This window comes from Camellia sinensis, chromosome 1 (genome assembly GCF_055761805.1).
Source record: "Camellia sinensis isolate YWXY chromosome 1, ASM5576180v1, whole genome shotgun sequence".
In the NCBI taxonomy this organism is placed as follows: Eukaryota; Viridiplantae; Streptophyta; class Magnoliopsida; order Ericales; family Theaceae; genus Camellia; species Camellia sinensis.
This window is the reverse complement of record NC_138961.1, coordinates 81,263,062-81,335,150: the sequence shown is the minus strand read 5'-3', so window position 1 is coordinate 81,335,150 and position 72,089 is coordinate 81,263,062. Positions and strand designations below refer to the sequence as shown.

Sequence of the window (72,089 nt, the reverse complement as noted above, 5' to 3'; positions counted from 1 at the left end):
ATGGTGTCTAAGGCCTAAAACACCAAACTCATGAGGATAATTACACTACAAGCATGCAAAACAAAGCTCAAATGTAACAAACAGCTCAAAAAAGTGCTAAAACAGGTCTAATACAGTCCTAAAACATGCTGGAATTAAGACAAAAAGAGACTAAATTAATAAGCTAAAACATAGCACAAGCTAGGCTAGTAAGCAAGACACAAGGAGGGGAGGCTAACCCCTTCAAATTTGGACTTTAAAATATATTTTGGCTACTGAAAAAGTTCTGAAAATCAGTGTTTAAAAGCTTGGAAAAAGGTAGTAAAAGGGTGGGAAACACAAGGGTTAAGGCCTCCAAAACAAGGTATAAAGAAGGGTGAACCACCCCTCAACCTTTATTGGCCTTAGGACCCCAGTTTCAGCCCAAAATACAGAAGTTTTACAGCCTAAAATCAGTTGGAAAACAACAAATACAATAGTAGAAAAAGCAAGTAAAGGGACAAAGCCTTATACCTCTTGAGGAGAAGAAATAATTCGAGTAACAAAACCAAGCAAACAACATCGTCTAAAGCTCAAACCAAGCTTAAAGACACCTCAGCTCAAAGATGAGAAGGTTCGGTTAAGGATGTATAGGCAAAGGTTAAGGAATTGTAGGCAAAAGTGTAGAGATTTGCTAAAAAGAGAGAGAATCGTAGAGAGAGAGGAAAATTTTTGATCTCAAAAGTTTCTAACCTTCAAACAAGAGAGGGTGGTTCCCTATATATAGAAAACATGAAATCTCTACAAGGATATCCAGCCCAACACGTGTAGACAGATGCATGCATCTGTGCAAACATCTAGCATAGCTGGCATAAAATATTTGCAAAATACACTGGTGACCGGCAAGCCGGCAGCCCAAAAGTGATGGCCGATAGCCTCAAAAGGTAGCCTGCAGGCCACCAAAAGCTGTAGGCTTGAAGGACCAAGGCTTGGTCCAAAAATGAGGTAACAGGGGTGTAGGGCTTGAAAGGCTTAAAGCTGTGGCATTCTGCTGAGAACTTCGAGCATTCGGCGAGCATATAAACTCATCATCGGGTATGCATGCAATGGTGTCCAAGTCGTAGGGCCGTCAAAAATGGGGTGTCTACACCACTATGTTCCCCAATTAACATATGCTCATATCACTACCATACTGGCACAAAGTGAACATCAACTGAAGTGGTGCAATCAAGTGCAGCAAGTACAAACATGAATTGTTTTTATAAAAATCCTCACCCCCCACCTAGAATACAACATTGTTCTCAATGTAAGCAATTATACAGTAGATAGTAAAATGAGAGAGAGAGAGAGAGAGAGATAGAGAGAGAGAGAGAGAGAGAGGATCTTACCAGACGGCATAGACGCACATCCAGCGAGGCAAGGACACCCTGACACACACACACACACACTTTTTTTATGTATTTTTTTTGAACGGTACAATATAAATGGAAAAGAAAAAAATAAAACAAAAAATAAATAAATAAAACAAAGAAAATATATAGATATCACTCATGTGGATCCGGCGGTGGTGGGAAATGCTACTCAAATAGGGCATGCATCAATGTCCGAGTCTCGAATGCCTCATCATGAACCGTAGCGCTAAGTTGATCAAACCGCTGCTCGCTCGAGTCCCGGTATGCGTAGAAGTCAGTTTGCAGAGATACAACTGACTATTGATACCCATCAAATGCCATCTGCGAGTAATCCCGATAGGCCTGATAGTCTGTCCATAAATCAACCACAGATTGCTAAATGGCGGCTTGATTATCCCAAAGAGCCTAATATTGTGCCCTCGTCATACAGAATGGCGGCGGCGGTGGCGGTGGCGGCGGCGGCGGGCTCTACTAGGTCATCATTAGGATTAGCCGGGGCATCGGGGAGGAGTAGTGGAGACGACAGGTGAGCAGTGGTTTGGCGCCAGTGGGTTTTATCATAAGGCATTGGCGGCGGAAGCTAAACCTCATTGGGTTTGAGTAGGTATGCCCCTTGGCCTTTTATGAGTGCAGTGATGAGGTTGGCAAAAGAGAGGGCCCATCTAGAATCGCCTTGGGTATTGTGCAACTTGACTTCATTAAAGATACGGTTCATCTGGTTGAAGATCAAACTAGGAATGTCGACCCAAAAGCCAAAGTCAAATCGGTGCAAGACACGAAGGAAGTCCCCTCGCCACTCTTCCTTGTGGCCTAAAGGGATGACATTCTTTTTAAGAACCATATCAAGAAAAAGGAGACAGCGCGGTGAGTTATCCCGCTGGATACTAGTCCTATTGTTTTAATCCTGCCGCCCCTCATAAAATTTGATCACCAATGCGGGACTGTCAGTTCCAGAGTGAACACCAAGAACTGCTCTTCATTGATAATGTCCATGGAACAGTGAAGAACCTCAGCAATAGAAACTTGTGTGACCACTAACTCCACCCCGTCAACAATGGACAAAAGAGTTCCCAGGCCTCATCACTGATGTACACATTCTGATAAAAGACTCGCACAATGCGAGGATACGCCGGTTCAGTGATGGTGCAGATGCCCAGGAGGCCCCGGTCTTCAAGTTTTCGGACACTCCATGCAGTAGTTTGATGGCATCAGAAGAAGTCCACATCAAAGGATGTGTCACAGGCAATTGGTTTGTTGGCCCAAGTGTCGGTCGGTACATCCCTAGCGGCAATGTTGCCATTGTGAGGCCATTTAGGTGCTCGGCGGGACGAGGTAGCCATTCCTGCATAAAATAATACAACCAACACAACCAAAAACGTGAAACCATTATATTAGACCACATCAAACATCGCATGCATGCACAAATCATGCAAATCCTCATTGCCATCACACTACCGGATTACTGTTATTTCAATTTTTTATTTTTATTTTTTGAAAGAAAATCACAATAAAATAAATAAACCACTTAAAGAAAACAAGCAAACCAAGTAGGAACTAAAAGAAATAAATAATTAAGTTAGTAGACGAAAAGAAAAGAATAGAAATTAAAATAAAATAAAAACAGAAAAAAAATAAATAAAAAATAAATAAAACTACTAAACAATTAAACTAACATTTAAATTACTAAGTGAAAATAGAATAAAACTAAATCACTAACTAAACAATTAAAACAAAAAAAAATTAAAATTAAAAAAATAAATAAAATAAAAGGAAACTACTAGCCAATTAAATTAATAAGAACCATTAACTAAACAATTAAATTGAAATTAAAGAAATAAGACTCGCTGACTAAACAGTTAAACTAAATAACTACATTATACAAAAATAAGCAACAAGAAGCTAGATGATTATTATTAGTATTATTGCTATTATTACTACAACATTTTTGTTTTTTTATTTTTTATTTTTTGTTTTTTATTTTTTATTTATTTATTTATTTTTTAATGCTTGGGCCGCATGTGCACTGGAGATGGCCACACGTACAGTGGGTTTTTTTGTTGTTGTTGTTGTTGTTGTTGTGTTGTATGAGAGGATGTCAATGATGAACATGATGATGAATAAACCTCAAAACAACCATTAAGCTACTATATTATAAGTGAAAACTAAAAAAAAAAATCTAAATAAAAAGAGGATGATTACCTTAAAAAAAAATAGGAAGAAGAGAAAGGAAGAAGATGATGTAGATCCGCCGGAAAAAATGGTCACTGGAAGGTCACCGATCAAAAAAGATGGTGATGCTCCGGTGAAAGGTGGTGGCGAGGGAAAGTGGAAGGAAGTAGGAAGAAGTTGGTGAAGGTAAGGTTGGATGGAGTATGTGGGTGTGTATGGGGTTGAGAGAGAGAGAGAGAGAGAGAGAGAGAGAGAGAGAGAGAGAAGAAGAAGAAGAAGAGAGTGTACTTGGGAAAGTGAGGAGGGTCAACAAGTGGGTCTAGGGTTTGGCTTAAAGGAATGCATTTTATTTTATTTTATTTTATTTTGTAGAAAATAAAATAACATAAATAAATAAAAATTGCAAAAAAAATATTTTTTTTATTTTTTATATGTAAATAAAATAAAGAAATAAAAATAAATAAAGAATAAAATTATACCTTTTTGTGAAGAAATATAAAATAAGTAAATTAAAATAAATATAATAAGAAAAAAAATTTGCAGTCAATTTTTTTTTTTTTTTTTGGTTGGTTCGCTCGTGCGCCGATTTAGGCCGCATGAACACCTATTTTTGGGCCGCTCCTGCGGCGTGGAAGCAGAATACTTTTGGGCCTGGGTCGTTCATGCGGCATAGGCCTCTGCTTATGCGGTGGAACTTCTTTTTTTTTTTTTTTTTTAAGTTGGGCGAGCACTGAAATGGGTCACTCCTGCGGTGTGGAAACAAAATGCTTTTGGGTTGGGCCGCTCGTGCGCCCATGCCCTTCTGCTCGTGTGCTTTGATTGGGACTTCCGCTCATGCGCCCGTGTGGGCCGCACGTGTGGTCTGCTGCATTTTTTTTAAAAATAAAAACCCAATCACAATCCAAATAAAAATTTAAACCAAAAATTTAAACCATTTCTACCTTCAATGCACATCTGAAATAAAAAATGGAACATCGAAAATATCAAAATGCACAACAAAAGTATAATCTTCACACGAAAACCACGGGTACTACTTTTCTCCCTAAAAGTGTGTGTAACTTTCCCTATTCTCCAACAGGGTGACAGACTAGGTTGATTCGATATCTAGAATCGAGGAGCATAAAGCTAACTCGACCTATGGGGCTGCCATACAGAGTTCAAGCCGGGGTAGTTTTAAAGCAATCTCCACACCCTTGGGTATTTAAACCAGACTCTAGTCCCGGAAATTCCAAACCTTTACGTTCTAGGCTTTGCCATTCGAACTCTAGTTTTCACCGTCTAAGTTGGTCTCCTATGAACTCACTACAAACACAGTTAGGTGGCTATACCAAACCATTAGATGCCATTCGGGCACGGCTAACACCAAAGGAATTACACCTTTAGAGAAATTAAAGTCTCCTAGACTCAAAGTAGTCACTATGGAAGATATACTGGGTCCGTCAAATGGAAAACCTCAAGCATCTCCCCTATCTCAATACCATCCACATAATGTTTCAATCGTTGGCCATTGACCTTGAAGGTCGTACCATTCTGTGGATTTTTAATCTCAACCACCTCATGCGGGAATACTTCAATAACCTCATATGCGCCATCCCACTGAGACCAGAGTTTACCTGGGAACAACCGCAATTTAGCATTGAATAGCCACACTTTTTGATAAGGCTCGAAGGACTTGCGAGAAATGTGTTTATCATGAAATGCCTTAGTTCTAGCCTTGTAAATTTTTGAGCTCTCATACGCATCATTGCAGAGCTCATCTAACTCATTAAGTTGGAGTTTCCGGTAGTCATCGGCTTTGGCCATATCAAAATTGAACTTCCTAATGGCCCATAAAGCTCAATGTTCTAACTCAACAAGGAGATAACACAGTTTTCCGAACACAATCCTATATGAAGACATCCCGATGGGTGTCTTATATGCAGTGTGATGGGCCCAAAGTGCATCAACCAACCTAGTGGACCAATCTTTCCTATCGGGCTTCACAGTTTTCTTGAGGATGTGTTTAACCTCCTTGTTAGAAACCTTTACTTGACCACTAGTCCGGGAATGATAGGGAGTGCCAACTTTATGAGTGATCATGTATCTCTGCACCAATGCCTCAAAGAATCGGTTGCAAAATTGTTTGCCACCGTCACAAATTATGGCACAGGGGAACCCAAAACGACAGAAAATGGTCTCATGGAGGAATTTAACCACAACTTTGTAATCATTCGTTCTAGTGGCCACTGCCTCCACCCACTTGGAGACATAGTCCACAGCCACTAAAATGTATTCAAATCCAAAAGATGGTGGAAAAGGACCCATAAAGTGGATGCCCCAAACATCAAAAATCTCAACAATCAAAATAGGGATCATCGGCATCATATCTCGCCATGACATAGAGCCCATGCGTTGACACGCTCACAAGCTCTACAGAAGTTATGGGCATCTTTGAAGATAGAGGGCCAGTAAAACCCACATTGTAAAACCTTAAAGGCCGTTTTCTGCCCACTAAAATGGCCGCCACATGCATAAGAGTGACAAAAGGTGAGAATGCTATGGGTTTCTCTCTCAGGCACACAACGCCGAATCACTTGATTCAAACAATACTTGAACAATTCTGGGTCTTCCTAGAAATAGTGCTGGACTTGTGAGAAAAATCGCTCCTTGTCTTGCTTAGACCAAGCTTTCAAAATTTGACCAATTACCAAGTAATTCACTATATGAGCAAACCACGGGAGGGTGACGGGTGAAACCGCAAGAAGTTGCTCGTCCGGAAATGTGTCGTGCAAGGCTAAGGATCACTCGTGTGCTCAATAAAGATGCGGGATAGATGATCTGCAACTACATTCTCGGATCCTTCTTGTCCCAAATTTCTAGGTCGAACTCCTGAAGAAGTAAAATCTACCTAATCAATCTAAGTTTGGTCTCTTTCTTTGATAGTAAATACCGCAAAGCGGCATGATCAGTGAGGACTATGACCTTGGAACCTAGGAAGCAGGACCAGAATTTATCTAGGGCAAAGACCATAGCTAGCAACTCTTTCTCGATGGTAGTGTAATTCAATTGTGCATCCGAGAGAGTGTGACTAGCATAGTATATAGCATAGGGTGCCCTATTGACCCTTTGGCCCAACACAACCCCAACAGCATAATCTAAGGCATCACACATGATTTCAAAGGGAAGCGACCAATCTGGTGATTTCATGATTAGGGCGGTGGTAAGGGCCATTCTCAGTGTTTAGCAAGTAAACTACGTAAATGACGGGATATTTTACTGAAGTCTAAGATGAACCTACGGTAAAAACTTGCGTGCCCTAGGAAAGACCTAACTTGACGCATGGAATTGGGTGGAGGAAGGCCTGCAATGAGGTCAACCTTAGCCTTGTCTACCTCTATACCTCGAGGGGACACAATGTGTCCCGACACTATACCCTCACGAACCATAAAATGGCTCTTTTCCTAACTCAAAATCAAGTTTGCCTCAGTACGTCATTCCAACACTCTAGTCAAGTTTCTAAGGCACTTCTTAAAAGACAGTCCAAACATCGAGAAATCATCCATAAAAACCGCTAAAAATATCTCCACCATGTCAAAGAAGATAGCCATCATGAACCGTTGAAAAGTAGCTGGTGCATTGCAAAGCCTAAAGGGCATTCGACGATAGGAAAAAGTGCCAAAAGCACATATGAAGGTGGTCTTTGCTTGGTCATCCGAATACACAGGAACTTGATTGTAACCAGAATAGCCATCAAGGAAACAATAGTAGCTCTGCCCTGCTAACCACTCTAGGATCTGATCAATAAAAGATAAGGGAAAATGATCCTTCATAGTCATGGAATTCAATTTCCCATAATCAATGCATACTCGCCACCCAGTAGTGGTTCGTGTGGGGACTAACTCTCCTCTCTCATTCTTAATAACAGTGATGCCTGATTTCTTGGGAACCACTTGTATGGGACTCACCCACTTGCTATCCGAGATGGGGTATACAATACCCGCATCCAACAATTTTAACACCTCATTTTTCACTACCTCTTTCATATTGGGATTAAGCCTTTGTTGCATTTCACAAGAAGTTTTGGTGTTCTCCTCTAGATGTATGTAATGCATGCACACGGAGGGATCTATCCCTCTCAAATCAACTACCGACCACCCCATAGCACTCTGATGTGCCACGAGAACATTCATTAACTGACTCTCCTGCTCTGCAGTCAAGTCAGATGCAATGATAACTGGTAAAGTATCCTGGGGCCCTAAAAATGCATACTTAAATGTGGCCAGGAGTGGCTTCAACTCAAGTGTAGGTGGTGTGACTAAAGATGGTACAGCGGGCTCTCTAGACAGAGGAGGAAGTGACTCAAACCGGGCTTTCCATAGAGGAAAATCCGGTGTAGAAGAAGAATTAAGTAAAGCATTCACCTTCTCAACTGACCCATCAATATCAAAATTCTCAAACCAAAAATGAGCTAGACAAGCCTCTAGAGGGTCCTCTACAAGAACAGATGAAAAGCTTCCTCCACAATCTCATCCACAATATCCACAAATAAGCACTCCTCTCTCTCATGGGGTTGTTGGGATGCTTGGAAAACATTAAGTTTCACTTGCATATTACCAAATGAAACTTCCATAATCCCGATACAACAATTTATTCATGCATTGGTCGTAGCCAAGAAAGGTCGACCTAAGATTACAGAGATTGGTTTCCTAGAGCTTGCTACCGGGTCCATTTCTAAGACCAAAAAGTCAACAGGAAAATAAAACCTATCAACCTTTACTAGCACATCCTCAATCATGCCACGTGGCACTTTGAGGGACCGGTCAGTCAACTGGAGAGTAACAGTAGTGGGCTTCAACTCACCAAGCCCAAATTCTTTGTACACAGAGTACGACAACAAATTGACACTAGCCCCTAGATCTAATAAGGCCCTATCAATGAAATGGTCCCCTATAATGCATGCAATGGTTGGGGCACCTGGGTCTTTAAGCTTAGGGGGTGTGTCATCAACAAGATGGAGCTTACTTGCTCTGTGAGTACACTTGCTTTGTGAGTACAACCTTTCGGGACACGTGTGTCCCAGATTTACACTTTGCGTACAAAGGTCCTTCAAAAATTTAGCATATGAGAGTACTTGCTTAATCGCCTCCAACAGGAGGAGGTTGATTTTAACTTGTTTAAAAACCTCCATCATTGCTTCCATGGATGCCATATTCTTATTAAAAGATGACGGTGTATCAAGGCATTAGGGAAAGGGTGCCTTAGGCACATATGGTGCCTTGGGCTCATGTGAAGTGCTAGGGATTAAGTCATCCCTTTTAGGTGTTTCTCTCTCACATTTGCTCTCATTAGGTGTACTATTGTGGTCACCCTTCTTAGCCCTAGTTGCATTGCATTAGATGCAACTGGCCGAGGCACTAACTCCTTCTCAATTCTCAAGGTAATCACCGCTTGCACCTGCTCATGGTGTTTTCCATTCCCACCCGACCCTTCTACCTCGTATTGACCCTTAGGGTTGGCCACAATTTAACTCGGTAATTTTCCCTCCTCCCTCTTATTCATGTTGTTAGCCATTTGACCTAATTGGGCCTCTAGCTTAGCAATGGAGTGAGTATTGGAGTGAACTACTGGTGCTTGCCCCTTCAGTTCTGAGAGAACTTCTAACACCAGAGTCTCAAAGCCAGAGTTGCCTTGAGGAACAGGTGGGGGTTGTGGTTGCCGGTAAGGTTGTAGGGATCGATAAAGTTGTGGTGGTCGGTAGGAAGATTGGTTGGCAAAATTATTAAAATTCTGCCTTGGTGGTGGAGGGTTGTAAGAAGTGCCTTGTGAATGAGGTCTCCATGAAAAATTAGGGTGATTTCTCTATCCTGGATTGTATATGTTGGAACATGGGTCATTACCCGGGTTGGAGAATCCTTGAGCCGCATTCACATGCTCTTGGACTAATTCTGAAAATTGTGATGCCGAAGGGTACTCACTCAAGTAATGAACAGGGCTCACACAAATAGCACATGCCTCATGAAATTGAGGTTGATCTTGCTGTGTAGGGACATGTCCCGCAGCTAATAATTAGTCCATTTTGGGGGACAATACCTCTACTTGTTGGGCTAACTCTAGGTTTTGCCCGACCTCATAAATACCCCCTCTTTTCAAGGTTCTAACTACTGGTTGCTGGACTTGCCAGGCTGTAGAGGCATGGTGAAGGGAATTATCACTTAGGTTCTCAAACAATTGTCATGCCTCGGCTTCATTTTTGGACATGAATGTCCCACCACAAGAAGAATCCACCATTTGGCGGTGAGGCTCAGTTAACCCATAGTAAAATGTTTGAACAAGTTGCCAATCAGGCACTTGGTGGTGGGGACACTGTTGGAGAAAGTCACGAAGTCTCTCCCATGTCTTATGAAATTGGTCGCCATTGAGCAAAACTGGTGATGGCATGCTTGAGTTGGTTGGTCTTACCAATGGGAAAGTACTTCTCCAAAAACTTTTACTGTAATTAGTCCCAAGTTGTGATAGAATTAGCAGGTAAGGAGTTCAGCCAGTGTTTGGCTTTGCCCTTTGATGAGAATAGGAACAATTGCAACATTAAGGCCTCATTTGTGAAATTCTGGATCCTCATTGTAGAGCAAATTTACAGAAATTCATTCAAATGTTTATAAGGATCATCATGAGGTAGTCCATGGAATGATGGGAGCATTTGTATGGTGCTGGACTTAATCTCATAATGGGCAACAGTGGTGTCGGGTAATTGGATGCATGACGGTGATGTATATGTTGTGGGTGTGAAATAATCCTTAAGGGTTCAGTTGGGCCCATTCGGGACATTTGGGTTTTCCATCTCTAATGGTTTAGGATATGGAAATGGATATTCAAGCCTGGGAACACGGGAAGAGGCTCTATTTCCTAAGAGTCATTTCTAGTTCAATGTCCAAATTCCACAATTCAGGGCGACAAGAATGGTGCCCGTGCATACACTACTCACACACACACACACACACTAAGTTCCAACTCTGTGCACTAAGTTATGAAACAAAATATCAAAGGAGAAAATACTCACAGCGGTTAAACGAAAATGCTTTACTCATCTTGCGGGCGCTTGATGTGTAGACCGTTGTCTTCAATCCACTTAAGCTCTTTCTTCTTTTTTTTTAGCACTTTGGTGCTCTGTTTGCGAGTATTTGTTTCTGTTTTTTAAAGCACTTTGGTGCTGCAGTATTTTTGTTTAAAATTTGGTTGCGCTTCGCTTGCACTTCAGTGATGGTTCTGATTACAAATACTCTGCACATTTAGCAACACAAAAATATAAAACCCTAAATTACTCAATTTCGCCAGAAGTCCCCGGCAACGGCGCCAAAATTTGGTGGGTCGTTACACACACCAAATATAAACACTAAACTATACCAAATTCTTTTAGAATAATGGCAAGTCCAGGTATCGATCCACAGGGACAATTGTGAAATTAGACTAATTTAATCGCTAAATTTCTAAATTAATTTTGATTAAAAAGATTGAGAGATTTTATGACTAAACATGAATTAAATGAAATTGAGAAATTAAGTTGACAATTAAACGTAGGGATTGAGAGATTGATTTTTGGGAAAAATCCTAGGGCAAAGAATTCACCACTAACCATATAAAAGAGATTAAACATCAGCCATCAATTGCAACCCGGTTTGAAATACCCAATATTTCACAACTACAAGTTTGAAATATTGATCAAGAGGGTTGTTGCATTCAACATACAGGCATGAGTCATCCGGAATAGCATGAGGCGTTTGCTCTAAACTATGGTAGCAACACGACCCGTCTCTCGTAGCATGACTCGTCTCGTACTTTGAACACGAACACAAACACAAAGAAAACTAATGTATGGAAAGTATTAAACAATCACAAAGAGTAAAATACTTGAAGAGATGAAAAAAAAACAATTATTATAAACTTCTAAAACATCCATACATGTGTTCAAACCGTTTCACAATTAAAGCCTACAAAAAATCCCTTTTACATGGCTAGGGTTTCATCAAAACCCTAGAAAAGGAGAGCCTAGCCACTCACGGAGGAAGGAAAGCCTAGCTACTCATGGAGGAGTGGGAAGAGGTGGAAGAGATGGAAGCCTCCATGAAAATTGTCTCTCAAGCTTAAGGAAAAATCACCTTCTCTAAACCCTAGCCTCCATTTCCTTAGAATAAATTTCGAACCCCAGGTTAGCCTATTTTTCCTTCTTTTATTCTCAGCAGAGCACACTCAAAATTCTTCGCACGCATCCCTAAGTAGGCTGCTCGAGAGGTGGTCGGCCGCATGTGTGGTAGAGCTGGGCCGCACGTGCAATAAGGTGGCTAGCTCGGATTTTTCGCTTCTCGCACGGAGAATCTGCTTTCGTGCCCTTTTTTATTGAGTTTGCATATTTGCTGTTAAATCTGTACAAGTGCACAAACACATCATCTCCGCCAAATAAATAGAATTAAAAAGACTATAAATGTAACTTAAGCGATCTCAATGTGGTACCTTTCGACCTACATCGTTAGCCTTCTATCAGACCTCATATTCATAGTTTGCAACCGTATCATATCCACCAAATTTTTTATTGGCAAGTGCCGAGCTTCTCATATCCATGAATTGAACGACTCAGTAACATTTGAATACATTTCGCCATAATGTTTCCCTTCAAAATATGCATCACTTCAATTTTCATATGGTAAACTTCTCAAGAAAATACTCACAATGTCTCATCCCTCGCTTTTTAATTCATTTAACTTGAAATGGAACAACGACATTGTTGGAGCATATGCACATTCTGAAAACTTGGACACGATCATCTTCCTAACCAAATTTGTGTTCCCACATAATAAATTATCCCTCAAATTTCTCTTTAGATATTTAAGACAAAATGCATGATAGCAATTAGGGAAAAACCTTGCAATTCCTTCCACAATACCACAATGTCGATCTGATATGAAACTTATCATCCTCTTCGATTCCAATAATTGACACAAATGTTCAAGGAACCAACACCAATTGTTCTTATTTTTAACATCAACAAATGACAAAGCTAGAGGAAAAAAAACCCTACAAAACAAATAGGAATAAGCATAGTAGATATACACATGCAGAGAGAATTCACACATTGAACAACCAGAGAAAATTACAAATAGTGGCCAAATCTAGAGAAAATTCACACACAGTGACCAAATCAAGAGAAAATTCACACAGTAGCCAAATCCAGAGAAAATTCACACGCAATAGCCAAATCTAGAGAAAATTTACAGTGGCCAAATCCAGAGAAAATTTACACACACAATGGCCAAAATCCAGAGCAAATTTATACAGTGGCCAAATCCAGAGAAAACTCACATAGTGGCCAAATCTAGAGAAAATTCACAATGTCAGAGAAACTTCACAAAATTTACAAAACATGACCACAAACATAGAAAATTGACCCCAGTTCCGATATCTACAAAAAATTCACATACTTAGAAAAAATTTGATATATTTCTAATTACCTTCATTCCCATCTTTCCTTGTTGCAGCAAGCATAACTCCTTTGTATCGTCCTTTCAAAAAAGTTCTATCAAGGAACAATAATGGTTGACAATAGTTGAAACCAATAATGCATGCATGAAAAGCCACAAACACTTTTTTGAAACGCTTGTTATCTTCAAAATCTAACTGAAAATGACTATCTGAATTGTTCTTCCATGCCTCATCAAAATACCAACGTAATTCATTAAATGACAAACAAGAATCCCCATATGTACTACCTTTTGCTTTTTCAACCCTAACCAACCACAGTTATAACTGATTGAGACCCTATATTTGTCTTTCATTTCTTTGACAACATCTACTGGACGAGTTAGCGGCTTCACACTTACCTCTCCAAGCATTAGCTTAAAAACTAAGTTGGAAGTCATCCTACCATGTTTACTAGTACGAATTGCCACACCATACGTATGGTCATTGTTCAAAGTTCTTATGTAAAAGAACCCATTTGTTTTTTCAATTGAAGCATGTACACGTCATATACATCCCATTGATTCCTTATATGCACATTCTACTGTACCTCTTAGCTTGTCATTTTTAACATACGTAAACTCAAAACCAACCTCAATAGCTTATTTTCACAAAATAGTACGGAGCTCAACCATGCCACCCTCAAACTTTTTGTTGGAAAAAATGGTTTTTTGGTGACTTTAATTAAATATTAAAGTGGGTCCCAACCATCTATTGTGTTGGGTCCAAGTGGGTCTAGATACTTTGCATTGAGATCTTTACACCACAGATAGAATGGCCAAAAACTATTGAGATTTGAATGAGAAATTACCTCATGAAGTTAGCTTCATGGAAAAAAGGTAATGAAGTTTGTAACTCCTGCATTTATTACAAAGTTTAATAATGCATTAATGGGGTTTGTAACTCCTGCCTTTATTGCAGAGGTTAATGGTGCATTATGAGCAGCCATAAAGACTGGAGGCTCTTCCTCTCTCCCCTATACATGTATAAATTGAGACCCTCCTGTCAAGTCTCAAACACATAAATTTTTACTTCCATTTTCACAAGTCAGTTTGCCTGAAAGTTCCTACAGTGAGAGAGTGCTGCCACTGTTTTGTTCGCTAAGCTAGACAGAGAGTGCTTCTGCCATAGCTGGTTTTGACCGTCGTATCCTGGGAGACAGACGCCGGGATTCCTCAAGCACTCGACCAGTGAGGCGGCGAAATCTGTTTTAAGGAAACTGCTTCCGTGCAGGCTTCGGTTTCGTTTCTTTACCCTTTTATTGTTTTGTGTATTTCTGTTGAAATTTAGTTATAATTATTAGCATGTGTTCTTAGTATATATATAATTTGATTTCTTCATAAATCTATTTATTTAATTTCAAAATTTGAACAACACTTTTGTCCAACACTTCTAATATTATTTCGCTAACTAGATGACAATAACACCTTTTCTTGGTAAGAACAAAACTTAGAGAGTGAATTCCTTTCAATATCCACAAGCCTATCACATTCACCCTGCGCAACATCTATCCAATTAGACCACACTTCATTATCTTGATTAGAAGTACTATACCTAACAACTGAAACATCAACTATATCAACACCACGCATACAAACAACCCTCAACATATTTAGAAAATTAATATTATTTCGAACTATAAATTCAGATGCCCCACAAATACAATATGAAATAGAGATCGTCTTAGGTTTCAAATTCTCTCATGTTTTATACAAAATACCAATCAATTCCTCAAAGTTCAATTCGCATGAAACATTAATGACAATTGCACAACAACAACACTGCACTATCCATCTAAATTGAAAAAAAAAAAATGAAAAATAACTTGTTAAATATAAAAACACATAAAAAATAACATAAACATACAAATTTATACAAAAACAAAAACACATTCACATCAAAACACAAAATACAAAGTATTTAACAAAAACACAGTAAAAATCATAGAGAAAATTAGATTTTATCATAAAACATTCAATTAATTCCCCAATCCATATATCTAATCCAGAGGACATTAAAATAAAAAAATAACAAACTTATAATAATATGTCCAAATAAAATTATGGTTTTCTTTAGATTATAATAACAAACTTATAATTTTATCTGGATTACAAGTAAAAGTCCAGAGAAATTTATGAAATTATATTCACTTTTAAGATCACAAAAACAAAAATACATCAACATCAAAAGACAAAAGTGCTAACTATTCCACACAAATACAGAGAAAATCATAGAAAATATTTGGTATGCTCACAAAACATTCAATTGAGAAAATAAAAAATAACAAACTTATAATAACATGTCCATAAGAAATTATAATTTTCTCTGTGATTTTTACTGGACTATAAACTTACAATTTTCTCTATAATTTTATCTGGATTAGAAACTTATAATATGTCTATATGAAATTATAATTTTCTCTATGATTTTCCTTAGATTATAAAAATAAACTTATAATTTTCTCTAGATTATAAAAAAAAATGTGTAGAAAAAACAGAGAACAAAACTTAGAGAACAGAAAATGATAAGCATGTTGATGAAAAAATAGAGAACAAAACTTATCATTGATAAGCATGTTAATGAAAAATAGAGAACGAAAAATGAACTCCGAAAATCAAAATCAACTCCATTGAGCTAGACACTCTTTGAAATTGATTAAAATATAAAGAATGAAAAATGAATTCAAAAAATCAAAATCAAAATCAACTCCATCGAGCTGCCCTCTTTCTAAAATTAATCAATAACAGAGAATGAAAATCAACTCCAAAAATCAAAAACAACTTCACTTAAATGGCCTCTCTCTCAAATTCATTGAAATTGAAAACGAAAACCTAATTCAAAATACGTTCAAAAAACTAATATGAAATCTGAGCCCTTACATACAAATCAAATCAAAAATCGAAATCTATATGAAATATTCATCGAAACATACCTGATTCAATTCTACTGGAAATCACAACAAAAACAATCAATTCCACTATAATACCTACACGATCGCAGCAATCTTCTACAAAATCTCCATTGTCAAATCTACTGCAACACCTTCAAAATCTCTATAAAATCTCCTACAAAACCTCCATTGTCAAGTCCATCCCTATGAAATCTCTTATAAAACAGCAATAAAATCTTCAGCTTGCCAAAATCCAAAACTACGTAGGTTATAAAGAAGGGTGAATTAGGTATTTCACAACCTAAAATAAGATTGAAGAATCTTAGACATTAAAAAATATTATTGTGAACCTCCTTTCTTATCCAAAAATTAGATAGAAATCTTAGACCAATTTTTCTTAAAAAAATTTGTCATTTTTATTTTATTTACTATAAATTTAAATTACTAGGTTTTTTTTAAACAACCATCCGTTCACATCAAATTTCTATACCTTTGTCTCTTCTCCGTTTCTTGCATTTTCTCTGCCATCCGTAGTTCCACCAGAAAAGGAGAAATCAATCAATTCGCTCCCTATTGTTTATTTTTTGTTCGGTAAGCTCTACACTCTCAATTTCTCTGTAAAACCCTACCCACATTGTTTGTTCTTCAATTTCAATAGCCAATAATTACATTTTGTACATTCTGGCTTGTTTAGTAACAGGTTAATTTAATAATTTTTTGATTATTTAGTTAAAATATGACTTAAAAAAATTAGCATATTTGAAATGATTTTTTAATTTTTTATAAAAAAATATGTAAAAAATAAAGAAAAAAAAAATATTTGACTTTCTAATATGAATTATTGGCTTTTTAACCTTTTTTTTTTTTTTTTTTTTTTTTTTTAATAATTTTTTTGACCTTTTAACCAGAGGCCTCTATATATATAGAAAGAGAGAGAGAGAAACAAACAGACCAGACCATGCCCCCTCGATCGGCCACTCGTAAGAAATCGACATGGAAATCGAAACAATCGGAGCTCTTCTTGAGTCTGGCCGACCAGATCAACACAGTGCCGGAGTCGGAACACAAAGGCCAAGAAGCTCTATCTGCTGCGGTGAAGGACGAAGGCGGCGAACAGGCGGCGCCGCTGATGATCGCCGGAGTGGAAATCAAGCAAGAACTTAGGGTTTTAGACTCAAATTATGCAGACAAGGCTGTAATGAGTACAGCAGTGGAAACGAAGGTTAAGGAGGAGGAGAGGAACGTCAATGTCAATCCTGTGAGCTTTATGGAGGATGGAGAAAGAATGGAGGGTGATCATGACAAGTTTGACAATGCAGCTGAGGAAAAAGAAGTAGAGGGTGAACAGAATGAAGGAATACATGTTGGTAATGGTTATAACTTTTTCTTAGCGTCTGATTGATTGTTCTTAAATTAGAGTTGAGCTGAATTCAATTGCATTATATTGTACAAAGGCATCTCCAATCCTTCACCAATTCCAGCATTTTAAAAGGCTCTGGGTGCACCAAGGCGATAAGTTCTCCTATAGCCTAAGTGTGAGGCGAGGCGCGCCCCTCACCAAAGTCAAGAACAAGTAATAGAAGAAAAGCAAAATTATAAAATAGGCAGACTTTTCAACATTACAAATATAAATAGAATTTCAAAAATTATAACTATTTCTGATAATATTTAAACATAATATTTAATCTTTTAAAAATTAGAAATATCTAACAAAGATATAAAGCATAATATTCAATCTTTTATCACTTTTTGCTCTCTTTTGATCACATTCAATCTTTTATCACTTTTTGCTCTCTTTTGATCACGTTTAGTCATTTTATATTGAAGAGTTTTGAATCCCTATGGGTATGCCCACAAAAGGCACTTAATCAACAGTTGGAGTAGACAAATAGATAAATCCCATGAAGCCCACGCTTCGCGCCTCGAAAAAAAACCCTCGCCCTTAGCGCCTAAGCTGCGCCTTGTGTATTGCGCCTCATCTCGACTTGTTCGAAGCGCAAGACTACACCTCATGTCGCCTCACGCTTAGGCGCTCGCCTAATAGCGCCTTTTAAAACACTAACCAATTCTTTCATCCAATTTTCAAATTTGATGAATAAAGAACTAAAATGAGCTCCAATCATTTCATTCAACTTGTATCAAATAGGGAGGGAGAAAAATTTTTGCTAAATCAAGGATGTATAAAATCTTTTTCAAATTCTCAACGTCATCTTTTTACTCAAATTTGATGAAATTTTAAAAATAATAAAGATTTTAAATTATTTTCTTTTGTAAAAAAACGGATGGATTTTTTTTTTTAGTAAAGATTGGAGTGTTCCATACCGGATCAAACTCTTAACCAAATTTTCACTCAAGTTTGATAAAAGAAGAGAGTAAGAATTGGAAATGCTCCACATACTACAAAGAATTAGGTCAAATAAAAAAAGAGATTACGGGATGATGGTGTTCGTATATAAATTATCATCTATTTTGATGTTTTCCGAAACTTAAATTTCTTTTTTGAGTAAAGATAAATATATTATTATCGGATGATTGTCGTCTTCTTTCCACTGAGGATTAATTTTGAAGATCCCCGTCAATTTAAAGATTTTAGTGGGCCTAGGAAATGTTATTGATACACAGTCAACTTTAAAAGCAAATAAAAGATGATTCATGGATAATTTGACAAGGTCATTCACCTAATTTCTCATGATAATAATGTTTTCAAGGCCTGAGGCTGTAAATTTTGCCTGAAAACTCTGTTAATCCCTGGCTGAGATTTCAGGTAGTACTAATACCTTAAAATCTCAATTTGGAGGCACTATACTAGTCAAGCAAAAGGGTGTCAAGAGGTAGCTTTTAAATTAAGAAAACAAATATGTAACAAAACAAATGGTTTGAAGTGTTCACAGATTTTTCTTTTGGTTCCAGATCATTGATTTGCAATTAAGAGTGGGCAGTCTTTGCTCAGATACTTATCAGTATGATTATATATATATATATATATATGTAGATAAGATGTCTTTTATCCTTGGGGGAGAGTAAATTTTAACTACACTAAAGAAGAAGTGAACCACATGAAGACATGAGTCACTCAATTGCTGCTATCTTAACTTCATTGTGTTTCCTTCTCCTTGCTCAATGATTTGTACCTTGGGCTGCAATTTCACCCAGCAATTATTTGATTTCTTGGTTGAGTGAGGCTCTATAACAAGAATAAGAATGGATGAAAGCACTATCCATAATTTCTCCACATCTTCTGAATTCCCAATCTACTCTTTTCCCTCCCTTTGCTGAAGAACACTATATGAATGAAGAAATTGGGGTTATTTCTTGGTGGTGGTATGAGATTTGGGCTGTTGAGTGTGAAAATGTGAATTTGAGGCTATGGATGTTATTTTGTGCAATTAAAGCCAGTCGTCAGTTTAGTAACTAGTCCACCACTTCCAACACCCTAGATTGATTGAACTATTCTGCACAATGGCCTCTTCTAATGAATGAATGGAAGCAACATGTGCTTTGTTGTTATTGAATTTGCCACTGTCTGGAACTAAAGAAAAATAACGATGAACCGTCACAGTTTCAGAAATAAGGTTATGCATTGGCAATTGAGGCACCATTGGGGGGAACTCAGTCCATGGCTTTTTGAGTTGAGTCCTTTTATTTTTTGTCTTCGCGCCACTTCTCTTAAATTGTGTTATCAGTAGAAGAGAGATGAGAAAGATAAAAATATATTTTTTACAGTGTTTACAACAAATGACATAATTATGGTGAATTCAATAAAAGTGTTGTGATAACTTACCCTCTGCACTCAGCTATTGTTGTGTTGTTTACCTGACTATGTTTTGCAGACTCATTAGGTGCCCATTCTAATCCTATCTGTTTAACTTCATATGTTTTCTAATCCTATCTTTTTAACTTCATGTGATTTCTCTGATGTGTATCCACGTTTGTCCTTGTTTTCGCTATTGACACTGTTTTTCTCATTTCTATGTTGAACTACTTGTCTATCTGTATGCAATTCCTTGGTGTTACTATGCTCAGGGTCATCAGTTGACAATAAGTAATTGTTATAGTTGCAGAACAGAACTCATCTGAAGAAGGAACTGCTGCTGCTCAAATTGATGATGCTGAGGCATTTGTAGACAATGACAATTTTCCTGTTCTCAATGAGCGTAGTGATGGGCAAGAAGGGGGTGAGGTGGGTGGAAAGGATGAGGAAGATATTGGGGACAATGAAGAAGATAATGAAGATGAGGAACAGCCTGCTGAATTTATCAATAATCACATCACTGACAGGAAGAAAAAAAAGGATTTCGAAATTTTTATTGGAAGACTGGATAAAGGGGCCGTTGAGGACGATCTGATTGAAGTGTTTGGAAAGTTTGGGGAAATAAAAGCCGCTAGGATAGTAAGGAATCCAACTACAAATAAGAGTAGAGGATTTGCCTTTATTCAATACGTGACTGTTGAGCAAGCAAAGAACGCTCTTTCTGCATTGAACGAAGGGATCCAGGTTTTATATATTGACTTTTAATATGAAATTTTCTTTGCAAAGGAAAAATAAAAGCATAATTTTCAAAATGTTAATTTAAGATGGCAATAATGTGGTCTTTTCTTCTGGCAAGGTGAGAGGCAAACACGTTATAATATCAGCAAGTCAGGATAATGATACTCTTTATATGGGCAACATCTGCAAATTATGGACAATAGAGCATGTAAGCTTTTAATACACATCCTTGCATTGTTACTGAAGGTCATCCTTGCATTGATGATCTGACATCGTTTGTTTCTTTCCCTCTGAAGGTGCTGGGAACATTGAAAAGCTATGGAGTTGAAAATATTGAAGAGATATATTTGCCAGATGATCCTCAAAAAGAAGGGAAGATCAAAGGTTTTGCTGTTTTGGAGTTTAGCACCCACTCGGATGCAATGGCAGCATTTCAAAGACTAAGAAAGCCAGATGCTGTCTTTGGTCGTGATAGAAGTGCTAAGGTTGCTTTTGCACAAACCCCAATGCACCCAAATCAAGAAATTCTGTCTCAGGTTAGAAATCTGAGTCTTGCTAGTGTTTGTGGAAAGTCATAAATTGAAAAAAATATGTTGGTAACAAAAATACTTTTATTCTTGATGATGAATTATATAAAACTAGTGCATTTGAACCTGAAATTTGCTTGGGTGCAAGTCATTTTTGGGAAGTACTTAGGCCAAAGGTGTGTCGTCGTGAAAGGTGCTCCATCTACTAGGATTTTTAATATTAGGTCAAAAATTGTGACATCTTAGTCATTTGTTTTAATTAGTGTTCTGTGTTGTGACAGTAGACACCTAAATTTTGACATGGCTTAATCATCGTCCAATTGGTTAAAACCTATGAAGCACGTGTACAGGTACTGGTATTGGTACGATACGAGTACGTTGGTATGGTAAATTTTTTAAAAAAGTAGGATATGGGTATGGCTGGGTGCGTTCGTAAAATATATATATATTTTATTTGGAGTAATGCAAAAATTAGTTAAATGGTTTAGTTTGTTAAGATCCAACATTTAATGCCAAAAGTTAGGTATAAACCAAAATTAAATGTCATTATATTAAATAACTTGCAAACCAAAATTTTAATTTAAAATCATGCTAAAAAAAAAAAAAAATTCAATGAAACTAACTTCAACTTTATATAGAAGCAAGTATCATTTAGGTTAAGATACGGCTTGTGTATATACTAGATATATCTAGAATTTAAGAAGATAAAATTTGACATGTTTCATGTACTCGATACGTATGCAAAAGTAACCATCCAAAGTATCAATACCCGGAAATGCCATGCTTCATAGGTACTAGTAATTTAAGGCCCCGAAATAAAACAATAAACCAACCAAGACGATAAGTAAATGACAATTAGAATCAGAGTATAAAGTCCTTCTATTACATGAGATTCAGTTGTACAAGAGAATGACATATGCAATTATACATTCATGAGTTTATCCCTGAATCTACAGCATACAACACAGTATGAGATAGAAACTGGAAGAAAAACAAATAATAAATGCTCTAAAGGCTTACAACTTTCCAAAGTAGATTCTTGGTTACAACAAAAATAGACTTTAAGTCCAATACATTTAAAGCCCTTGACTATACAAAATAATTACAACAAAAGAGAAGTTCTTGCTCCCAATCATTCCAAGTCATATCACCAGTACCTGGAATGTTTTCCCACATAAGGTGAGCCAAAGCCCAGTAGAAACAATTTAACACAATCTATAAATTTTAACAAAGATATAAGTATGATATGCCATTGGTTCAATGGTTAAGACTTGGCCTAATAACCTTGAGGTTATGGGTTCAAGTTTTGGGACCACCACTTTGTGTATTATGCCAAAGGTTAGGTGTGGACTCAATCTTTACCCCTCCCAAACACACATTAATGTGTACTAAGTGGGCGTTGTTTTTTTTTATATAAGTATGATATGCATATACAATGCCCGTGATTTAAACTCATTTACAACTTTTTTCCAAAACCATGCTATCCCAAGCTTCATGTCTCAATTCATTAATCATGTCTATTTCATTCAATCAACCAAACTGAGGATACAACTCATTGGGTCTCAAATCCATATAGTTGTCATACAAACACATCTATTTGCCATTTTATGGAAATTTCGTCCGTAGGAATCGGCACTCATGTATAATTTACTGGAGTCCATCCCTTTCTCCTCCCAAACATGGAGTACATCTCCTTTCTCCTCCCATTTCTCCTCCCACACATCATACATATACAATGTATTAAAACACAGTCATATTCAATGACAACTGATAAGAGATTAGTTTCAATTTGCTTAATCCTCATGTAATTTCTACGACAATCATAGCTATCCTCCACTAATAGCCCAAAATAGTTATTTCTAAACAAATATACAATCTCTAAAACAGATAAATTATCCAATTTCCATAGATGAGAGGTAATACATATCTAACTCCACCATTAATATAAAGTTCCTCCAATTTCATATTTTTAATACCAATTTCATTTATTTATACAAAATAACTATTTAAAACATTTTAGGGCCAAACTCAATTTTCTTCCAAAATCCATCCTGAGTATCAAATCAATATATTTATCACAACACAACCTCACATCTAATCCCGTAACCAATTTCAACACATACATTTAAAAACTCCTCTTTTGATTTTAAACCAAAACCTTAGGTTTGTTCAAAATCACCTCAAGTTCTAATATTTCTTACACATCAACAAATAACTAAGTTAAAATTCATAGAAGAGTATAGAAAATCCGTACCTCGAAGCTAGAGATCAAGGAGAGAGTAGAGAAACCTCAAATGAACCGAAACCCACTTTTGTTCGGATGAAAAGAGAGCTCACGGCATGCTCTACCTTTTTAACAAAGGGAGTTGGGTAAAAAAACCACTAGATCTAGATGAAAATGTAGAGAGAAGATAGGTTTTAGAGAGAGAGGGCCTCAACTTTAGGATTTTGAGTGGAAAGATATGAAAAAGTGATGTAAAATGTTACTTTTGCGAACTGATATACGCACAGTCCTCTCGAGCGCAAAAAGTGACGCTCGAGCGCAAGAAAGGCCGCTCGAGTTGAAACCACTCGAGCGCAGAAAGCACCGCTCGAGTGTAGAAAGCACCGCTTGAGCGTAAAATACACTCTCCTAGTAGTTTTGCAGACCTGCAAAAGTACTGAGAGTTCGCAAAGCCTGCTCGAGCGCAAAAAGTGCCGCTCGATCGGAGGAGCAAAATCCTGGGCAACAAAAGTTTGGAAACTAAGTAACCAACCTGTTCCAAATGCAACAACAACACCACAATAGCTAAATTTAAAGAAATACAAGGGAAACAAGATATGACTAACAATATAAAACCATGAAACCCCAAATCCAGAGTACAACAAGGGTCAGGTCAAAACCGGAATCGTTATAAGTAAAATTTACTTGATTAACTAAAGTCAAGATGGTCAAAGCCTTCAAAGAAATGTGGGTCCCTTCAAAATTGTGGTACTTAACCCATTTGAAAATATGGTTGACACCAAGATACAATTGCCAACTGTTTTGACAGTTGAGTTAGACAATTGAATCAACCCATAGATTCTGGTCCCTTAAGGACACTTGTGAAAATTTCTTAAGAAGTTGGAAATTGGGTTGAAATTTGAATTCAAAATACAAAATTGTACAGATTCATCATTTTCTAGAAATTTAAATTAATTAAATGCTAATTTAATGGGGTTACTAAAATTAACATCCCTCCCTTGAGACCATAAATAGAGGCTCTTATTATTAAGAAGGGGACCTTTTGGCCAATTATCTGCCAAGGCTCTCAAGTACCTTTTGGCCAAGAGTTCTCAAGTACTCTTTTTGTCAATATTTTTTCTTAAAGTTATCTCCAAAAACTCTCAATACTTTCTTGAAGAATCATCAAGCATTTCAACTACATGTTGATCCTTCCACGTTCTCTAACATCAAGTACGCCCTACGCATCAAGGCTCTCAAAGATGCAACTTCAAGCTCTTATTTTAGAGATTATTTTGAAGTTTGGACTGAGATCAAGCTATTCAAGCCCTCAATAAGTCTCTTTTCCCTCAAGCTTCTCAGTTTGAAGACTTAAAGAAATCAATTAATTGGTTTGATTCAACAAGCTTTCTGTAGTTGTTGGGTTGCAGCCCTTTTCCGAGATCAAATCAGAGGATTTGTTCTTTTGTAATAGGATAGATCATATAGGATTGTATCTATACCTTTTAATTAATAAAATCAAATATTTGCGCTACTTTTTTGTGCCTTTGTTGCAGGACCTGGAATTTATGTGTATAGTAGTGACACTCGTGATATTAGAGAGGTTGCTTGAAGTCATTATGATAGCATACTTCCATAAGATAATTAAGCTTTTAGGTCCAATTCTTTCGTGCCTCTTAAGCGTCTTACTGAAGTATGGGAAACTGATATTTTTAAATTTGTCAGTTTTTTCCAGCATAAGGGATGCCTTCTGTATTTGCTGAACAGATCATTGAATCTACTGTATAGTGCTTGAAGTTACTTGATTTCATCATTGAAAGTGTATAAATGACGAATTTAAATTTTCCTGTTGTTAGGTTAAGACTGTCTATGTGGAAGGCTTAACTGATGCTGGGAATAAAGAGAAAGTAAAAGAAATCTGCACACAGTATGGTGAGGTTGTGAAAGTTCAGTTACCTCAGAGTCTAGGCAGCAAACGCAAATATTTTGGCTTTATTACTTTTACTTCTCGAGAAAGTGCCCTAGCTTGTGTGGAGGGGATTAATAACGCTCATATTGGACAAGAAGTCAAGGTAGTAAAGTGTTATTTTTTTTCTTCTCTTTCTTTTCTTTGCTTAGGGAAACAATATTTTTACCTGTCATAAATGTCTCAGGTTAAGGCTAAGATTGCAAAGCCTCATTTTAAGGGTCGGCTTCAAAAGCAAGGTACTCGTGGGGGATTTAAGGTTAAGAAAAAGAGTGAAGTCCCATCAATGAAAGAAGAGACTGAAAGAGAAAACATAGCGGCACCTTCAAAGATGAAAGGTCATGCAAAGTCCAAACGGGCCAAAAAAAAGGGAAAGATGTTGACAGAAGAGGGGAATGCTATTTCTGGGACAGAAATTGATGGAGGTAAACCAAATAAACCCAAAACTGTCACTGAAGGTCAACCTGTTCGAGCATCATCCAAGTTGGAAAGGACAAATCGCAAGAGAAAGAATCAACGTTTAAAGGCTAAAGGTCATGGAAAGATAGGAGCTGAGCATGGTCATAATGAAATGCCATCGAAGAAAAGACACAGTAAAGTACCCTGTAGTGGCTTAAATTAGTTACCCTTTTGATTACTTTTATACAAGGTTCTGGAGAAAGATTTTTCTTTCATGAATATGCAGGCAAAATGCGGGGAAGGCAAAACAATAATTTCAAGAAGACAGAGAGAGATCCTCATATTAGAAAAGGACCAAACTATTGTGCAGATTTCATTGAATACAGAAATCCATATGCACCAGGATATGTTGCACCTGCTGTTAGTTGCCAGAGCCATGCATACAACACTGTATCTGGATCTAAAAGGTCCCATGCAGATATGGTAACATTCTTTTTCATTCACTAGTTTTGAAATTATCCTTTTTCTGTTTTGATCATGTAAAATGGTTGCTTTCCAGGAGCCGCATGCTGGGTATATTGATCCTGTTGCTCGTAAGCAAAGCCGAAGTTTTTCAGGGTACCTTGAACCTACTGTTGGAATGCGGTATCAACCTCATGTAGGACACCTTGAAAGTGTTGTTGGGACACAAAGCCAACCTCACACAGGATACCATGTACCTGCTGTAGGAAATCACAGCATATCTAGTGCAGGATACCTTGAACCTACTCTTGGGACACGTGGCCAACCTCATGCTGGATACCTTGAGCCTGCTATTGGAAGACAAAGTCAATCTCATGCAGCATATTTTGAATGGTCTGTTGGGAAACACAGTCACAATCCATATGACGTTGCACTGAGAAGGTTTTTTCCATACACATTTTCATGTTCCGCTTTGAGTTGCAATTTTATTAATTTGATCAGTATACTTGTCACTTGTCTTGTTGACAGAGCTGGCGGACATGATCTGCATGGCAGTGGTTACTCTGCTTATGGGGCAGGTAATCCATTTGTCACTTGACTTATTTGTTCAGGCCCCAAGCCGCCAAAAGAAGTACATATATAAATAAAACTCAAAAGAAAATAAAGCAAAGGAAAAAAGAATCTGATCCCAAGTTTCTTGATGGATGTCAAATTTTAATGCAGTTGGAAGTACCATAATGGTTTTTTTCTTTACTATAGTTGTCAAACAGTAAGTAGTTTGCTTGCAGCGATTTTTGTGGGGAGTGTGAATGATGTGGTAAGATTTGAATTACCTGAAATTATAACTTTTGCCTAAAGCATAAGCTTGCCTGTTGGTACTTTGCAAAAATTGGAGGGAATACTAAAAATTAGGGGTTACTGTGGAAGAACCAGAAATTTATCTTCTACTGTTATGCTTGGGTTAACACAATAAATTCTTTATAATTCTGTTTAAAATGATGCCTAATTGGGAAGTAAATATGTAATATTGTAAGAAAATAGACAACCAATCACTTTGTATTCATTATAAGATGACATCCAAAGAACATGGACCCGAGTTTTCACAAGAAATTTTGGTCACCAGGATTTGAATTTCAAGTTTGAATTCACAATTGAAAGATTGATTTTTATTTGGATTAGAACTTGTTTGATGCAATCCGGTATTCTAATTGGAGCACAGTTATTATTTGTGATCTTTCCTTTTGGATGACTTTAAACGTCTCTACATGGCATTCTATTCGGGTTTTGCATGGGTTTTTCCCTTTCTGGTGTGTTACTGTTTAGCCTGCCTGAGTGGATCTGTTTCTCCAGCATTTTTAGTGTTTTCTCATTTGAGTGGCATATGATATATATGCTAATGCTAGTATTGTATGCTGATAATTATAAGTTTTACTGATAGTTTATGTTTTTACTGTAGGATCTTCCCATACACCTTCCTATGTTCTGAATTACACAAGCTATACTGTATATGAGGTCTCTCTCTCTCTCTCTCTCTCTTTCTCACACACACACACACACACACACACACACACACACATCCACGTCTGTGGACAGGTATGACTAATCTGCCGAGGCAAAAGAGCTCACGTCCTTGATTGTGGGCTCTTTGTGATTTGGGCCGATCTTGATAAGTATTTACAAGTTGGAAGTTATGGTTGGACGAAACAATTGTTTAGTGTAGCAAGGGTGATGGACTGGTTAAATTATTAGATCTTTGATCCCCGTCTTGGTTGATACTTGATCTAACATTGTCGTCTTCCATGAAGCACGGGTGCGGATGCGGGATCCCCGTTTTGGTTGATATTTGATCTAACATTGTTGTCTTCCATAAAGCACGGGTGCGGATGCGGGTACGGATACTGGTACAGGTACAATACGAGATACGCCGATACGGCAGATTCTTAAAAAAGTAGGGAACGGGTATGGGTACGGATACGGCTGGGGTACGTCAATTTTTTTTTTTTTTTTTTTTTTTTTTAAAAAAAAAAAAAATTTATAGCTAAACATCCAACATACAAATCAAAGTTTCAATATCAAAATTAAAAAGAGAACAGCTTGTCTAAAAAGTTATATAATTCATTTTTTTTCTTTTTTGATTGTCTAAAACAAGATGCAAAAGAGAGTAAAATCATGACTCATGGGTAATGGAAATAAATTACTTGATATTTTCAAAATTGAAAAAAGAATAATAAATTTTAGTAGTCTGCAAAAAAAAAAAAAAAATAAAAAAAAATCACCTTGCCGTACAGTGTCGTACCCATGTCGTACTGATGACGTACTCAAATGTAATTGCTGTACCTGGCATGAAGTCGGCGTATCCGGTATGTGTATTTGTACTCGGTAAGTACTCGGTACTCGGATGGCACCATTTTTGAAGTATCCGTGCTTCATAGGCTATCTTCCTTGAAAATCTGGAATGTCGCACACCGAACATGCCCGAGGGCTACTTTTTTGAGACCAACACTTGTCTCTTTATGCGTTGAACATTAATCATCTGCTTGTTAATGCATGCAGGATGGTAGCAGTGGAGCACAATTACCTCAACGGCCCAACGGGCATACTACTAAAAGATAGAGATAGAGAGAGAGAGAGAGAGAGAGATGATATTTCAAGATCAACCTATTCTTGGAGATCTCTATCTCTCTTCGGTGTCACCTGGTTATAGAATTTCGTTGTGTTCGGGGGAGGTGGGTGGTTTGTCATGGGAAGTGACTGGTAGTCTGTATATACAATATTCAGTCCAGAGATGGGTAGTTTTGTGACAGAATTATTTTACTTTATAGTTGCTATTACCTTCAAAACCAACTTTCTAAATCCCGTCTTTTGTTTGTGTTTGATAATCTGTGGTTCCATGGATTTATATACCAAACCTGTGAGTGGCTCTCTCTCTCTCTGCCTCCCCTTTTTGTTTACACTAGCAAGTTGGCCTTTGAGCTGTAATAATAACATAATTAAAAATAAAATATTATTCACTGATATCATGATATGCAAACTATAGAATCCAGAGCCAATAAGACATGCAGGTAAATTTCTAGAAAATTTCCTGTGAAAATATTAGTGTCATGGGAATAGAAGTCCAATGCAAGTCTACTTTCTGGAAGTTCCAAACCTGCATCGATCTTATTCATTGCCTTGCGAGAGAGAGGCATGAGGTATATCGGATAGTTCTAGACGACATTTAAAAGAGGAAATCTCAAATTAGTTGGATAGTGGCAAAAAATTACATTTTTATGAGGTGCGAGTCTGTCATGTATTTGGTGCAAGTTCTGGCAAGTTTTTTTTTTTTCTTTTTGAACAATTAAAGCTTGAGAGCGTGACATGGCATTTTTTTCAAATGGTTTTATTTTATTTTATTTTATTCTTTTTATTTAACTCTCTAAAAATAGTGTAAATTGCGGCAGTAGTACCTATATTTTGGTCTTTATGTTATTTTAGTCCCTATAATTTCAATTAGTTCGATTTTGATTTTAAATTTGTGATTTTGTTTCAATTTGATTCAATTTATTACAATTCTTAGCATTTTTTTGTGAAAAATATGCATATAAGTGGCATGTCATATTTTTTAAAGTAAAATTATAAATTTACTAAATTCAGTAAGTTAAACTCAATGCTTATTTTTCGTCAAAAGCACTAAAGGCTATCAATTGGACTAAAATGACACAAAATTTAAAATTAGTGGTGAAGATTGAGCCAATTGAAAGTCGAGAGACTAAAACGACACGAAGAACAAAATATAAGGACTACTGATGTAATTTGCCTAAAAATAATTTGTATTAGTTCAAAGACAACTAAAATATGTTTGCTAGCTTAAGGCGTACTAAATTATTATTATTATTATTATTATTATTATTATTATTATTATTATTATTATTTTATGTTTATTTTTTTATTTTTTTCTCGATAAAACTATCCTTAGGCCCCGTTTGTTTTCAGATGTAGAATGGAAGGGATTGATAGTGAGGGGATTAAGTAAAATTGTGTTTGTTTTGATGATAATTGTTAGTGTAGGGATTATTAAATTATTTGTATATAAAATAATAAAACAAATAAAAAAAATACAAAAACATTAAACATTAATGTTTTTAAAAAAATACCCAACATGTAAAAAAATTTTAAAAAAATAAAATAAAATAAAAAATTTCTAGAAAAAAATAAAATAATGATTTTTACTTAACAAAAAATATAAAAAATTAAACATTAATGTTCAAAACAAAATGCCCAACATGTAAAAAATAAAATAAAAAATAAATAAAAATAAAAAATTTCTAGTCTGCCGGACTATTTTTCTAATATCAAATCCTGAAGGCCCATCCGAATCCCTTTGGGAAGGCCCATCCTGATCTGGAACTCACTATCAATCCCCTCCCTATCTCTCAAAACAAACACAATATTAGTGGTGGGTCCTACCTCACTACCAATCACAATCCCCTCTCTAACTCTCCAAACAAACAGGCCCTAATCTAGTTCATTATTCCAACAATCCTACCTGCCACTACCATCTTTAGCCGTTGGCAACAACTTTCTGGTGACCACCATTGGTTGCCGATAACCATTTTCTAGCAACTCTCTAGCAAAAAGAAAATTTTCGCTAACTTAACACAATGACATTTCTCAACAATCGTTTTTGGAAACTCTCTAGTGAAGTGAAATTTCATTATGCTAATTATTATTATTATTATTATTATTATTATTATTATATTTTTTTTGAAACAGTCAAAAGGAAATTTTATTGATAATGATCAAGCAAACACATTGACAATTATCAATAAAAAGAAAGCCCGAGCCCAACTAAGTTAGTACCGAAAAACAAAACAAAGAAATAGAACTCACTACCCACCCACAGTTGGTAAGACATCAACCCAAAGCACAAGGGAGAACTATATCAGCAGCCCAATACAATTTTACTCCCCAAACTGCATCTAATTTGGCTTAGATTGGTCAAGAAGTCCAGAATAATGAAGTGAGAATCCTTAAATCTTTGATTCAACCACATTGCAACTCCAATTTTAATCAAATCACAAACTTCCTCCAACTTAGGTGTAGTAGACTCAAAAATGCACTCATTTCTAAGTTTCCACAATGACCACAAGACTGCCAAGGGGATGACCTTGCAAATTAATTTTTCTTTTCTGTTCAATTGATCACAATCCCACCAATGAAATATAGCTTCCACAGAATCTGGAAGAGCTCCTTGCATCTCTCACCAATTCAACATTGCAGCCCATACCTTCCATGAAAAGTGGCAATGCAACAACACATAATAGATTGATTCAATCTCTACTTTACAGAAAACACAGAGGACTGGAGCATTAGCTTGTATCACTCCAATTTTCTGAAGAAATTCTGCTGACTTGACTATGTTTTTCCAGGTTAACCAATAGAAAAATTGAACTTTTGGAGGTGCAAATCTGTTCCAGATTAACTTACAAGTATTAAGGGGCGGACCAAGGGAGACAGCTTCACTTATATAGACAGAGGAGACAAAAAGAAATTTCATTTTCCAAAAAAAAAAAAAAAAAAATCAAATAATTGCTTAATTTTCAAAAATTGAAAGTCAATTGAATTTTTCTATGTTAGGACATGGAAATTTTACTTTTAGATGAAGATAATCAAATTTCATTGAGTGCTTAAAAATTGCAAAATCGAAAGTCAATTGAATTTTCACTATCTTAGGAAGTGGTTTGCGAAATTTCACTAACCAAAATGCAGTCAAATTAAAAAGGTCAGTCAACAATACGAAGTCAGTCCAATTTTACTAATTAAAACTAACTTTTAGTTTAAATCAATAAAATCTTACTAACTATAGAAATTTAATTGATTAAACTTAGATAAATTTTATTGATTATGAGATAGGGCCCTAGATAATTGAAGTATAAACATACATAATAGGTTCAATGTGTAAAGGGATTCATGCACAAAGTCACTCTTGCTGGTACACATGCATGAACAAAGACATTTTTACATAATCTTGCATGCATGCATGTATAAATATATATGAATAGATCTGTCAATATTGTGAGTATGAAGTAGTGTTTGAAGAGTGTTGACCCATGCAGACATGCTTCCTGCAAGGATGCATCACCAAAACACCACATTCAAACATAACCCAATCTCTTTATATCCCCATAACTTGTCCTCGAATGTCTCATGACCTCATCAACTTTTGTTCCTTGTCTATTTTACGCATTCCAATTGCTGTTGCGAATAAAAAAAAGGGGAATTCTCCGGAGACTTAACAAAATTTCAAAATGAAAAAAGGATTTTCACTATTAGGATTTTGTACATAAAACTTATTTAAAATGGCACGTTAGTGACATTTTGATAATTATGACTTAGTGTCGAATTGTTGACCAAAATTATTTTGAAAAAAACATGTGTAAAGTATCTTATATCTAAAAATTTATTATTTATATTCTCTTCAGTTAAAGGTATTTTGGCTTGAAATAAAAATAAAAATAAAAAATTAAAAAAAAATTACAAAAGACCATATTATTCAATATAAAATTTGTGTTTGTATAATTTTAGTTATGGGCTTACATTATCTCAGTTTGAATGTTCACTCCAGCATAATTAGACAAAAGGAGCCATTGTGATTCAAGATACACAACAAGATCCAAGACTTATATATAGGGTTGGCAAACTAATTTGCTTTGAGTAATGACTCACAGATAAAATATATATATATATATATATATAAATTGTATATAAAATTATGTAGTTGCAATAAGACTGTTTATTTTAAAACAAAGTGTTCATTTAAATAATATTTAATTACAAAAATTGTTGGAGAAATTATCTTATTCAAGTCTGATCTTCAACTTTGATGTTATCGAAAGCCTCCACTGAAATAATTGTATTAAATATTTCAAGTTACACTACGACGTTGCTCTCCTAAAAATTGTATGATATTTACCCTTTTACCCCCACCAAATAGTGTCTGAAATTCCAAAAAAGACTACATTTATTCCCTCAAATGATGTGAAGTAGAGTATACTAGTTTGTTTGAATGAACCAAGTCGAAAGAATTGGAAGAATGACACTATAACTTTAGGAGAAGTGGTGCTCTCCTATAGTTTTACTAGGAAAGTGTCATATACAAGGGTAGTGACTATTTAATAAAATCATAGAGAATTCTTAGATAATTCTCTGGGTGATCCACTCTCCCCTTTTTTGTTCAACATAGTGGCTGAAGAGCTTAATATTCTTTTGGTCAGAGCACTTAACCTTGGCATTCTTAATGGTGTGTTAGTTGGGGCCAATAATGTTCGTATTTCACATCTGCAATTTGCTGATAATTCAATGCTCTTTTGTGAAGCTAATTGGGATCAGTTGGTGTTAGTCAAAAGAGTTCTCAGATGTTTTGAAGTTCTATCTGGTTTCAAAATTAATTATCACAAGAGTGTTGTGTGTGGTATTGGTGTAACTGATGATCTAATGCTTTCCTTTGCTAATCTTCTTAACTGTAAGGTATAGAGCCTTCCTCTAAAATTTCTGGGGCTACCACTACGAGCCAATCCTGGTAGGAAATCTACATGGAAGCCTGTCCTTGACAAAATCAGATCGAAACTATCAGGGTGGAAGAGAAAGCTGCTATCTTTAGCAGGTAGACTAACTTTTATCAAGTCTACCCTTTCAAGCTTACCTATTTATTTCCTTTCTTTCTTTAAAATGCCTGAAGGTGTGGCTAGAGAATTTGAAAAGATTGAGGCTACATTCTTGTGGGGTGGTAATAATCTGAAAAGGAAAGTACATCTGTGAAATGGGTGGAGGCTACAAAGAGTATTAACCAAGGGGGTTTGGGCATCAGAAGAATCAGAGATGTAAAGGCTTGTTTACTACTCAAATGGTGGTCGAAATTTGGTAACCAAATCAATGCACTTTGGAGGAGAGCAATTTGCAGCAAATATAAGATTATTGAAGATTGTTGGCATTCTCCAATAAGGCCCTCTTACAAGCATTCTAGAATGTGGAGTGACATCTTATCCATTGGGGCCTCCAGCAGTTCTATTTTCAACTTCTTCTAGGCCAACTATCTAATTAAAGTAGATTTTGGACTGCTAGATGGTGTGGTGATATTTGCCTCAAATCTGATTTTCCACTTCTCTTTAATCTCTCAACAGATAAAGAAGGTTCTGTCCACCAATTCTTTGCTAGGAAAACCAGCTCAAGTGTTTGGAACTTTCCTTATAGAAGAGAGTTGTATGGTTGGGAATTGGCTGAAGAAGCTAGTCTGATAGCGGTTTTATCCTTAGCTCCTCATCCATGTAATGAAAGTGCAGATTGCCTGATATGGTCTAATAATGCTGCAGGCCATACTCAGTTCTTTGTGTCTGGCCTATATTCTCACAATACCTCCCTTCTTGGACCTAATCTAATAATCTGCAAACATATTTGGAGCACTGTATTGCCCCCTAAAGTCTCATTCTTTTGTTGGTTGGCCTGGAAAAACAGAGTGAAATCTTCAAAATTCTTGCATAAGATTGGCATTCTTGATAGCAGTGCTTCGACTCTCTGTCCCTTTTGTAATTCTGAAACTGAATCTACTATTCATGTCTTGTTTCATTTCCCTTTTCTTGGTTGATTTGGTCTGCAGTGATTCAAGAATGGGGGTTTCAATGGTGCATTCTAAATTCAATAGCTGGTCTGCTCAATTGGTGGATGGGTGGGAAATTTCAGAAGTCTGTCAGATTAATTTGGAGAGCCATCCCTTTAGTTGTTCTTTGGTCTCTTTGGAAGCATATGAACGATTGTGTATTTTCCGAGGCTCAACCCAACTTTTTTGGTCTGCTTGAACTCATCAAAATTAGAACTGCCCTTGGCTCAAAGCATCAGTTAAGGATTTCTCCTACACAGTGGATGATCTAGTCTTCAAGTGGAAACAGATCAAGGGCACGATTTGATCATCCAGCTGGTTTTTCGTTCCATGGGGAGCTCACATCTTTTGCTTAGTTTGTGTGTTCTTTTGCTACTTGCAGCTCCTCTTTTTTATTGATTCTATCTTCTCTTCATCATCTTCAATCATTAAATTTTCTTTGCCGATCAAAAAAAAAATAAATAAATAAATAAAATAGAGAATTCTCAGATAAGATGTAGCTATATTTATCAGGCCACCAAAAATGTTGATGAACCCATGCTAAGTACAAAATGCAGCCATCAAAGCACCATACAGCCAATGCGTGTGGTGAGTAGTATAATCTTGATGATGCATGTGTATGCAACCTAGCTTCCTTCTTCACAATTATATATTCAAGAGAATATATCATATTGCTTTTTATTGAGAGTTGTACTTTCGTTTTTTTCCTTTCTCCTCTATTTTCAGTGTGAGACATGTTCCCAAAACTTTGTTTCAAGCTTTCCATGGCAAACTAGAAAGGTTTTGAAAGTGCCCAAATGTCGGGGTAGTGTGTATACTCATAAATACTAATCAACCACACCTAAATTTGGAGTATAGATATTTTTGTATTTTTGCACTCGTATCCTATTGTCTTAATTTCTATCTATTTATAGTTGAGGAGGAGAAAAATATCTTTGTATCTATAATTATTTGATCATAGAGAAAAATATATAATAATCGTAGACATCAGTGTAATAGATGCATCCCTATTTTTTAGGGGAATCGTGTAAATCTTTATTCTTCGTATGTGTTTAATTTTTCAATTTTTATTTATTTATTCATGTTTTCATCTTGAATTCCAAACTCCAAAAACTAACCAATTTAATTTTAGAAATCCCAACAAAATGCCACCTAACAAATTGTTATAAAAATCATCTATAAATAGTATTTTCCTCAGCTATTAATTGTTTGTAAAACAAGACCTCTTGTGGCATAATAGTCAACACTTGTATCCTTCAACATGGTGTTTTTTTAGCAATACTCTACATATATGACACTTGTCATATTTATTTTTCATAAACCAAACAAAAAGTACTGAGAGTCTCACTATATTGACCAACAAAAATTAAATTAGGATATCATATGAATTTATCCTAAGATCACCAAATAATTTTCTATGATTAAGACAGGGCTGGTCTAAAAAGGTTTATTATTGCTTGACTTTATGTTAATTAATTATGATAGTCTTACGCTCTATTTGTTTGGATGAAAAATATTTTATATATTTTCTGACGATTGATACAATGAAAAATGAAAGTCAACAAAATAAATAAATAAATAAATAAAGGGAAAATCATAACCCAAAAAAAAAAAAAAATTCTAAGGATTTGGCTCTTGCTATAAAATAAATCGTGAGTATTTAATTTTTTCAATTTAAACTCTAAACTTTTGATTTGTTTTCAATTTGAACAATTTGTCTATTTTCGTTAAGTAAAATCAACAAAATAATCGATATTTTAGTCATTAAACTCAATAAAAATAGAAATTTTAGACTTTTGATGTATAACATTAAGTTTAATGATCAAAATACTATTTTTTTTCGTTGGTTTTAGTTAAAGAAAATAGGCAGATAGTGTAAATTAAAAAAATTAAAATATTGGGATTTATATTGATAAAATTGAAAATTCAAGATTTAATTTGTTACAAAGATCAAACGCTAGTTTTTATTATTATTATTATTATATTTATTTATTTATTAATTTATTTATTTTGTTTAACTATCCCCAAAAAAATCAATTTGGGTAGAAAATACTTTTTCATTTTTAAAAGGTAAAAAATATTTTCCGAACTCAAATGTTATCAATGTCACCACTACCACCATTACGGCCATTGCCACTACTTCACCACCATGCTACCATTTCTAGCTCCACTTCCACCTCCACCTCCACCTCCATCTTAGTACTACCACCACCAACACAAATATAAAAAAAAAATTGAAAAAATTATTTTAGTAAAAATCAGGATATTGTTAATTTTTTTTTTTTCTATGCTGTGTAACATACCAGAGACAAATTAAATAAGCACATGCTGAAATATTTTTGCCCTAACTACTATATGAACAACATTTTAAATGGGTTTCAAACAAATAGCACAAAAAATGACTGGACACAAATACACACTGAAACTATTCACAAAATCGCTGACAAGACAAAAGGTTGTGGGTCTAAATTCTTTTTTCTTGTGCATGAATGATTTCTGTGCAAATAGATTTACTAGTATCCATTTTAGCTTATTTTTGTGCATAGCTATGATTGATTCTTAGGAATAACAATTAATTAATTCCTCTAATTCTAATGTTATTGATTCCTACAAACGACAATTTATTTATCCAAATACTTACATTATGCCAAGATTATTTGCCTAATTAGTAGTGTAAAGAACAACTTTTATTCAAACAGACCGTACACAGTACAGATGAATACGTATTAGCCTATTCTTTTATGTTCTAAATCCATAACTTAGACAAGTTTGTTGAGTGCTGGCAGATCTAACATGGGCTTCATTTGTTCTCTCTCCAAGAAATCCCAACCAAAATGCATAAAAATTGCTGCAGATTTCTTTTGTCTGTCTTGTAAAATTTTTTAGTTGACTTGTCCCTCTGATACACTACATTACAGCTATTTGATTTAGATGAATATTCAAGAGATGTTGTATATATTGCTATATAATATATGTTGTGTTAAATTATAATTTAAGTATCTACCAATAATTAAAAATTGTGTACTGATCCTTTAGTTGATGTGGAGCAAATTCAACAAAAATTGTCAACCTATGGTTGATTTCTTCTTGTTTCATTGCTTTATGCATTTCTTATTTTTCAATGCTGCGTACTAAAAATGTATATATCTAGAAAATTATCAAGAATTTGTTAAGGATTAAATTTATTTTAGATGTAATTCATATCACACTTGAGAGGGGAGATTTGCGCGTTAGTACGGCCGAGCTACGATAACGTTGATCATGACGAACCGCACGCCGCCGAACAGACTCCTCTAGCTCGGCCTAGCGGCCTGACTTGCACGGCTGGAGAGGTCTACCGGCCAGACATGAACCAATGCCTGGCTGAGCTATGACGCGGTCGAGCGCGCAGCAGTGTCTGATGACCAAGCTAAGAGCAGCCCGGACTGGATTTGAGATGCGATTAGCATTGGCATGCGCCTAACCGATCGGCCGAAATGGACGGGCTTCATGTGATCAAGAATGAAGAACGGTGGAAGTCCAGCGTTCTTCATGGCCGTTCAGTCAGGTGGGACCGATCATAAATAGCCCGGCCATGAGCGTAACACTTTGGCCCCTTTGCCAAGGGGCAGGTCGGCGTTCATTAGCTCGGTTATGTGTTCGAGGAGGCGATTCTCCACAAGGAACCAGCTAGTCGTGGTACTCCGGTTAAGTATGCCACCTGGGCCAATGGCGTGAGGAAGAGGACATCTGCTCCACGCACGCACCAATACCGTTTGGCAGTTCCGCATGTACTGGTTGGAGGACGAAATCTTTACATGCGTAAGGTGGTGGGAGGCAAGCGCTGCCACCTGTTCAGGGAAGGACAACAGAGGTGGTGCGCGTATGATCTTGGGGCTACATGGCCAGCCTAGAAATAGTGGAGGAAGGTGAACGTTAGAGGTATGCAATTTTTTCCCAAAGAGAATACTCTCTCTCTAACAGTCTTCTTCTCCCTCAAGTGGATTGACTTGATCGTCGGAGGGTCTATCTGGCACACCACCGCCGGGCAGCTCACCGTTTCTGTGTTGCCAGGTAGACGCTGTCAAGAGAAGCTTGGAGTACAAGGAGTACGGAAAACAGAGGATATTTCGCCCCTGTACAATTGGCGCCGTCTGTGGGAAAATCTTTGATACTCAACCCTTGTTCTTTAAGCTTCCTCGACCATTCCATGGCCAATAACGGCGAAGCCCCACTGTCCGTCGTCGATGGCGTCACACCTGAGTATGTCCGCTTGAGAGAAGGCCCCCTGAATATTCCAGCCATGGCGGGCCTAGAGACTTCTTCATGAGGTGCGCGAGACAAACGCGGGAGGAGTACTGATCACTCGCGGAGTCCAGAGGGCCGCCGACGCCGGGGGGAGTCCCATGCGCAGCACCTCGAGCACAAACTCAAGGACCAAGATGCCCTCATTCGCAAGATGGCGGCAGAGATGGAGCTGCTGAAACGCCAGATTAAAGGGAAGGGTGTTGCTGGAGAGGGCAACCTCAGTGAGCACACCCTGTCCCCTCGTTGTAGCAGTCGCCGCCAGGGGAGGACTCACTTTCTCTCCATCACCAGGAACTATGGGGTTGGAGATTCCGACCAAAGAGAGGGCAGGTCCCTCTCTCGCGACAGCACTTACCGCCCCTTACGCCCGACGTCGACGTCGCGATCCTCTTTCACCACACATTCCAGGGACTTGAGGGATGTATTGGAGGAGAGGGCGCGCCACCGGGAGGCTCGGAGAGTGCCGGCATTGCAGAGGTTGAGCGCTCCAGTTCGTTGTAGTGAGGAAGTGGCGATGCCAGCCCCCAAAGCGATAGCCCCTGCGCTGGTGGACAAAGAGCTGACGCGACTTACAGCCATGCCGCTGTCTCCAGAGATTGAGAGTACACCACTCCCCGCCGAATTCCACCAGCCAAAGTTCACTTTGTATAACGGCAAGACGGATCCGTACATGCATGTGAGCCCTTACCGGCAAGTAATGGCTGGCCACCGGCGCAACGACGCCTTGATGTGCCTCATATTCCCAGCAAGCTTGGGAGAGCTGGGTTTGAAGTGGTTCAAAAGGCTCCCGGAGGGGAGTATTGAGGGGTGGCAGCAACTAGCGGAAGCCTTTGTCACCAGATTCAAAACCAACACACGAACGCCGAAGGAGGTCAACCATCTCCTGGGCGTCAAGATGGAGTCTGGATGTTCGTTGAAGGCATACAATGCGAAATACTGGGAAACTTACAATGAGATCCTCGACTGCCCCACCAATTTGATGATCACTCAATACAAACGGGGTCTTCCAATCGGACATAGGCTGCGAGATTCACTCACGATGCATCAACCCACAACCATGGAGTCGTTGATGCAGTGGATCAATGAGCACATTCGCGTGGAGGATGATGCCGCCTCCGCGACTGAGAAGGCTAATCCGACCGCAGCGGACAGAAGGGTGGCGGGGAAAGTTCACTCGGTTGGGCAGGAGGATAACTGCCCAAACAACCGGTCAAAAGATCAGCGCCATGGTTCAAACCGTGATGACAGAAACAAGGGCCGCCGAAACGACCGAGCTGACACTCCCCATGATGCAGTGGAGGATGCCAAAAGAAAATTAAAGGCACGGACTGGAATCACCACGGTCTTTAAAATCCCCATTTACCACATCTTGAGCGAGATTCGAGGTGAACCCTTCGTCCGTTGGCCGGCCAAGTTGGGGAGCACGCAGAGGGGCTTCAATTCAAAATATCGCTGCACCTTTCATGAAGAACGGGGGCACCGAACAGAGGACTGCTTGCCGCTCAAACAACACTTAGAGGAGTTGGTGGCGGCAGGGCATCTTGACCAATACATAGATGGGGGCATCAAGGCCACGCTAGCGGACCAAGCCGAGCCAAACGGCCTGGCCGCCCTAGAAGCGCCCCCGCAAGGTGTAATCAACGTCATCCACGGCATCATTGAACCGGCCAGGGTCTGCGAGTTGAGAGGGATGATCAAGAAGGCCGAGCACATGAGGGAAGTGCTCTCTGTTCAGCCCGCTGTGAAGAGGGGAAAGACCGAAGAGAGGGACATCCTTTCATTCTCGACCAAGGACTTGGAAAGAGTTCAGATGCCGCACAATGATGCTTTAGTAGTCACTCTTCGCGTCAAAGACTTTGACATCAAGAGAATCTTGATCGACCAGGGGAGTTCGGTAGAAATTATGTATTATGACGCGTTTAAACAAATGAAGCTGGAAGACAAGGACTTGGCCCCCGCAACGTCCCTTTTGGTCGGCTTCAACTCACAACTAGAATGGCCAATCGGAAAGATTATTTTGCATGTCAAAGCGGGATCGGTCGTAAAACAAGTAGAATTCTAGGTGCTCAAAGTTCCATCGACTTACAACTTGATCTTAGGCAGGGGCTGGCTGCACGCCATGCAAGAAGTTGCTTCGACCTTCCACCAAGTCATGCGCTTTCCGGCACCAAGCGGACAAATAGAGGAAGTTTGGGGGGACCAGGTGATGGCAAAACAATGCATCGTTGCGGTAAATGGCAGCCGAGCGGCCAAAGGGTTCGTCCAAATGATTGAGGGGCCCGAGGGTAAAGAGGTCCTTGAAGACATAAGAAGGAAGGCCAAGGAAAAATCGGTAGAGGATTTAGTTGAAGTGCGCATCGACGAGAACGGCCCGACTAAGTTCTTCCTCTTGGGATCATCTTTGTCGAACGCCGAGCGGTTAGATTACGTCAAATTCTTGACTTCTAATTCGGAGGCCTTTGCATAGACACCTTACGATATGCCTGGCGTTGACCCAAGCTTCATTTGCCATCAGTTGAATGTCTTCTCTGATGCACGGCCCGTCATCCAAAGGACACGCCGCTCAGCCTTGCACCATGCTGAGGTGGTAGCGGAAGAAGTGAAGAACCTGTTGGAAGCTGGGGCCATAGAGGAGGTGCAATACCCTCGGTGGATATCCAACACGGTGGTTGTTCCGAAGAAGAATGGCAAGTGGCGAGTCTGCGTTGACTACAAGACTGTCAACCGAGCTTGCCCCAAGGATAGCTTTCCCCTCCCACGAATTGACCAGCTGGTGGACTTAACCGCTGGCTATCAGAGGTTTAGCTTCCTGGATGCATATCGCGGCTACCACCAGATAGCCATGTATAAGCCGGACAGAGAGATCACGTCGTTCACAACCCCCAGAGGCTTATATTGCTACAAAGTCATGCCGTTCGGACTAAAGAACGATGGGGCGACTTTTCAACGGATGGTGACAAAGATGTTCGCCCCAATGCTGGGCCGCACCATGGAGGCCTACATCGACGACATGGTGGTGAAGAGTAGGGAGAAGTCTCAACATCTCGCCGACCTAGCAGAAATGTTTGCCATCCTAAAGCACTACAAGCTTCGTCTGAATGCCTCCAAATGCGCCTTCGGAGTTGGCACTGGGAAGTTCTTGGGTTTTTTGGTTACCAACCGGGGAATCGAAGCTGACCCATCACAAATCAAGGCAATACAAGAGCTGGAGCATCCTAACTCCACGAGGGACGTGCAACATCTTGCCGGGATGGCAACCGCGTTGAGCAGATTTATCAGCCGGTCTTCGGATCGTTGCAGGCCCTTCTTTAAAACTTTGAAGTCCAAGTTCTTCTGGGATGATGAGTGCGACCGCGCACTAGCAGACCTGAAAGCATATCTCTTCTCAGCCCCTATTTTGGTCACGTCTCAGCCGGGCGAAGAGTTGTACCTCTACTTGGCTATCTCTCAACACGCGGTCAGCCCGGTATTGGTCCGTGCTGAAGGCATCCAGCACCTACCGATCTTCTATGTAAGCAAGACTCTGCTCCCAGCCGAAACAAGATATCTTCCCTTGGAAAAATTGGCGCTGGCCCTAATGATGGCGTCAAGAAAGCTGGCACACTATTTTCATGCCCATACAATAGTTGTGTTAACTGAGTTCCCGCTCAAGGTGCTTTTTGAAAAGGCAGACTTCGCTGGGAGAATTTTGAAATGGGCCGTGGAATTAGGACAATATGACATCAAGTTCCGACCACGTGCCGCAATCAAGGCTCAAGCACTTGCTGACTTTGTGGCAGAATTTGCCCCTAGGATGCATCCAGTATGCCCGATTGATTTGGTTGATGCGGATTTAGCCCAACCCATGGTTCTGGCAATGAAAACAAGTGTTGGTTCGCAAGTAGGAAAAGGGACGAGCACGACCGAACTAACAAAGTCCGGCGATGATGAACCCAACCAAGACAAAGGAAGAAACCAGAATGAACCGATCAGAGACTTGGAATTGAGAAGCTCCCAGAACCCCTCTGATTGCTGGAAGCTGTTTATGGGCGAGATGTGGAAGCTCTTCGTTGATGGGGCATCCAACAGACATGGGGCCGGGCTGGGCATCGTGCTGAACTCACTGGACGGGCTGGTCATTGAGCAGGCAATTACACTCGGCTTCCCAGCATCCAACAACGAGGCTGAGTATGAAGCTCTCCTTGCCGGGCTAAGAAACGCACTAAGAATGAAAGCGTCGGCCTTGATGGTGTTCAGCGATTCCAAGCTGGTGGTCAATCAAGTCTCAGGGGAGTATGAGGCCAGGGATGAAAGAATGGCCAAGTATCAGGCGCTGGTGTGTGCAAAGATCAAAAAGTTCGATGCCATAAGGGTAAAGCAGATCAATCGCGAAGGAAACAACACGGCTGATGAGTTGGCCAGGCTCGCTTCTACTCAGACAGTTTTTCCCAACCCCTTGATGATAGAATTTTTACCGCGGCTAAGTATAGAAGAACCGGAAGTGGCCGAGGTACTTTGCACCGACTTGGGCCCTTCTTGGATGGATCCTATCATCGCCTTCTTGAAAGATAGAATTCTACCAGAAGAAAAGAAGGTGGCACACAAGATCCGGGCAAAGTTAGAGCGGTTTTGGCTCTCCCCTTCCGGGGCCTTGTACAAGAAATCTTTCACCGAGCCGTATTTGAAATGTGTCCACCCCACCAAGGTGGAGGCTTTCCTCTATGAGATACACGAGGGCATCTGTGGAAGCTATACTAGAGGCAGGTCCTTGGCTTACCGAGCAATTTCCCAAGGTTACTGGTGGCTGTGCATGCAGGCGGACGCGCATAAATACGTTCGCCGGTGTGAAAAGTGTCAGAAATTCGCTCACCAGATCCACCAGCCAGCTAGAGATTTGCTCCCACTTTCAAGTCCTTGGCCGTTCGCGCTTTGGGGATTGGATATTGTTGGACCACTCCCAGCAACACCGGGCAATCGCAAGTTCTTCATCTCCGCCACCGACTATTTCACCAAGTGGGTTGAGGCCGAGCCACTAGCGACCATAAAGGAAAAGGACGTGAAGAAGTTTGTATGGCAAAACGTCATCACCCATTTCGGTATACCCAAGGCCCTCATCCCGGATAATGGCACTCAATTTGATGGTAAACTCTTTCGCGAATTTTGCGAAGAGTTGAAGACCGAGTTCTACAATTTGACATCGGCCTATCCTCAGTCAAATGGTCAAGTAGAGGCCTCAAACAAGACCATCCTGGACGGGCTGAAGAAGCGGCTTGAGAAGGCTAAGGGCAAGTGTGCTGAAGAACTCCCTAATGTGCTCTGGGCATACCGCACTACGCCAAGGCAGTCAACCGGGGAAACACCATTTGCTTTGGCCTATGGCATGGAGGCCGTCATCCCGTTGGAAATTGGCATGCTAACCATCCGCTCTGAAAGTTTCCAGCCAGATCTAAATAATAAAGCGGTGGCATTGAAGTTGGACCTTGCTGAAGAAAGGAGGGGGCGAGCATTGATCCACATAGCGGCTTATCAACAAGAACTCTCCAAAAAGTAGAACAAGGCTGTGCACCCCAGGTTGTTCAAGATTGGGGACTGGGTATTAAGAAAGGTGCTTGGCAACACAGTGGTCCCTGGTGAAGGAAAGCTCGGTGCAAATTGGGAAGGACCATACAAGGTGATTGGTCTTGCTGGTAAAGGGGCATACCATCTGGAAGATTTAGATGGCAAGGCTGTCCCACGACCATGGAATGCGGCCAACCTTAAGGTCTTTTACTTTTAAGATGTAATTTGCTTGTGTTGTTTAGCTTTTCTAGACCTTTAGCCTTCTGGCACTTGATGTAAAAGATAACAATGCTTTTGTAATGAAAAATAGCCCTCTTGTTGTTTGGTATTACATCTTTGTACAATGACATCGCAAGGACGCAAGGCAATTATAGATGCCAGGGGCAAATAGACCGATCTGAATGGAACCAGACTGACTTTCTCTGGCCGGCATGAGGCATACTGCGCAAACCGTTGGGAAGATTGGCTTGCGAAGTAATTGGTATATTAGCTTAGGGGCCGAGCTGAATCTTGCTCGCCCAGCTGGGTGTTGGCGTCCTGACCAACTTAAATGGAATATTGGTGTTTTACCCAATGTTAAGGCCGAGATGACTTTGATCGGCCGAACGATATGTTGGTGAATTGCCCAACTAATAATAGCCGAGCTGACTTTGCTCGAAGGTGGAAATATTGACGTTCTGTCCAATCCATTGGCCGAGCTAATTTTGCTTGGAAGGATCGAAATGTTGGTGAATTGCCAAACTTACAAGATCCAAGCTGGTTTTGCTTGGACGAAGGCAATGTTGGCGTCCTGTCCAACGCCAGGCCGAGTTGATTTTTCTCGGCCACATTGGGACATTGGTAATTCCAATGTACGCCGAACTGATTTTGCTCAGCGGAAATGAAATGTTTGTGATTTCCCCCGACTTCCTATTGGGACCGAGCTAATTTGCCCCACCCAAAAACGAGACTTAGAACGTTGTCAAAGCCAGAATGGCGGAGCTAATTGTTGCTCAGACCGAGCTGATTACGCTCGGGTCAGGGAAAGAAGTGAGTTTAAGTGGAGCAACTCTAATTTCAGCTCGGCTTGGTGCACGGCGAAGCCGACCTACCAGTTTGAATCAAGGAATTTATGCACATGCCAACTGAACAGAAATGGAAGTTAAACGAGCAAAAAGTAGAAAATTTTCATTGATAAAGGAAATTTTAGTACAAGATGGGGGACATAGCCCGTTACATCCAAAAAAAAAAAGAAAACAAAAACAAAACAAGGAAGATCTTTAGTCCAGTTCAAGGTCCACGGTTTGCTCGGCTGCCTCCACCGTCTACTCGGCGATCTCAGTTGTCTGCTCGGGCAGGTTTTCCCCGGCATCATCGTCTGCTCCATCCTCCACAGCAACCTCCCGATCAGCCACTTCATCTTCCGCATGTTGGGATGCTTCGGTAGTGGTTTGCTCGGCTTGTTGCGCGGCGGCGGCTTCTTCCTTGGCCTCTTTCCTTGCCTCAGCGATAAGCCGGTTCTGGGTAGCACTGGCGTACGCCTGCATATAGACCAGGATGTAGGTTGCAGGGGGGTTAAGGAACATGTCAGCGTCTTGACCAAGGCCAACTTTTTCCACGGCGGCTTTCCAACTGCACTGGAAAAAAGATGTCCTTGGTCGCTTGGACCTGGTGCTCGTAAGTCTTCTCGCCCTGAGCGTGTCCCCGGTCCTCGGCATCATCGACTGCCTTGTCCATGGCTACCTTGTTGGCATCGCGCAGTTTCCTCAGCTCGGCAAGGTACCGAGCCTTTATCAACTTCACGGCCCGTTGCTTGTCTTCGTCAGGTCGGTCGACCTTTTGGCTCAGGATGTCTCGCTCCGCTGCGACCGCTTCTTGCGCGGCCTTGAGTTTTGTTATCTCGGCCTTTTGGGCCTTATTCTCGGCGATGGCCTCACGCAGACTCTGCCGCACGGCGATCATACGCTCGTGGGCGAGGTAATTCTTTTGCGCGGCCTGCAAGCAAATGAGAGATCATGAGTACCAAGGCAACCGAACAGAAACCGAGCAATGACTTGAAGACAAACTGAAAAACTTACCAGCACTTTCGACTTGGCTGTTGAACAAAGCACTTTCAGATCGGACAGCTCGTCGTGCTTCTTTATGTCGGCTGGAAGGATTAGCCCCTTGGTCATATTGAAACCAAGGGAGTAATCCTTGTCAGCATACACCGAATCAGCAGACGAGACTGCTCGGCCCTTTTACGTTATCTCGGGTGCCCAGACCGGGGGGAAACTTGGGGATTTGGAAGGCCCGCCCAATGGTTGTTCGGTCTGGTCGCCCAGCTCGGTGGCGCCGAGCTCAGTGGAGTGTTCATCAGCGAGGTTTTGCCCGGCCGGGTCCTTCATCGGTCTTTTCTTTGACCGGCCAGCCGGTTGTTCGCTGGCGAGGGCTAATACCGCACTCTTCTTCTGCCCGGCAGGTGCGGATGATGTTCCCTCGATTGCCTCCGGTGGTTGGGACTCGCCCTCACCAGTAATCATGGACTTGATTGCCCTAATTTTTGCCATTTCTTGCTCGGCGGTGAGTGGAACAAGCCTGATCGGTGGTAGGTTTGGATCTGGTTTTGGGGATGGCGCATGCAGAAAGTCGGTAACCCGGCTCTTGCGCGGTGTGGTGTAGTGGTATGTCTGTTCAAAGCTGAGCAGTTTCGAAGCCTCCCTCTCCTCGACAGGATGGCACAACAGGGCTCTGATGGCCCCTTGGTTGGCCTGGTGGTAGTCTGCTGCTAGGTGCTTATTTGCAAAAAGAAGACAAGTGTTAGATCGGCATGGAAAGTAATTGATGCATAAAGAAAATAGCGCGGTCAGCCGAGCGACTCACCGGAACTGCCAAAATCCTTTCTAATATACCATCCCAATATGGGTGCCTCGGTGTCCTCATAGCGACCGGACGCCCACAAGAAGTCGTCGTCGTTGGTCTCCTTGTCCGGGTTGCCCTCTATTAGCTTTGCTCGGCCCTTCTTGACTTTGAGGTACCAGCAAAGCCCACTCTTATTTCTACTTAGACTATACTGATGGAAAATTTTGGCCAGACCGAGATTGAGACCGAGCCTCCGGTTCAGCTCGGCGACCCTGTTTATTATTTTGTAAGTGTTATTGGAAACATGGGTCGGGCAAAGCCTTGTCTGCCTCAAAAATTCACAGATCAAGGGTTGAACCGGGACGCGGAGCCCTCCCTCTACTATTAATATGACGGTGAAGGGGCACCGGTCTAGATCCCCCCATGGGGTGTCTCCCTTTTTGGCGAGTTCTAAGATGACGTCATCTGGGATGTTGTACTCCCTACAAAACTCGGCCATCGCACCGGGCGAGCTCACCATGAATCGTTACTTGCCCATCTATCTCGGTTTTATTTGGTGAACTAACTTGTATCTCGGACAAAAATGTTGGTGTGTTTACTCGGACTTTGAGCTTCACCAATTATAGTGCTGGACTGGCTTGGTCGGTCCTATTTGTTTTGCATGTTAAAAAATAATTCCAAGGGTTAGCACAGCATAAATTGCGCGGCCCCTATGGAAATTGGCTCAGTGAAGGGATTATTAGTGTTTGGCCGGTTCGACCCCTACCTCGGCTAGGCTACTTGGTCGATTTCCTAGTTCGGTTCTAACTCTCCACTTCTGGCTCAGTCAAGGTCCAAGAAGGAGATCCTAACAAAGTTATAGCTCGGTCGGGTCCTATTTGACGAACTAACTGAGCCTTTAGCTCGGTCAAGGCCCAAGTAACGACCTCAAGTTTTCGCCCCGTTCAGTTCTATTACCGGTCTAATTGGTAGTTCGGCTCGGCTACAGCCTCTACGAGAAGCCACAAACTAGTTTTTTGCTCGGCCGTAGTGTCATTTATGGATCTAAACGAGCGTTTAGCTCGGTTCTACCCAGATTCAAACTGTTCATCCCAGAACTAGGACGAACTCGTTCGAACCCAGGAGAAACAAGGGGCACGAAAGCCCCATCCATTCCTACTGTTTTTGTTTGCCCTAGGGTGTGCAAGATCTAAGCAAGGGAAAGCAACTCTAATGGCCCCAAGCATAAACATGAAGAATACAAGCACAAAAAAGTGGAAAACTTGAGGAACTCGTGTACGAGAATTTGAAGGAAGGGTAGGAGAACTTACCAAATACCAGATGCAAGAGCAGGGCCTCTTGAACTTGGTTGTGACCTCACGAGAAACAAAAAATAGGAACAGAAGCAGGTGAGATGCAGTGGTAGTGAGGGCAATTTCTCAGAGAATATGGAAGCTAGGGTTTAGGGTTTGTGTGGAAGAGAAGGTGAAAAGTGAAGGGTTTTACGCCCTTTGTTGGAATACAAAAGAGGGGGGAAGGAACCCAAACGGCTGCGCCGTTTGAATTCTGCGCGTGTAGAACAGCTGGCTGCACGACCCAATGGCGTGAAGCCACGTGGCACTCGAAACGCGGCTGTAAGTACGGCTGTACGACCTTTGATGAGACTGCGGAGGAAATGGCCGATCAAACGGGACAGCTCGGCGATAGATATGCCCCAAATCATGCTCGGCTTGGTAATGGCGCAACTCATCCGTTAGCTCGGTCACGATGGTAACCCCAATCACGACTAGGTCGGATGGGGTTAAGGGGCAATTGAGAGAGGAGATTTGCGCGTTAGTACGGCCGAGCTACGATAACACTGATCATGACGAACCGCACGCCGCCGAGCAGACTCCTCTCTTGCTCGGCCCAGCGGCCTGACTTGCACGGCCGGAGAGGTCGATCGGCCAGACACGAACCAATGCCTAGCCGAGCTATGACGCGGCCGAGCACGCAGTAGTGTCTGATGACCAAGCTAAGAGCAGCCCGGACTGGATTTGAGATGCGATTAGCGTCGACATGCGCCTAACCGATCGGCCGAGATGGACGGGCTTCATGTGATCAAGAATGAAGAACGGTGGAAGTCCAGCGTGCTTCATGGCCGTTCAGTCAAGTGGGACCGATCATAAATAGCCCGGCCATGAGCGTAACACTTTGGCCTCATTGCCAAGGGGCAGGTCGGCGTTTATTAGCTCGGTTATGTGTTCGAGGAGGCAATTCTCCACAAGGAACCAGCTGGTCGTGGTACTCCGGTTAAATGTGCCACCTCGGCCAATGGTGTGAGGAAGAGGACATCTGCTCCACACACGCACCAATACCGTTTGGCAGTTCCGCATGTACTGGTTGGAGGACGAAATCTTTACACGCGTAAGGTGGTGGGAGGCAAGCACTGCCACCTGTCCAGGGAAGGACAACAGAGGTGGTGCGCGCACGATCTTGGGGCTGCATGGCCAGCCTAGAAATAGTGGAGGAAGGTGAACGTTAGAGGTATGCAACTTCTTCCCCAAAGAGAATACTCTCTCTCTAACAGTCTTCTTCTCCCTCAAGTGGACTGACTTGATCGTCGGAGGGTCTATCCGGCACACCACCGCCGGGCAGCTCACCGTTTCTGTGTTGCCAGGTAGACGCCGTCAAGAGAAACTTGGAGTACAAGGAGTACGGAAAACAGAGGATATTTCGCCCCCGTACAACACTAAATTTAACAAATTAAACTATAAATTCTGTGCACTTTTCTTAGTATGCACTCATAAATTGAAATTGAAGTTTATCTATAAAGATTTTTATTTTGCCGATGAAAAAAAATTGAAATTGAATAAATTCACTTGTTTTTGTTTGCTTATTTATGATTCCAATAGGTGAGGCCATAGCATGTACCCTTATATATAAGGTCGAAGGACTTCCCTACCTCTCAACATTTGAATAAGAACATAGAGAGAGAGACACACACACACACAATATATATATATATATATATAGAGAGAGAGAGAGAGAGAGAGAGAGAGAGAAATGGCTTGCTGGTCTCCTGAAAATGCCACCAAAGCCTATCTCTGAACCTTGAAAATGGTGAGTGTCAACATCCCTTTATATTCTTATATATATATGGTCAACAATTCTCTATTATCAAAATTCTTTTTTATCGTGCATTCCTATGTTTCAAAAGGATACAGGGTCACTGTTGTGACCTTGTTGTGCCTAAAACGGCACAGTTTCATCTTCTTTTTTTATTCTTATGTTTTTTGGCATGACAAATTACACTTTGCCCCTATATTTGGTCACTTTTTTACTTTAATTCTTAAAGTTTATTTTTTTATTTTAATCTTTTATGTTTTAGAATTTTTTTAGTTAATTTCTATTCAAAATTAGACAAAAATACTCTCTTTTTTTTTTCTAAATTGAAAAAAAATTGAAACATAAAAGATCCAAAAAAAAAAAAACAAACAAACAAACAAACAAACAAACTGTAAGAATTAAAGTAAAAAAGTGACCAAATATAGGGGCAAAGTGTAATTTATCATGCCAAAAAATAAAGTGAGAACATGACAAAAAAAGAAAAGAAAAGAGGGTGAAACTGTGTCGTTTTAGGCACAACAGGGAGCACAGTAGGGGTGTCACAGCAATGACCTCGTATCCGTTTCAATGAATAAAATTTTGGGTACAAAGAATTTTGTGCCACTAAATTCATATGCTAGTACTTAAAGACTTACACCACATTCAATGATCTTTTTCAATTGTTTCTCATTTGGGTTTAAAATGAAACCTCTCCAATCTTGGTACCTCTCCATTGGACCTTTTACAGGCACGCATCAAGAAGATGAAGGTCAACAAACTCATGAAGCACGTGGATGAGTTCGACCCATCTCCCAATGACCGTATTGTATTATCAGTTGGCGCCGTCTGTAGGAAACCCCTGGTTAATAGTTGTGTTCATTGTCACCGGAGGAAATTCCACCATCATGCATCCTCTACGTCAAAGTGGATGGTTATGACAAGATCCATGGCTTCACAACATAATGCTGGTAACCATCAAGCTGAGTCCTCCAACTCAAACAACCCAGCTATGTATTTTGCAGAACTCACTAACAGCATCAACCGATTAACCGAACAAAACCAAGCCCTGATTAAGGCCTTGCTCTAGCATGACTTACCTATCCCTCCTCATCTACCACCACAAGAAATCCCCACGAACTCGAAACAAGCCCATAATCATCACCCTTTCCAACCACATGTGTCCCAAGGATCGTTCCCATCTTTCGTCCCACAAGCTCAACCATTGAATCTTGAAGGTCTGCACACCCCTCCTCCAGACTCCCAGCGTCATCAAGAGCAATCCCCACTTTTCCACAATCACCCCCTATAGCACCGCATTGCTATTCATGAAGGAGAAACTAGTAGCATTCAACCTCTGCTCCATGCCAGAGGGGACAATGCTCATATTTAGGATGAAGAACTATAAGCCATGAAGATCAAACTCTAAGGGGTCATGAAAAATATCCAGAGCAAACCTTCTTTCACCATCAACTTCCCTTTTACCGTTTCTATCAAAGACAAACTTCTACCCCCAAATTCAAAATGTCGTCGATTGACACCTCTGATGCTATAACCTATTCGGTCAACCACATAAAGGCGTATAGGACACTCATGATCCTCCACGCCTTTCTAGAGAAAATCATGTATCACATTTTCCCTGTCACGTTGAAGGGGTCGGTGCGACTCTGGATTAGTCAAATTTAACCAAACTCTGTCATTTCCTTTAAGTAGCTTAGCGAATCTTTCTTAAGCCATTTCATTCGTTGCGTAGCTTTGTCACCTGTTTCAATACAGAGGCCCTACAGGTTGAAGAGAATGATGACAAGGTCATTCTAATAGCCTTCATGGCCGGTTTGCGCCCATCGGATTTTCTCTTTTCCCTTTCCAAAAATCCTCCGACCATCGTAGCCGTCCTTCTTACCAAAACCTAAAAATACATGAACGCCAAAGACCTTTTGGCGGCTCGCACTATTCAATCGTCCGGTTCCTACCTGTCTACCTAGTCAGTTTGAACGATACACCCTCATCAACTCTCCCATGGAACAAGCCCTGAACCAAATTCAACGTGACTGTAACTTAAAATGGCCCTAACCAACAAGATTCCCTTCCGTTTGACGAGACCAATCCAAATACTGTCGTTTCCATTGTGATTATGACCATAACACTGAAGAGTGCATCAATCTTAAGGACCAAGTTGAGGAACTGATCCGTCAAGGGCGCATAAACCGATTCACCACAACATGTCCCCACCAAAGATCCAGGGTCAACCCCCCAAGGCAGCATGACAAACACACTCCCCTTAGGCAGCCTGAACAACCTAGATGAAATGATGACAGGGCCCAACAATAACCCCAAGCCCCAGGAGAGCCCGCATCCCTATTGGGAGAAATTAGGGTTATTGTAGAGGGCTTCGCGTGTGGCGGACCATCTTAGTTGGTGCAGCGAGCCGAGCTCAAAAAGATCAGGCAAGGTTCGGACAAAGAAGTGACGATGGTAAACCGACACCACAAGTAACCCAAACAATGTTCAGAGCTGATCACCTTCACGGATACAGACTGCATGGGAATCTGCTACCCACATGATGACCCTTTGGTCATTTCTGCTCTCCTATCAAACTACAAACTCTAGCGTGTACTTGTTGATAATGGCAGTTTATTAGACATTATCTTCCTCAACGCCTTCAGACAACTCAAGGTTAGGGAAAAAAAGTTGTCGCTCTTACAAACCCCTTTGGTTGGCTTCACTGGGGATCAGGTGACCTCCATAGGCTCCATTGACCTCCCAATCACCATCGGTGGGTATCTACGACAGTCCACCAAACTCCTCACCTTCCTTGTTGTCAACTATCCTTTTGCTTACAATATCATACATGGATGCACAGCTCTTAATGCCCTCTAAGTTATGACGTCTACCTACCATTTGGCCATGAAGTTTCCAACTGACTAAGGGGTCAGCACTGTGAGAGGCGAGCAAACGATAGCCATAGAGTGTTACTTAGCCTCACTAAAGGAGGTCAAGACGAGAGAGGCTATGATCATTAAGGGCCTTGACATCAGGGACGAAGAGGAGCTGATTTGGAGGGAACCAATGGAGGAGTTAGTTGAAGTACCCATTTCCTCCTTAAACCCAATGAAAATAGCTAAAATCGGTAAACAGTTGAGCCCTCAAGCCAAAGCCGACCTTATAGCTCTCCTCACTGAACACAAGAATGTCTTCGCTTGGACCTATGCCAACATGCCTGGCATCGACCCCTCTACTATCACTCATCGCCTCAGCATCGAGCCCCAATTTCGACCAATCCTCCAAAAACAACACATTTTTCATCCAAAGCGCAATAACCTCATTGTTGACAAAGTGGATAAATTGTTATAGGCCAAGTTTGTTTAGAATGTGAACTATTCGAAGTGGTTATCCAATGTGGTTTTGGTTTGCAAGCATAATGGAAAATGGTGACTCTGCGTGGATTACTCCGACCTTAACCATGTTTGTCCCAAGGATAGCTACCCGTTACCCCGGATAGATCTTTTAGTTGATACGATGGCGAGCCATAAAATGCTTAGCTTCGTGGATGCCTTTTTGGGCTATAATAAGATCCTAATGCCTGCAATCGACCAAGAACACATATCTTTCATTATAGATAGGGGAACTTGCCATTACCACGTGATGCCATTTGGGCTAAAGAACGCAAGGGCCACCTACCAATGCTTGGTCAACGCTATGTTCAAAGACCAGATCGGCCGGAATGTTGAGGTCTACGTCGATGACATGTTCGTTAAAAGCAAGCTAACTTTAAATCACGTATAAGATCTACGTGAAACCTTCCAAACCCTGCATAGGTACCAAATGAAGCTGAACCTGGAGAAATGTGCCTTTGGTGTTGGATCTGGCAAATTCTTGGGTTTTATGGTCAGCCACAGGGGAATCAAAACTAATCTAGAGAAAATCAAAGCCTTAACCAAAATGCGATCTTCCATAACAGTCAGGGAGGTTCAACGGCTCACTGGCAGAGTGAGTAGCCGCTCTCAACCATTTCATCTCAAGAGCAACTGACAAGTGTCTCCCATTCTTTAAGGTGCTTAGGAAGGCTTTCATTTGGAATGTCGAATGTGAAGAGGCATTCCAACAACTAAAACAGTGTATGGCCAACTCATCTCTTCTCCTTCAAGCACATCCAAAGGAAACTCTCTTCCTCTATTTGGCCACTTCGCGCACTGCGGTCAGTGCCGTCCTAATTAGGAAAGAAGACTCGGTCCAACACCCGTTTTACTACATCAGTCGCACGCTCAGGAAAGTAGAACAGAAATACTCCCTATTGGAGAAATTAGCACTCGCCGTAGTCATCGCCTTAAGACGCCTTCGACCATACTTTCAAGACCACTCCATAGCTGTTCTCACTGACCAACCCCAGAAGAAAGTCATGTAGTAGCTGGAATCCTCTAGGAGACTTATGTAGTGGTCTATCGAACTCAACTAGTATGAAATCTCCTACTGGCCCCACACAGCTATTAAAGGACAAGCCGTCGTGGATTTTATCCTAGAGTTCACCAATGTTGAACCTCCTAAGCCTCTCCCTTCGGTTAGCACAACTCTTGACGAAATCGACCCTCATTCCTGGACTCTAAACGTTGATGGCTCATCCAAAAAAGAGGGGAGCGGGGCTAGGCTAATCCTCACCACCCTAGGGGGGAAAGATCTCAAGTGTGCCCTCTGCTTCCAATTCGCAGCTAGTAATAATGAGGCAGAGTACGTGTCAGGACTAAAACCCCCCCTAAAAGTTTGGGTCATAACCGGCCAGTAATCCGTAGATTACCGAAGGCCTCAAACGATCATACCGAATATTTATGCTAAGGGGCCATAAACGGAGGCATATAATAAAGAGAAGTCCATTGAGCTGTGCCAATCATGAGCAAAATCATAGAGTTATCCACGTAACACAATAATACATATACATGCCCATCAAAAATATAAGTGCCATAAGAAATTTACACATATTATTTACAAACCCAAGACCATAATGGCAAAAATATAGTAAGGTCAAAGTGTGGTGTGAGTCAGGACAAAACTCCGTCTTGGAGGCATGACTCGTTTGGGTCACAAAAGGCTCCTAAAGCTAATTCTAGGGGTGTGCTCCATGCTACTGATCACCTACATGTGCATACATAAAATTGGATGAGTGAAGCTCAATGAGTAACAATACAGTAAGTAGTGTAAGCAGATGACCATAAGGTTCTCACAATATCCATAATCATATAAACCAAGCGGCCTCAGGCCCAAGCGTATAACAAGCGGCCTCAGGCCCAATCATGTATCAAGCGGCCTCGGGCCCAATCACATATCAGGCGGCCCCAGGCCCAATCATTTATCAAGTGGCCTTAGGCCCAATCATTTAACAAGCGGCCTCAGGCCCAATCATTTATCAAGCGGCATCGAGCCCAATCATTTATCAAGCGGCCTCGGGCCCAATCATTTAACAAGCGGCCTCGGGCCCAATTATATAACAAGAGGCCTTGGGCCCAAGAGGTGACTCGTATGAACTCTAGAGGTGGCTCCCACTGTAACACTTAGTTCCATACAGCACTTTGTTCCATACCAGAAATCAATAGGTCATAAAGACTTAACCATTCATATCATGTCATAGCATAAACGGAATGGATAAACGGAACGGCCTTGGGCCTACCATATCAAATTTCAAACAATTCACATTTCTTGTTCATTACTCATTTCACATTTCTTAGAAACTTGTGCCTTTTGACAAAATACGATATTTAGAAGATCATGTCGTACATAAATCAAAATAGATAATGAAAACATATCATTACTATACTATTACTCACAGTGGTTTCCAGTAATGGTTGATTGGTCCTCGAATCATGACATGCAAACACAATGCGCATGGCACAACATATTGGAATATAGAATTACTCTCTTGATCAAATTTACTTCTCTTAATCATTTCTTAACCAAATAAATCAATCCCTTACTTTACTCCTTAACCAATTATTTTTGTTGGTTCTAGACTCATCAATCCTCAATGGGTCATAATCCGTGTCTAGGAAAATAGAAAGAAATGAACGGAAATTGGGTTAGGAGAGGAAATAGCATGAAACGGTTAGAAAGAAGTGAACAACCTTCACTAATTTAAACATATCTACTTTTTCATTTAGAATTTGGATGTGAGACTACCACCATTGGAAACTAGACTTCCGGGGCTTAAATTTAGGCTCTAGAATCGTCTAAAATGGAGTCCGGATGATGGAGATATGCCTATTTGAAGTTACTAGGTATAAGCTGAAATAGGGCTGGTCGCACGTGCGCCCACTTTGACCGCTCGTGCGGCCCAAATCCTCTCGAGCGGAAAAATCAGTCGCTCAAGCGCCCAAAGAGCAGAATGAAAATCTCTTTTTTTTCTTCATGTTCCGCTCATGTGGTGCCCGTGGCCGCTCGTGCGGTCTAGGCAAAATCAGACAGTCCGAAAATGGTTCAAAGATGTAAACTTCCTAAACTCATTTCCAAGCCCAAATTCATGTAAAAACAACTCAAAAACATGATAACTAAGCATGATGCAAGTGTAATACCTCATTAAACATATCAATCTTGCATCAACAATAATTTCATGGTCTTATCTTTTCACAATTTCATACATTACATACACAAACTCAAAATACATGATCCATGAGCAATCTTTCAACAAATCTTGATTTTATGAATTATCTAGGGTTTGTTTCATATATTATTTACAAGATTGAACTCTAATCATGCAAAATCAAAACATTCAAGTTCCAATTTCTTAGTTTAGCTCAAATAAACACATAACCCAAAACCCTAACCCAAAAGGGTTTCAAATCTTCAAACCTCTATATGTTTTCAAGCAATAAATGAGTTATATATAAGAATTCCAAGTAAATTTCCATACCTTAGCTCAATCTAGGGTTTGCCCCCTGAATCTCCACCAAATCTCTTGCTTCTCATTTTTTTCTCTCTCTAACTCCTCCTCTAGCAAAGCTTTGCCAACCAAAAATCATCCACTCAAGAACTAGAGAGGTATAAATATAATATAGGCTAATTAAAACACTACGAATCGTAATTTTACAAAATTCCATCGTAGGCTCTAAAAATCATGTTAATCACAGATATGAAGTCGATTTTGGTTTATAGCGCCTCTATCACTTTCAATTTTCAGTTCAAAGTTCTAATTGCAACAGATTTTCCTACATTCAACAGATATAAAATCCAAAATCACATATTTCACATACTTAACTTGCAGATTCATATTAAACACATAAACACGAGTATAATTAAGCATAATACGGGTTGGGTTATCACAGTCTTCCCCCATTTAGGAAGTTTGGTCCTCCAAACTTGTGTACTCGTATGGGAAACAAATTGTATGTCTCAATCCCGTTTCTTCTCCCTCTTTCCTCAAGCAACTTCTTTACCTTTCGATGTTCTCATCACAAAAGTTCAACTCATCTTCCCTAAATGGTTAATAACGCCAAATTCATGATCCGTCCCATTGGATATTAGTAGCAAAGGTTACCCAGCCAATCTCAGAATCAACCCCATAACATCAAGCCACAATCGTACAATCTTGACACATTACTCTCATCTAACACATCACTTTAGATACTTTTATTTAAATAACTATATATCGTCTAACAATTACACGACTCTAAATAACCCACATACCTCCAAATAGTTGATGATTAATTACAAATGATTCTCATGATCCTACTTAACTTCAAATAAATCAAAATACTCCTCTATTCACATCTCATCTGAAGTCTTCCAAGCAAGTAAGTGTTGAAACACAATATCAATAACAAATTCAACATCTCGGTCCATAAATACTTTTGCAACAATAATTCTGATGCGCATTCTTAAACACTTCGCAAGTCGTCAATAGCAAATCAAAAGGGTGGGGATTTACTCCATTAGTCCCACAAGAAAAGTCATTTATCCTCAGAAGTCAGAGGCAACTCACATAGGTATATGATTAACATTTAATTATCATATTCGGAGGTACACCTTAATAATTCATGACAAAAGTATTGAATCAAATTCATAGTATAGCACTTCCAAATAATATGGATCCTTCGGATAATAATGAGACACATAACACATAACATTAGCCCCAGTGATCAACTCGTTTATAACCAAATCGGTCGAAATAAAAGAACGGGTCCTGAATCAATCATCATACAAACGTTTGTTTACACGTAATAAAAATGTTCAATAGTTATCTTAGCAAATCGAAGTATTCTCATCCCAATTGTTTTAGCAACCTCAAATTAATTTTCAAATGCCTAAGTAGACGAGTTATAACTTTACCAATAATCGATTACGCAACCATAAGGAATTCAATTCTAGTTCAAGTCTCCTCACACTTTACGAAACATATTCTTGTTGATCTCTCCCCACGCACTCTTAAGTTAGCAGGGATAACACTGAAACAATTAATCACATGACGTGTGTAATTCTCACAACCCCATATTACCAATTACAATTCAAATACTCCCAAATAGTTAAGGTTTTTCTCAAGTAGTGTTCATAAACACATAATTCACGAGTAACAATTCTTATAGCATCAAGTCAAAACACGTTAACACAGAAGTAGCAATTTGGTAAATCAATCAGGTGCCAGCCCTGTATAACCTACTTCACCCATACTACATATCTGCCCCATAGCCGAATGTTGCTGCTTAATAGGGTTCATATCTATTACTGGCAATCTACACGGTCCTTATCACAATATAACCCAATCATTGCTTGCTAACAATTCATAATTCGTCTAGAATGAAAACAAACTAAATAGAGATTCTCATCAAATCAAATCAGATAAAGGTCCTATCACATCATTCTCAAACATGGTACGTTTGGTTCCAAGGGTTCGATCAATTCACCTAGAGATTTCGGCCAAAGTCGCACAATCATGCTAAGTTCATTTGTTCTCCAGATCAGGCATCATAATGGTTCATATCAAAGTGGCTGAGATTCTATACCATATAGTTTCCTTCGAATAAGTTCACATATAGATACACGGGCACATAGTTGTTTATAACATAAAGTGCTTATATAATATATAATTTGGTATACGAAAATTCCAAGTAGATCATATCATCACAAATTCATGATTCTAAGAACCCAATCAAATAATCTCGTCCACGTTAACTAAGCAGGGTATGTAATCACAACTAATATGGGATTTATTATACATGGTATCCAATCTAGCCACATAGTTGTAGCATTAGCTCCAATGGTCCAGGGAGTGGGGATTAGTACTACAACAATCATCTCGAACAAAGGTACATGTAGACAACCCATTTTTGACCGTCCTCAAGATTTGGACGTCATCGTTTGAACACTCGATGATCATCCATGCTCATGTTCGTTTTGAGTTCCCGAAGGTCTCGACCGCGCGCCTTGCCTTAGGATCTCTCAACTTGTCTGTTTTGTGCTTGGTTGCGGACCAAACACTTGTGTTTTTGCTTCTGAGGGAAGAGGGTGGCTTGTTGGCCATCCCCTCAACCCATCGGCCAAGGCATGATGCCATCGGCCTTGTGTTCTTGCCATCGGCCAAAAGTGTTGGCCGATCGACATTCCTTTTGGTCGATCGGCACTTATGTTGGTCGATCGGCCATATTTATGAGCCGAGACCTTTCCATCTACTTTTTGCATATAATTTTTGCCAGATGTGACAGCTGGTATCCACAATTCATATCCTCCATACACGTGTATGGAGGGATTTTTTTCAAGACTCAAGCTTGCCCAACAAGCTTGAGAATTGAAATTCTATAACTTCCTTCTTAGAGGTTCAGAAAATGGAGTCTTGAGAGATAGATATACATTTGTATCTATATCTCCTTGTTGATCCTTGTTTTGTGCTCTAAAGTGTCTTTTGTCTTACTATTGCACACAAACACCTAGTAGAACACCATCCTTTGGTTGTTTGTAACACGTCCGCGAGGGACCCCACTACAGTTCGGACTCGATTTGTGTCACGGTTCTTAATCTGAACCAAAGAGTCCAAATCCGGCAAATCGTTTTGAGAAACAGATTTTGAAAAGAAGTGCCAAACATGGACTGCTTTGCCAGATACAAAGTCGCCACCTAAATGTTTATTTTTTAGGAGAATTTAGGAAACCCTGACTCGGTGCCAAAGGCCACGTGTCCGTCATCACCAAAGTTGCCTCGGCTCGGGAGCTTGGGTACGATTGGGGAAGGTCAGCTATGAGCACCCCCTTTCGCCCGATCCGAAGATCGGCCTCTACTAACCATGATATCCAGTTTTAAAAACGTTATGTGTTCTTATTCTGGTTATTAGCCTAGAATTACTATGTTATGCACACAGCAAACAAGTATAGACCAAATCGCCTAAATTGGAACAAAACATAGCATGTTTGTTTTGAAAATGGTTTGCTACTCGCAAGTAGGCTAAAATGCAGGTTTTGCCACCCTCAAGTGGGCTTTCAGAAAAGATGGTTTTGCCACTATCTAGTGGGCTTAAAACTCACAGTTTTAGTGCATTATTCCAATTTAGATAATTCAACCTCCACCCACAGGCATTCAAGCAGTTATATCACATAAGCATATAGCCTCATGGTAAGCATGCTTTTATGGCAGTCACTCACACACATGCAAGGATGCTAAAGCATAAAACTCACCGAGTACTCCAAGCCAAAACAGAAGCTAATTAGAAATCCATGCATGATCCTAATTATACAGGAATGCCTAATGCAACACATGCAAAATGCAACTATAGCAGGCTCGGCTATTCTAAACATGGCATATGAGATGCAACAGCTAACAAGTATTCAACTTTGAAATTGAAATACAAATGCAGTTAGTATGATGCACTGAGCCCGGTGCATGCAAGACAAATGTATGGATGTACGCATGCATAGCATAAGGTATGCTAAATTAAACATGTCCTAATACTAACCATCAAAGCAGGTAAGTAAAAGGGAGAAAGAAGTGGGGATTGGAAGACATGCACACACGCACCCACACTTATTACAAATACGCCCTCACTCGGAGGGACCGAATAAATATTACAGTCCGAACAAATAACTAACTACTTAATTAATTATTACAGAATTCCTATTTAACTAACAAATTAAATGCAAAGGGAAGGTGGCCACGGCCCCCGCCTTGGGATGCGCGAATGATGCATGCTTGACCCATATTGCCCGGAAACTCGCTGCCATAGCACCGTTGCCTCTATTTTTCACTGCCCTGCTCCTCTGAGGACTGCCAATGTCACGCCCCAAACTCGCCCCTAAAAGTTCGGGCATGACCCATACAGAAACGGACACTTAACCTGCTATACATAATATATGGGGCCTTGGCGGAAGCACTAAAATTTAACATAATAACAAACTCCATTGAGCTACCTCTAATATGCCAGGATCACATGCATCATATACATTATAATAACCAGTCACAGGCCAAAATTATACTGTGAGCATCAGTCATATAAATATACATATACAGCCCCAGCCCTAAGATTGGGCATATGCAAAAACATTGAATTCATGTACATTTAACCTTAAATGAGTAATCAAAAGAAACAAGACAATGTCTTAACAAAGCTTCACAAAATTGAGTGATCTCGCTTAGTGCCTAGACTCATAAAGGTTGACAAAAGGGGACGAACGTCCTGGTTGGTTACCTATAGGAACAGACATACGGAGGGTGAGCCAGGCTCAGTGAATAGTAATACATAAATAAAATACTGCTCAACTTGAAACATTGTATAATAGAAATACACATGGATTCGTAACATCTCAATATTTATTGAACCATAAATTGTGTCTATTATGCTTTGGAAATAAGTGAGGATAGACATACGAACTAAATGCAACTTTTCAAATGTTCCTGAAAATGGGTCTCCGCTCGAGCGGACCATGCAATTTCTGAAATTCTACAATGCCAAGTAAAGTTCCAGCCTGGTATTCAAAGCTTCAAACATGTACTTTCGTATACTAATGCAGCATTCACAATGCGAGTCTGAATCTGTTCTTATTCATTATAGACTTAGATCTTATCATGAAACATACTGGCTTGAATATAATGGTTTGGATTAATATCCTTGTATAATGTGGCACAAACTCTTAATCATGGTGGCACAAAGCCCATTAACATAGTGGCGCAAGGCCCTTAGATACTTACCAAGCTTCAAAACACACACTTACTAAGCTTCAGAACATATACCTATCAATCTTTAAACATATGCTTACCAAACTTTAAAACATATGCTTATCAATCTTTAAACATATGCTTACCAAACTTTAAAATATATACTTATCAATCTTTAAAACATATGCTTATCAAACTTTAAAACATATACTTATCAATCTTTAAACATATGCTTACCAAACTTTAAAACATATACTTATCAATCTTCAAAACATATGCTTATCAAACTTTAAAACATATACTTATCAATCTTTAAAACATATGCTTATCAAACTTTAAAACATATATTTAAGCATACAATGCAAAGTCCACATGATTTGTTTGAGTCTGTTTCACTTTATAGGCCCTTTCTTGAAACATATCAGCTTGAACATAATGGTTGGCTTAAAGCCCTTGAATAGTGTGACATAAGCCCTTAAACATTGGCATAAAGCCCTTGGAAGGTGGCATAAAGCCCTTGGAAGGTGGCATAAAGCCCTTAAACATTGGCATAAAGCCCTTGGAAGGTGGCATAAAGCCCTTGCAAATTGGCATTAAGAATGCCCTTGTAAATTGGCGTTAAGCCCTTGTAAATTGGCATTAAGAATGCCCTTGTAAATTCTTGTATGAACTCAAGAGGTGTCTCACACGGGTTCTAGCGGTGACTCACAATGTAGCACTTAGTCCCGTGTAGCACTTTGTTTCATAACGTAGTTACTTCCATCGTATGGCCAAAGGCCCATAAACTTAAAGAATGAAAACACTTCATTTTTCCTCCTTTCTTTATATACACACATCAAAACATAATGTAATTACATATCGTGTATAAACAAAGTGATAATGACAATCATTAGCTATATACATGAAGCAGATAATGGTACTACTACTCACAGTGCTATAACGGAGTGCCTGTCCTTCTCAGGTTATGCCCTACACATATAAACAACTTATACATTAAGGGCATCAAACACAAATTCCAGAAATACTAGAGGGTTAAGCACGTAAAACAGAGCAAACGATATTTTGCAGCATGAAGTTTCAAACCTACTTCTCCAACTCAATATATATATATATATATATATATATAAGATTACTAGTCTTATAAAATACATTATGGAATTTATACCCATTCCTCTTCTATTCAAAGAAAGAAAGGATTTTTATGAACATTTCCATGTTCCCCAAAACTCCTTAAATTTCTAGTGTTTCCACTAAAAACCAAACATTTCCCCATCCCCATAAGAAATCCTATTAAATCATTCTCTTGATTTAATAATTAAGCAAGCCCACAAATATTTAGTAAAATGATTTGAGATTAAACCCATTCTTGAAAACTTCACATTTTAGGTCACAAAAATTAATATCAACATAGTCAATACCATCCCACATAATCATCACAATTCAACATATCTCAAAAGGAATTATTAAATTCCATTTCAACATTCCATAATCGAATTTATATCATCCACATTATCAATAAATCTTTTCCCCCAAATTTCCCCTTTATTAAAACATAATTCACAATGCATTTAACAAAGCTCAATCGCAAAGTTTAAACATAATTTTCAAACATAACCAAATTCCAATTAAATTTGAACACATCTAATTCAACCTACCACTTTCATGATTCAACTATCAATTTGGACCAAATCATGGATTATCATCAAAAATCAACCTAGGGTTTCTAAGAAATCTACAAATTTCAAATCAAATTTTAAATCTTCTTAACCCATTACTTTTCATTTCAAATCTTCCCATTTATTAGGCACCCTAGGTCCATTACCCATAAACCATACTCTAAACCCCATAATAGAATCCCAACATACCTCAAAAATTTCGAAATTCCATTCGGTAGAAAGTGGTGATCTCCTCTTATTCTCCATCCTTGATGCATGATCCATGGTTGATTTGTTGAGAAAAGTGGAGGAAATCAAGGTTTTGGGAGCTAGGGTTTCGAACATGGAAGAGGGAAGAAGAAGAGAGGAAGAGAAAATCTATGAAATGACTCAAAAATCACGTTTTTGAGCTGCTGCCCCGCACATCGCCGCACGTGCGCCGCATTTCCCGCACGTGCGGTCCTGCTTCCAGCACAGATATGAAAACTTTAAACAGGCATACTCTCTCATCCGGACTCCGTTTAAGGTCATTCTTGTGTCCAAATTGTAGCCCCGAAAATAAGCTTTCCAGTGGTTCTAACCTCACATCCAAATTCTAAATGTGGAAAAAGAAAAGGGCAAAAGAGTAACAGCTGATCGTGGGCGATTTGGTCGAATTAAAGTTTTTGGTCCAATCTTACCTCACCATCATATTACCACCAGAATCAATACCCCAAAATAAAATAGGGAGGTTCCAAATACACTAATAAAAATGCCACAGATATAAATCACTTTTCATAGAAAGCAAGTAAATACACAGAATAACAGATCGAAAATATACTAGAAACAGATATGAGGGTCGGGTTATTACACTCTCCCCCCCTTAAATAAGTTTGGTCCTCCAAACTTGTTTTACCATATGATAAAGTAGAAATCTCAGTCTCACATTATCGTTCAATTCTTGCATAAATATTTACATACTTTGGTTCGAACAATTCACAGGGTAATCCCACACTTATTGCGATAAGGAAGATAAGATTACATGAGTCCATTGCAGAATATATAAGACAGAAAATCCTCAGCAGGTAGGGTCTATCATTACAATATTTCCCCATCAATAAGTTCCACAGTGTTAATGCTCAAATACAGAACATACAATTCTTAAATACGGAAGTATAATAGATTTCGTTTTCCTAGGCACAGAATTCATACATTCCACAGTATGCATTAATTTCAATCACCATATGTTCTTTGCTATGTTCATATGCAAATCCCATTACTTGATAAGTCCCATATTATAAGTCACTTAGGGATAAGCTGGTAACCCAAACTGTCTATCATCGTCACGAAAATCAATTATGTAATTAGATTGATATCATATAATGCATCATGAAATTAAATACCAAAGCCATCCACAAGGTTCAGTCCATTTAACAAGGTATGCATCATTCCAACAGGCATAATAAGTTGCGTAAGCATATAGTCACTAGCTTCACATTTGTTCTTAGTATTCTCTATTTCCGTAAACATATCAAATTCATAATGTTATATGGACTCAAAACCACACATACGAATTTGGGCAAAGTCAGAATAATGGAAAGAAATACCGTAACGCAAGGAGAACCATAGTCCAAATCCAACAGTTACAATAATATCACAACTTAGCATCATACATTTGTACAATTTCCTGTAAGTACGCCATGAGAGACACTTAATCAGAATATCCTAAGTTTGGATATGAGCAATAAAAACATATAAGGTAATTATCTTTTCAAGCGTAGGGAGCCATCCGAAAATAAAACCAGAATCAAATTCAAAATCACGGTCAGTTAATCAGTCATAACTTTAAGGCGTAACGTCTTCTCTTAGAAACATTCTTCTTAAGTTGGCCTCTCCTTTAATCATTTCAATATCCCACATACGTAAGTCTGGTTAAGTCCATTTATAGGGTCATAATTCCAGTAAATATACCATAATCACGTCCATTAGGGTTCCATAATATCTAGAAATTCAACAGTATAACGGTAAAGTGCTTTAATCATGTAGTACATATTGTACAAATTTGTATAACATGCAAGAGGAAGTGGATACCCCGTACGTATCGCTGGCCCTTCATCATTATGGATTATCCCCCCCATAACTATTTATTTCTGTCGAAATGCCCAGTGTCATACAGAATAATTTACATTATGGTCTTCCAATAGGCAATAAAGGATCAAATTGCAATATCTAACCTTTACATATCTTCATAGAAATATATTACAGAGATGATTTCTCAATCATTAATACCTATAGGTAGGGTTTTCGTTCTTGCAGCAAATTATCAGATCCCACTCATTGAATTTAGTTTCACGGTAGTCCTTAACTACCCCTTTATAGGTGTTATATACGCAAACATATAAGATAGGTGGGGCTCTTCATGTTCTTCGGGCATTTCTTATAAGAAATCCCGATTACAGATTACAGACATAACGTAAACAAATTACAAATTTCAGATTTCAGGTTTCAGATTACAGATTACAGAGGGCAGAATACAGACAGAATTATGGTTACAGATTCCCATAATCAAATTCCAGTTACACACAAACACTACTCCTTCCTTAATTCACGAGATCATATTACTTACATACTCTTTCAAGATCCTTAACTAACTCGTCAATATAACTTATTTATTTAAATCATTAGCAAGAAGCAAGGTCACAATTACTTGATCCTTTTCACAACTTTAGGGGGTCACTACATGCCTGACTTTTTCTTAGAATCGGTCGTACTTAACACAATTTCAATCCTTACACAAAACACATCTTATGAAAATATTCAAACACAATAAATTCTTAAAATCACGAATCTCGACATGGTTATGGCAAGAAAAACATAACTAGGAGTATCATACATATAGCATTTCCTTTGTTCTTAGGAATATTCGGTACATAGAATTTAATCAAGTCACTTAAGCAGATGCTAAAAGCCCATTCATATTATCATTATTCCCATGACAACTCACATTTCATCTAATCATTTGCATATACATTGTCTTACCAACTAGCTCGAATCCTCACCACGCTTCCGCTGCGCAACTTGCTTGATTTAATCCTATCTGCAGGTCTTACCATGTTCTGCAGAGCAATCAATCACAATATATACAAGAAATGTATAACAGACATGAATAATAACCATTGCGGTTAGCGTCATTACATATACCATTATCGTTGCTATCAATTCCTTTCATATGCACTATGGATGTCATGCATGATGCTTAAGTCTTTTCTAGACATCCTAAAGCTCAATGGATCCGTGAGTGAGATAGCAACTCGTGCTCTGATACCACCTGTCACGCCCCAAAACCGCCCCTAAAAGTTCGGGCATGACCCATACAGAAACGAACACTTAACCTGCTATACGTAATATATGGGGCCTTGGCGGAAGCACTAAAATTTAACATAATAACAAACTCCATTGAGTAACCTCTAATATGCCAGGATCACATGCATCATATACATTATAATAACCAGTCACAGGCCAAAATTATACTATGAGCATCAGTCATATAAATATACATATACAGTCCCAGCCCTAAGATTGGGCATATGCAAAAACATTGAATTCATGTACATTTAACCTTAAATGAGTAATAAAAAAAAACAAGACAATGTCTTAACAAAGCTTCATAATCTTAAAGAATGAAAACAAGACAATGTCTTACACTTTGTTTCATAACGTAGTTACTTCCATCGTATGGCCAAAGGCCCATAATCTTAAAGAATGAAAACACTTCATTTTTCCTCCTTTCTTTATATACACACATCAAAACATAATGTAATTACATATCGTGTATAAACAAAGTGTTAATGACAATCATTAGCTATATACATGAAGCAGATAATGGTACTACTACTCACAGTGCTATAACGGAGTGCCTGTCCTTCTCAGGTTATGCCCTACACATGTAAACAACTTATACATTAAGGGCATCAAACACAAATTCCAGAAATACTAGAGGGTTAAGCACGTAAAACAGAGCAAACGATATTTTGCAGCATGAAGTTTCAAACCTACTTCTCCAACTCAATATATATATATATATATATATAAGATTACTAGTCTTACAAAATACATTATGGAATTTATACCCATTCCTCTTCTATTCAAAGAAAGAAAGGATTTTTATGAACATTTCCATGTTCCCCAAAACTCCTTAAATTTCTAGTGTTTCCACTAAAAACCAAACATTTCCCCATCCCCATAAGAAATCCTATTAAATCATTCTCTTGATTTAATAATTAAGCAAGCCCACAAATATTTAGTAAAATGATTTGAGATTAAGCCCATTCTTGAAAACTTCACATTTTAGGTCACAAAAATTAATATCAACATAGTCAATACCATCCCACATAATCATCACAATTCAACATATCTCAAAAGGAATTCTTAAATTCCATTTCAACATTCCATAATCGAATTTATATCATCCACATTATCAATAAATCTTTTCCCCCAAATTTCCCCTTTATTAAAACATAATTCACAATGCATTTAACAAAGCTCAATCGCAAAGTTTAAACATAATTTTCAAACATAACCAAATTCCAATTAAATTTGAACACATCTAATTCAACCTACCACTTTCATGATTCAACTATCAATTTGGGCCAAATCATGGATTATCATCAAAAATCAACCTAGGGTTTCTAAGAAATCTACAAATTTCAAATCAAATTTTAAATCTTCTTAACCTATTACTTTTCATTTCAAATCTTCCCATTTGTTAGGCACCCTAGGTCCATTACCCATAAACCATACTCTAAACCCCATAATAGAATCCCAACATACCTCAAAAATTTCGAAATTCCATTCGGTAGAAAGTGGTGATCTCCTCTTATTCTCCATCCTTGATGCATGATCCATGGTTGATTTGTTGAGAAAAGTGGAGGAAATCAAGGTTTTGGGAGCTAGGGTTTCGAACATGGAAGAGGGAAGAAGAAGAGAGGAAGAGAAAATCTATGAAATGACTCAAAAATCACGTTTTTGAGCTGCTGCCCCGCACATCGCCGCACGTGCGCCGCATTTCCCGCACGTGCGGTCCTGCTTCCAGCACAGATATGAAAACTTTAAACAGGCGTACTCTCTCATCCGGACTCCGTTTAAGGTCATTCTTGTGTCCAAATTGTAGCCCCGAAAATAAGCTTTCCAATGGTTCTAACCTCACATCCAAATTCTAAATATGGAAAAAGAAAAGGGCAAAAGAGTAACAGCTGATCGTGGGCGATTTAGTCGAATTAAAGTTTTTGGTCCAATCTTACCTCACCATCATATTACCACCACAATCAATACCCCAAAATAAAATAGGGAGGTTCCAAATACACTAATAAAAATGCCACAGATATAAATCACTTTTCACAGAAAGCAAGTAAATACACAGAATAACAGATCGAAAATATACTAGAAACAAATATGAGGGTCGGGTTATTACAGCCAAAGTCTAAGGGCATGCTCTTTGGATGTTGGGGAATACCACCGGCTGGGAGGGATGGCCACCGGCCATGGGAAATGGTCACCGGTGGCTGATGAAGTTATCGGCCATTTATGGATTGCCGGTCGGCACTGTATTTAACCGACCGGCCAAATCTTCCTGCAGAACCTGCAATTGGCAGCAGCAGAGGGCAAGCGGTGTATGGCATGGAATTTTTAGGCAAATGTATGCATGGACACACTCCCTATCATGTAATGGACTCAAGGGAGCATGGCCCTCGACCCTCGGGCTACCAATCACGCATTTCGATGCATGATGGCCAAAGAGTCAAGTATGCATTTCAATATCAAATGCAATGCACACAAAACATACAAGGGACCCAACCTCAATCATGGTTGGTCAAGAGGCGAGGCAATGCACAACAATGCACATGCGACCTAAGCATGCAAGCAAACATACAAACATGTAATATAACTACATGGCACACACAATGCTAACAACATAACATGCACAACGCATTGAAACATGGCATACACAATGCAAGATGGACTTACACCAATGTGAGTGGACCTCAGCCACACCCACATCAGTGGCCATGAGATGAAAATGAGACACTCGAAATGCGTGCACATATGCACGCAAACCGAGGACCGAACCTAAGGCACGAATGCCACTCTACCAAAGCATGGAAAAACATGGAATATGGCATATGATCATGCAATTTTCAGAGGCAAAATGAGATGCAAAACAGCCCCGAATCATGGCAAAATGATACCCTATGCATGGAACGAGTCCCGAAACATGAATTTTGGCGCATGAAATGGCCTATAGCTATGCAATGCATGCATAATTTGAACATGAAGTATGAAGACAGAAGCTAGGTAGCCCCCAAAAAAATCATTTTTACAGTTTAAAACATGGCCAAACATGGAACACAAATGAGGCTAGATTAGCATACAAAAATGGGGCCAAGAGATGGGTAATGAAGCAACTCACAAATTCTGGCCCCAAACAGAGAAGGGGCCTTCTACAATATTGAAGGGGGGCCAAAAATATGATGTTTTACAGTTGATGGCCAAGCCCAAAAAAGTATACAAGTATGCTCAAAATACTATGCAAGATTAAGGCCAACAAAGAGCTACAACATAAAGTATACAAAGGGTGTCTCAAACAGCCATAGACCCTTAATGAAACATAAAGAGGGGGTCAAAATAGGGCCATTTTTAGTTCGGACCAAAGTCCAAAAACAGAGACACAATAGGCTAATAAATCATGCAAAAATGGGGACCAAAGAGGGGTATAATGACAAGTGGCACATGGAGGTTCCAAACAGTGATGACCCCTTCTTCAATGTTGAATAAGGGCTCAAAATAAGCCTATCTACAGTTTACATCATGCTCCAAAACAGATCACACATAGGCCAAAAATACTATGCAAGATTATGGCATACAATGGGGTAATGAAGCAAGTGCAAGATGGGGGTCCCAAATAGGGTAAGACCCTAAATGAAATAGAAAAATGAGCTCAAAAAAATGATATTTCCACTTATGGTCGGAGCTCAAAATAGCAAGCAAGTGTGGCTAAGAAAGCATGCAAAAGAAGGCTAGAAAAGGGAAGAGAGTGACTCACCCTTGAAGAGCAGCAATGCAGCAGCCTTTGATCCAAGAAAAGGAGCTCCTAACCTCTGAAAATTAGCCTCAAATGGTTGGAATGGAGGATGGAGGCCTTGTGCTATGGGTTGGTGTGTAAATGGCCAAGGATAATGGACTTTAGAGCTTGGAAGAGGGGGGGTTGAATGTATAGATATAGGGTTGTGTCTATAATGGTGCCTTAGCTGGTTTCTTCAACCCTTCAAAATGGTGGTGGAGGGCTGGTTATGTAGAGGGAGAGAGGCAAGGAAAGGGGGGGAATTCAAATTTCCCCCCCAAAAGGCAAAATCTCGAACAGAGGGTTTGAATGGAGAATAGCTGGCACAGCTGGCACGCACCATTCTTGAGGGGTGCAAAAGGGTCATATCGGCCATGAAAGGAGGTCATCGGAAAAATAAATGGCCGGTCGGCACAATATATTGCCGACCTGCAATTTATACTGGCCGGTCAGATAAATAGAGTGCCGATGGGTGGCTGATGAGGTCAAAAAGTGCCAGTGGATGTCCAGATTGAAGCCCCGGAAGTTAGCTTTCCAATGGAGCAAACCTTGCATTAAAATTCCTCCTGTGGAAAAAGTTATGCCCATTTTGGTGAAGCCGCGCAGATTCAATCCAACCGGGATGATGCCCAACTTCAGCTGATCATATCTCCCCCACCCGGACTTGGATTTAAGAGATTCTTGAGTGCAAAATGAAGCCCCAGAAGTAAGCTTTCCGACGGTGGTGGCCCCATAGCTAAACTCCAAGTGTACAGACAGATAAGCGCGACTCAGCGAGGGCTGCTCGACTCACTTCTACCCGGATTCATGCCGAACTTCTCCCAAACTAGTTTTCTCCTCTCCTTTCCTCTCTTCTTCAATTCCAAACCCCTAAACAAAAGTGTTTTGAAGGATTTGCCTCTCTCCTTGCCGAAGAAACT

The 72,089-nt window shown here is 39.5% G+C and overlaps 4 protein-coding genes across 9 annotated transcripts; 3 read left to right on the top strand and 1 right to left on the bottom strand.

Moving 5' to 3' along the window:
* Positions 1–2,578: 2,578 nt before the first annotated feature.
* Positions 2,579–5,927, bottom strand: LOC114288653 (uncharacterized). Its single transcript, XM_082898875.1, has 3 exons — positions 5,491–5,927; positions 5,018–5,358; positions 2,579–2,712 (listed from the first exon to the last, which is right to left on the bottom strand). The coding sequence occupies exons 1-3, from the start codon at positions 5,925–5,927 to the stop codon at positions 2,579–2,581; spliced, it is 912 nt and encodes a 303-aa protein (XP_082755001.1).
* Positions 5,928–16,829: 10,902 nt separating this feature from the next.
* On the top strand, positions 16,830–28,814 carry LOC114288421 (uncharacterized). Of its 6 annotated transcripts, XM_082880292.1 has the most exons (12): positions 16,830–17,282; positions 19,971–20,410; positions 20,523–20,612; positions 20,701–20,940; positions 24,991–25,206; positions 25,288–25,693; positions 25,786–25,982; positions 26,059–26,402; positions 26,490–26,539; positions 27,418–27,473; positions 27,767–27,850; positions 28,515–28,814. In XM_082880292.1, the coding sequence occupies exons 1-11, from the start codon at positions 16,874–16,876 to the stop codon at positions 27,806–27,808; spliced, it is 2,490 nt and encodes an 829-aa protein (XP_082736418.1). In that variant the 5' UTR covers positions 16,830–16,873; the 3' UTR covers positions 27,809–27,850; positions 28,515–28,814. The 6 variants fall into 6 exon arrangements, 5 of the variants coding, with proteins under 5 accessions (XP_082736418.1, XP_082736413.1, XP_082736421.1 ...); XR_014336663.1 differs by lacking the exon at positions 26,490–26,539; XM_082880287.1 differs by lacking the exon at positions 27,767–27,850.
* Positions 28,815–39,031: 10,217 nt separating this feature from the next.
* LOC145804519 (uncharacterized) lies at positions 39,032–40,942 on the top strand. Its single transcript, XM_082898723.1, has one exon. The coding sequence runs from the start codon at positions 39,032–39,034 to the stop codon at positions 40,940–40,942; it is 1,911 nt and encodes a 636-aa protein (XP_082754849.1).
* A 780-nt stretch (positions 40,943–41,722) lies between these two features.
* LOC145804508 (uncharacterized) lies at positions 41,723–44,635 on the top strand. Its single transcript, XM_082898654.1, has 2 exons — positions 41,723–43,476; positions 44,431–44,635. The coding sequence occupies exons 1-2, from the start codon at positions 41,723–41,725 to the stop codon at positions 44,633–44,635; spliced, it is 1,959 nt and encodes a 652-aa protein (XP_082754780.1).
* Positions 44,636–72,089: the final 27,454 nt, after the last annotated feature.

Bases quoted from the DNA above. Each gene is read 5' to 3' on its own strand.
- LOC145804508 (XM_082898654.1), top strand. From the start codon at position 41,723: ATGTATAAGCCGGACAGAGAGATCACGTCGTTCACAACCCCCAGAGGC. The intron at 43,477-44,430 runs GTTAGAGCGGTT...TGTGCACCCCAG, and splicing joins GCACACAAGATCCGGGCAAA to GTTGTTCAAGATTGGGGACT.
- LOC114288653 (XM_082898875.1), bottom strand. From the start codon at position 5,927: ATGGGCTCTATGTCATGGCGAGATATGATGCCGATGATCCCTATTTTG. The intron at 5,359-5,490 runs GTTGGTTGATGC...ATGGGCCATTAG, and splicing joins AGGAAAGATTGGTCCACTAG to GAAGTTCAATTTTGATATGG. The intron at 2,713-5,017 runs GTATTGAGATAG...TATTTTATGCAG, and splicing joins ATTGAAACATTATGTGGATG to GAATGGCTACCTCGTCCCGC.
- LOC114288421 (XM_082880287.1), top strand. From the start codon at position 16,874: ATGCCCCCTCGATCGGCCACTCGTAAGAAATCGACATGGAAATCGAAA. The intron at 25,694-25,785 runs GTAAAGTACCCT...ATGAATATGCAG, and splicing joins GCCATCGAAGAAAAGACACA to GCAAAATGCGGGGAAGGCAA. The intron at 27,474-28,514 runs GTCTCTCTCTCT...TAATGCATGCAG, and splicing joins CAAGCTATACTGTATATGAG to GATGGTAGCAGTGGAGCACA.
- LOC145804519 (XM_082898723.1), top strand. From the start codon at position 39,032: ATGGCGGCAGAGATGGAGCTGCTGAAACGCCAGATTAAAGGGAAGGGT.